This window comes from Clytia hemisphaerica, unplaced genomic scaffold, assembly GCF_902728285.1.
Source record: "Clytia hemisphaerica strain Z4C2 unplaced genomic scaffold, Clytia hemisphaerica genome assembly, whole genome shotgun sequence".
NCBI classification, from domain to species: domain Eukaryota; kingdom Metazoa; phylum Cnidaria; class Hydrozoa; order Leptothecata; family Clytiidae; genus Clytia; species Clytia hemisphaerica.
The window spans coordinates 1,497,986-1,570,074 of NW_027103974.1; the positions used below are offsets into that span (position 1 = coordinate 1,497,986).

The 72,089-nt window shown below is 34.5% G+C and overlaps 3 protein-coding genes across 3 annotated transcripts in view; all 3 read right to left on the bottom strand.

Annotated features, from left to right (window-relative positions):
• LOC136810685 (DCN1-like protein 4) overlaps positions 1-3,658 on the bottom strand; it is a 14,567-nt gene extending 10,909 nt beyond the window's left edge. Inside the window, exons 1-3 of the mRNA XM_067067260.1 lie at positions 3,517-3,658; positions 2,782-2,891; positions 1,633-1,706 (exon numbers count right to left, since the gene is read on the bottom strand). Coding sequence (XP_066923361.1) covers positions 1,633-1,706; positions 2,782-2,891; positions 3,517-3,599 — 267 coding nt within the window. The 5' untranslated portion in view covers positions 3,600-3,658. The remainder of the gene's footprint in view (positions 1-1,632; positions 1,707-2,781; positions 2,892-3,516) is intronic.
• Positions 3,659-23,205: 19,547 nt separating this feature from the next.
• Positions 23,206-40,024, bottom strand: LOC136810686 (uncharacterized). The gene is made up of 22 exons (XM_067067261.1): positions 39,832-40,024; positions 39,343-39,565; positions 37,653-37,783; positions 37,173-37,279; positions 36,579-36,729; positions 35,306-35,497; positions 34,876-34,972; positions 32,815-32,970; positions 31,502-31,633; positions 31,091-31,234; positions 29,765-29,882; positions 28,273-28,329; positions 27,347-27,466; positions 26,875-26,975; positions 26,497-26,571; positions 26,033-26,225; positions 25,737-25,769; positions 25,439-25,519; positions 25,246-25,277; positions 24,987-25,040; positions 24,137-24,204; positions 23,206-23,326 (listed from the first exon to the last, which is right to left on the bottom strand). The coding sequence occupies exons 1-22, from the start codon at positions 40,011-40,013 to the stop codon at positions 23,278-23,280; spliced, it is 2,496 nt and encodes an 831-aa protein (XP_066923362.1). The 5' UTR covers positions 40,014-40,024; the 3' UTR covers positions 23,206-23,277.
• Positions 40,025-41,004: 980 nt separating this feature from the next.
• Positions 41,005-45,352, bottom strand: LOC136810738 (HMG domain-containing protein 3-like). The gene is made up of 6 exons (XM_067067340.1): positions 45,347-45,352; positions 44,675-44,954; positions 43,831-43,961; positions 43,304-43,429; positions 42,258-42,476; positions 41,005-41,586 (listed from the first exon to the last, which is right to left on the bottom strand). Exons 1-6 carry the CDS (start codon positions 45,350-45,352, stop codon positions 41,155-41,157), a joined length of 1,194 nt encoding a protein of 397 aa, XP_066923441.1. The 3' UTR covers positions 41,005-41,154.
• Between the last annotated feature and the right edge of the window lie 26,737 nt (positions 45,353-72,089).

A 72,089-nucleotide genomic window follows, 5' to 3' on the forward strand; every position in this document is an offset into this window, starting at 1 on the left:
GCTTCAGAACACATCTTTCAAGGAAATAATTAGACATTTGTAGGCAAAAGGTTTCTCCTTAATTTCAGAACACATCCTCCATGGAATAATGATAAATTTTGGGAGACATAGCTACAGGTTTCCTAGAAATTAGAACACATCATTTGAATAAAAAAAACTTGAAGACCATAAAAAGCTCCCTCCTAGCAAATAAGAACACATATTTCTAAAAAATTGCTTCGCCGGCTGCTTCTAGACAGTCCTGGAAGTGACACGATCACTATACACTCATATCATAACTCCACATAAAGATCTAGAAGATCTTTTTAAGTGTTTGTTCCTCGTGTCAAAGTTTGTTTGTTCATTCGTCTACAAATTTCGCTAACTGAAGATGATCCAGCGAAGTAATTTTTATTTTCTTTGGAGCTAACGTAAAAATTTTCCCATGGATTAAGTGTCGTCGACGGAAAACATGTTTCTGGTCTTTCAAAACAATTTCAATAAAGGAAAATCAGTATGGAAAAGTTTGCAAAATTTCATCCATTTAACCCTGTCCAGTCTACAGGCTGCCCACGCAAAGCCTCGTTTTCACAAGAAACTCGCCTCCGGACCCCAAATATAATGATGTTTAGATTTGCAGATATTCACTAACGCAGCAAATATGCGAAATTTCAGTCAAATCAGACCATTTTTTAAGTCTACAGTGTGCCCTAAAGTTTCAGCCTCGTTTTGACGAACAACTCGTCCCCAGACCCCAAAAATCCAAACTTTCAAAAAATGACAAATTATATCTGTAGATATTCACCCAAGGGCCAAGTGTGCAACGTTTCAGCAAAATCTGACCATTGTTGAGGTCTGCAGGCCGCCCCTAAGTTTCAGCCTCGTTTTGACGAAAAACTGGTCCCCAGACCCCAAAAATCAAAATTTTCAAAAAATGAAGACTTAGATCTGCAGATATTTACCCAAGGGCCAAGTGTGCAATATTTCAGCCAAATCAGACAATTTTTGAAGTCTACAGACTCATTCGGAGTTTTTCAGTTGACATTCGATGTTTTATCGATGATTTTATCGATTTTAGCCGTTTTTCCTACATTTTCATCGCTTGAATTAATTATTAGTGTAATATTTTGATGGCTTTTATTATTTACAAGCAAAATGCATCATAAAAGTGAAAACTCATGACCTAGAAACTGTTAAGTTCATGAAAATCGATTAAAATCGATTAACTCGATAAAAGTCAACTTTTAAGTCGATTTTCTCGACACTTGCACTAGAAAATCGCGGAAACTTTTCGATTTTGTAATCTACACATACTAATTCGCGAGTTTCCACCAAAGAAAGTTAGATCTAAGAGATGTATCACGAAACGAAACAATTTTCGACCTCAGCAGCGGGACTACAGTGCTCATATCCTGAAGAGTAGGAGTTTTACGCTCGAAACGAAGGAAAATATGACGTAGCCTAGTCTGAATAAGTGTCTAAAAAAAATTCTCTAAAAGAAAATAATATATCAAGCAAATGAGGTTGTTGGTGTGAAGAGTAAAGATTTATAAGGTTCTAGGGTAGGTTTTTATCCAAAGTAAGTAAATTATATTTGGGCCCCCTTCTAAAAAATAGGACAAAATCCGTTTAAATAAAATGAAGTTTTGTTACATCTTCAGGTTGTACTTCGAGATCCTGACAAAGTTTTTCAACACCATGAGGACCAATCAACGATAAGTTGGAATCTGAAGTAAACAAACAAAAGTGGTATCGAAATTATAATTAAAATCTACCTAGAAAAAAGTATAAGGGTTTGATGGCTAACTGTGTCCAAATAATGTGACTACTTTAAACTTTTTTAATTGTCAAAAAGAAAGACAAAATTAAAAATTGGCCCATAGCTTTTTAAAATTGGTACAGTGATTCTCAAGTTAAAAGCTTTTGAAGTCAAAATTCACTTTTGAAAAAGTCCAAAAACGTACGTCAAAAAAGGGCATCAAATAAGCATATTTAATATTTTTCACTAAACTTTTTTTGAAAAATGTTTAGAATTACTGTTTTCCTATTTTTCGCCGTAACTTTTATTAGGATAATTGATAAAATTCAGCTGAGATTATTAAAATTGAGTCCTAAGAGTCATTAAAATAGTGAAAATATGAGGTTTTCTGCATAAAATTGCGTTAATAATTTTTACATGTTTTTGGACTTTTTCAAAAGCAAATTTTGACTTCAAAAGCTTATAACTTGTGAACCTCTGAACCAAATTTAAAAAGTTATATACCAAATTTTTAAGTTTGCCTTTCCACTCTACATTGACAAAAGAATTTATCTAAAGTTCACATAATTTCGGACACAGTTAGCCATAAAACCATTTTATTTTGTTCTGGGTCACCCGGTAGTAATGACATTTCTTAAAAAGTATAGTACTTCAAAATCTAATTTTAATAAGTCAAAATTTGGGGCTTTCCTCAAAAAAATGATTCTAAAGCAAAAACCATAAAGTTGATTTATGAAATAAGTCTTCGCTTAGACATGAAAATAAAATGATCACTCAGCAATAAATGTTCAAAGGAAGGACAAGTATATAACAAATTGGTTAAAAACGAATTAATATTCGGCCTATGTCTTTCTGTGGTTGATATGGAAGGAGTTTTTACATACAAGTAATAAAAGTAAATTAAATGAGGAGATTACTGTCCTGGATTTTCGGATCAAAACTGAAGATTTTCCAGATTGCCAATAAACAGGGCATGTAGTGCAATCCACAGATGCTTGGTAGACAAAGAAAGGTGATAATAGAATACAAAATTAGAATGTTACCTGCATATTTGTGAAAGAATGATTCACAACGTTTGTTAGAAAAAGCTTGATCTTTATTTGATGGCATATCCACACAGTTTAATGCTGATTTAAAATATTTCTGCATGGAGCTGAAATGATAGAGAAATCCACCAAAATGGTCATCAGAACAAGTAAAGCTGTATTTTATTCATGTACTATTATTCTCACTCAGCTCTTACTATAAAGTTCTATTTTTGAATGTTATGATATAATATCACAACATTGGAATTTGGAAGTGATATATAAAATAAGATATTATATAAGAGTCACATAAATCTTATATGTACAAGAAAAAAATACACAAAAAATAGCACAGAGCAAGTGTTTTACTGTAAGTTTAAAATAAAAGAATTAGACATAAAAAATAAAGATAACTGCCATATAAAAATATTTCATTAATCCAGCTTGGAGGTCTTGTTTCAACCTTATGTCTCACACAACAACAAAATCTACAAAAAAGATTCTTTAAACATTCGTTGTTTGAGAAACTCAAACAAGAAAAAATTATTATCATAAAGGAAACCCCCTTTCAATTTCTGATGTAATCATCAATTATAAAACATTTTTGTATGTCAAAGGAAAACCCTATTTTGATTAAAAAACATGAAAATGTTGGGAAACTCTAAGAATATTAACTTTAAATATCTAGTTAGATTTCTTACAATGGAGTGATGAAATCCTCAAAAGTACATAAAATTAGCAAAATAATCTTACCTCATATTTTCTTGTTCGTTTTGTTTGACTTTCTTAGAAGATGTATCTTGGCTACCTCCCTTTCTCTTGCGTTTTGGTGGCATGATAACTAACACTCAATCTTTTTCTCATTTAGATCTACTAAGAGGGAATTAAATCATACAAAATCATCTTGTTTCTATAGCAACAAATTTCCATATTTGGTAAAATGTTCTGATTTATAAAGAAACAAGATAAACAAACTATGAAGTGTTTTATTTGGTATAATCTTTTTCCAGAAAAATCAGGTCAGCCTAAAGTATCAAAATATTACCTAAAGTATCAAAGTATTGCCTAAAGTATCCAAGTATTGCTCCAAAATGATGCAAAGATTTTTGAATTAACAAGATTCAAAATTCATAAAATGTAAAAAGGCTGTTTACTTCAGGTGTGCAATGTGAAAAACAATTTTAGTTACACTTATTAGCAGTATCATGGCGGTGGGCCAACCAAATCTGGGGACAAGGCATTTATTTGGGATTAAAAGTTGGGATTTTGGTGCGCAATCTTAAAAGTAAAATAACTTTGTGTAGATTACACGGACGAAGCAATCATGAAAATTTGGGTATTTTCTTTTTTATTGGCTAAAAACAGGGGGGGTCAACATTTATAATACCAACCCATAGCCCAAAAACCTGACTTTTGAGCTAAGTTAACACCACCACCCAAAAATTGGTATCGATACCAACTTGAAAATCATAATTTTCAGAAAAAGGGGGGACCCACCCCCTTATTTTGGTATCGATACCAACATGGCTTTTTGAATTTGAAAAAATATCATGGGACCCACCCCCTAATTTAGTACCAATACCAATCTGACAAATTTGAGTTTAAAGCTGTTTAAAGGGGACCCACCCCCTCCCACACAAACAGGGTACTAAGAGAAACTTTCATTTTTGAAATACTCTTTCTTCAACACAACACAAAAAATGTCATGTGCTAAAATAGAAAATGACTGAAAACTGAGAATATAATAAAAACAAACCCAATGAAGCTAGAAAAATCAATCTGAATCAATATTATCTGAATATAATTGATGTGCAAAAACTAGGAGAAGCTATTATTAGTACATAATTTTAGAACAGAATAGATTCACTCATTACCAAATGCTATCACAGAAAAAATGTTTTTGCTTCAGGCTTGATCAAAAATAAAACTTGAAAATAGTCCAGGCAATATGGGGCATGAGGTACCACCTTGACGGCGAAAAAGGTTTGAAACTGTTTTTGGGTTCAAACACATCTATATTTTGAGAATCGCGATGGTTTTCAGGCTAACCAGGGGGCAATAACTTTTCAGAGGGGGTGTTTCGAGGGTATGTGGCAATCGTTTTTGAAGCCGATTTGCCTGGGGTAGGGTACTGCATTTCAAGGTATCTCATGAACTACATATCAAAACCTATTAAAACTTTGCAGGGTTTTAGATAAAGCATCAAAGATTGTGTGTGAAAAATTTCAAGATGGTAGCACGAATAATGTGTATTTTACAGACCCGAATATCAAAATTTTGTGAAAAAATCTAATTAAAAAAAAAAATAAAACTTTTCAATTTCACACAGGGCCAAAATCTTCCATGAAATAGATGTTAATGCCTTCATTGCTCGTAGTCGGTATAGTTGTAGCATTGTGGAAAGTTTTATGGATTTTAGACGACTATTTTTTGATTTACAGTCCATTTATTTTGAAAAATTCGGTCAAAACTGCCCCAAAATACAAGAAAATTTTTTGACGTTTTTCTTTATATCTCAGCAAAAGGCCAAGTAAACCTCATTAAAATTTCACAGATGTTAGTTTTTAAGGCCAGGAACATTCAAGTGAAGTTTCGAGATGGTGGGATAAAAAATGTGTATTTTACAGACCAGAATATTTCAAATTTTTCATAAAAATTAAGTTCTCTATTTAGGTTTGACACCTCAACGTTGTCTGAGACTCATATTTTCAATCAATTGAAGCATTTTTGTTGATAACATTTATAACTTTATATACATTCTTAGTTTAGAAGTCTGACTTAACAGTTGTTAAGTGCCTTTGGTATTTTACAGACCATTTTCTGGCTGCTTTTGATTTAAATAAAATTGACTCAATTTGAAATATCTCACTTGTCATCAAGTCATGTAAATCAAAGTTGAAATGCTTTTAAAATTTTCATAATGTGTCGAAAATGCGTTCCTAATCAATTTAAATCAGATGATGAGACGATTAGATGGAAAATGTAATTTACAGACCAGATATTTAAAGCGTTGCACGAAACCCCGCTACGTTGACTTGGGGAAGCAGACAAACAAATATATCCCTTAAATATTTTATTTATCTGATTGGTATTTTACAGACTAAGCCTTCCCTTTTTTAAAGGTTTTATTTTTACACAAGTGTTCCCATTTCATATCAGACACATATTTCATAACGGGACAGTGTCTGCCTATTGTTCTTTTATGCTGATATAAGCAAACAATGTTTTTCTATTCCTCTTTCTGACCAATCTTGCTCCACATACGTGTCAATCCAATGGGAGAAAGCTTGTGAAATAAAATTGACGAGTAAGCAAACAACACTCTTATTTTAAAAACAAAACCGTTAAGTTTAATAATCTTGATCACTATTAAGCTTGTATTAGTACTAGTAAGACAACCTAGATTAGTAGGATACATTCAAGGTGGCGTACAGTACCTAATCTAAATTACAGATCAAAGCCATCGGTATCGGCACGTTAAGTCAAGCTTGACATTACTTTCTAGGCTTTAAAAACTTTTCCTAGTTCTAAAGTAATACAGTTTTTCGTCGATATCTTTAAGACACTGCTAATGAAGATTTTGCTGTATCAACTTAAAGAGAGTATATGGTGGTATCCGTAACCCAGAAAGATCAGTAAAATTTTTACTTGGGCCTTACTACATCAGATATAATTTTTTTTTTTGCATTTATCGGTTATCTCCGAACAGACCCTGGTTGATCCACTAAGTTGTACGAGAGATCACATTCGCAACATCACTTTAGATTAGAGGGTCGAAATGGCGATCTGATATGAGAGATTTATCTGGGAACTTGTCTAAAAAACCTTTTTTTGTGCTGGTTTTTAAAAGGTTTTCAATTTTTAGCATAAAAATCTAAAGAAGAAAGTAGCTCCAGTCTACGCTACGTTATGCGGTTGATTCTCACTCAGGTCTTTTTATTCGAATCAATTTAACTAGGACGGGATGGGATGTTGCTTACGCTAAACTGTGTAATGGCTACCTCCAACTTTTATACGACCACCTTAGACCTACATTGCTGAATCACATTTACTGATGACTACTATGCATCTGATCGCTGAACTCCTTGAGAATACGTTGAGATGTGCTTTTTTCTAAAACATTATCTTCCCAGGCGAGCGATGAGGAGAATTCGGTAGTAGCGCTCAAGGCGCTAACCTGTACTATGACTCACCCCTACACACCAAACCAACTGAGCTAACAACCACTAAGCTAACCATAGCCACCAAGTATTAAAAAACCCCTTAAAAGCAAGAGATAGTCAATCCCATTGGATACTTTTCTTAACCTTATTTCCACAGATTCAATGGGTCGTTGAGACAGGGATCTTCTAATGATCAAATCTAAAATGATATTCAATTTTGGTTCTTTAAAACCATTCAACTTGCATTGAAGACGATTGTGTCTTGTTTCCCTGTAAAAATAATAGCGAGTACCAACATTTATACAATCAAGGTCGTAATATTTGAGAAAAAAGGGAAATCCACCGGGAAGTTTTTAAAACCACAATCGATTTATAAGTGCTCTAAAGTACGTTCGTTGAGTTTTAACGCTAGACTTAAGACTTAGGAGGACCTTAGGATCTGAGGATTCAAAAGTTCAAAAATAGTCCAATATGGCTCAGAATATAGCCTGGAAGTCTGCCAACACCTCCCTAATTGAAATATTCCATTAAATTAAAGAGATAGCCCAAAATCGACTTTCTCCCCTGAACTTTAAATCTTGAAAAACGTTAAAATAACCGGAATTCTCATTATATTTCAACCATGATTGTAGCGCAACATTATTCTTGGTGAGTTTAAACTTAAGATTGTATTTCTTAAGGCTAAAAGAGATAGCAGATGTTTTAGATGATTCACGTGCACGGTAAAAATATTGACATAACGAGACAAGCACAAAGGATCGCCGTAGGTCTTTTGAATCGAAAAAAGGTTACTGAAAATTTACAAAATTGGGTGAATAATGATATTATTGGTCATATCTATCCTACAGTGTGTCCGGAGGATAGTAGAATAACAAATCCTCAAGTTCCTCAGTTTTCTATTAGAAAAATCCGTTGAAGCAACAGATCCTGAGGATTTTTTTGTACCAATCTGTTCCCCTTTTTTCCGGGTACACTCTACTGTTTGTTTTTTACATTATTTTTGGCATATTTTTTGTAACAGTGAAAAACACCTCAAGGAATCAAGATTAAGATCCAGATAGAGAAGTTTCGAGATGACGAGTGTTAGAGATAGCGAGCACTTTTAGCCTAAATTTGCTTGCCAAAAATATAAAGTGCTTTAGGTGACCAGCATCAACTGCTCGGGATATGTATTTTTGGTAAGCTTGATGAAGTCAAATGTATGCTTACGATTATCATTTCACTAAGTTTTATTGATGGAAAATGCCTTATATTTTCTGGTCTGTAAATTATTACATTTTCCCAATTTCATCTAATTCAAAATAAGCAGAAACGCATTTTCAACACATGACAATTTTAAAAGCGTTTCAACTTTGATTTACATGACTTGATGACAAGTGAGATATTTCAAATTGAGTCAATTTTATTTAAATCAAAAGTAGCCAGAAAAGTGGTCTGTAAAATACCAAAGGCACTTAACAACTGTTAAGTCAGACTTCTAAACTAAGAATGTATATAAAGTTATAAATATTATCAACAAAAATGCTTCAATTGATTGAAAATATGAGTCTCAGACAACGTTTGAGGTGTCAAAATTAAAGACATATCTTAATTTTTATGAAAAATTCGAAATATTCTGGTCTGTAAAATACACATTTTTCATCCCACCATCTCGAAACTTTACTTGAATGTTCCTGGCCTTAAAAACTAACATCTGTGAAATTTTAATGAGGTTTACTTGGCCTTTTGCTGAGCTATAAAGAAAAATGTCAAAATTTTTTCTTGTATTTTGGGGCAGTTTTGACCGAATTTTTCAAAATAAATGGACTGTAAATCAAAAAATAGTCGTCTAAAATCCATAAAACTTTCCACAATGCTACAACTATACCGACTACGAGCAATGAAGGCATTAACATCTATTTCATGGAAGAATTTGGCCCTGTGTGAAATTGAAAAGTTTTATTTTTTTTTTAAATTAGATTTTTTCACAAAATTTTGATACTCGGGTCTGTAAAATACACATTATTCGTGCTACCATCTTGAAATTTTTCACACACAATCTTTGATGCTTTATCTAAAACCCTGCAAAGTTTTAATAGGTTTTGATATGTAGTTCATGAGATATCTTGAAATGCAGTACCCTACCCCAGGCAAATCGGCTCCAAAAACGATTGCCACGTACCCTCGAAACACCCCCTCTGAAAAGTTATTGCCCCCTGGTTAGCCTGAAAACCATCGCGATTCTCAAAATATAGATGTGTTTGAACCTAAAAACAGTTTCAAACCTTTTTCGCCGTCAAGGTGGTACCTCATGCCCCATATTGCCTGGACTAAAATATCGAAAAAGCCCAAAATAAACAAACTTCAAAGTCATTTATACTTATTACTCATTTACAGTCATTATACTCAAAACAAAAGCTAAAACAAATCCAATTGAAACCTGTTTAGCCTGATATGTACCCCGGGGTATTTTCTAGCTATAAAGGGCAAAAATTAGGAAAGTTTTGTTGTCATTTTGATATGGATACCAACTTTCTGAATCATATTATTTAAAAAAAGGGGTACCCACCCCCTATTTTGGTATCAATACCAACCGAGGATAACTCTTTTTTTCTAAAAAAGGGGGACCTACCACCATCAATACCAACTTGACTTTTCAGACTTTTAAAGGAAAAAAAGACACCACCACCCGGCTATGGGTCTGGTATCTGGATGTTGAACCCCCCCCCTGCTAAAAACTGCTATTTCTAAGGTGTACAAAAGCAAATGGGCTCAAGAATTAATAATTAGCCTTTTATTGCCCCTTATCTTTTGGCGTCCCCCCAAAAAAGAAACTGGCACTGCAGGGGAAGTTGCCGCCTGCCACCACGCTACTGACTCTTAGGAACGAATTAGTATCCTCAACTGTTCTCAGCCCCCCTTAAGGTAAAAAAACACCTGATTTCTTTTTGTAACAGCATGAAAACATTCAAGCCCTTGCCTCTAGCAACAGTCCCCTCAGAAAATTTAGAGTTTGCCAGCTCTTTTCACATCAGAACCAAACAGAACAACGAAAAAATTATCTGATCTATATATTAATAGCTGTAGTCTGTATGTCATTTTGTTTATTTTCCTGTCGTTCTTGCAACAAATGTTTTGTCCATTTAAAAGATAACTTTGAGTTGATTGATAGGGCTTGACTTACTCCATTCCGCATTTGTTTTAAAATCAAAGGTCAATCTACATTTAGCAATTATATCTTCTACCTTGGCTTGCCAGCCTCCATGTTTCCCTTTTTTCTCTTCTCTTTTGTGTTATGTTTTCGAATGTAATTAGCGACCTTAATTTAATTAAAGACATTCAAATTCTCTCCAAAACAAAACAAAGGCTTTATAACAAGAAACTTAAAATTGTCTTATTATTTTTTAAATTTGATAAAAAGAGTTACACTATTCTATTTTGTCTGTGTTTTTCCCGCCTTTTCCTGATGAATCATGTGTCATGTCTATATTTTCACTCCTCCATCAAAGTTTTTCAAACTATTGAAAACTGGGCGGCTTATTTAGAAAAAACGAAGCGGGAAAAATCTAATAAAAGAGTCATCTTGGAGGACCGCCGTACGGTGTAATTTTAATATCAGCGTCTTTTCTGATTATTTATTTTTGCCTTGAGGGAGTCATGGGGTAACAATTTTATAAATTTTCTCTAAATACTGGGTGGCCCAGAAAAAAAGTCCCCCTCTTTGAAGTGAATATTCTCGAACTGTTAAAGAATCAGTCTTTTTTGCATTGGAAGGGGGGAGGATAAACTCAAATTTTGAGGGGTGATTTGTCAAATTTGGTCAAAAATAAATAATTTTTTTATAAACTCAAGGTGAACATTGAAAAAGCCTCTACTACTAATTTAATGAAGTAAATGAGAGAAGATTTGTCAGATCTAACAAAATCAGTTACAGTACTGTCACACGACAATCAAACAAAAGATTTTCTGTCAAGAACCTTGTAAACATTCCAAAAACTTCCAAAGTTCTACAATTTTAAAAACTTTTGAAAACAACATACATGGTTTGAGGATTTAAAAAAAAGACAAAACTGTTCGGGTTTACATTCTGCCAATTCTTGGCACCAGACTTTTTCTATCATTTTATTCACACACTGGACTGACTTAAGGCTGGTCTGATGTTTGGATTGTTGCAAAAATGAGCTTTGAAGCCAGCTGCAACTCAACAAAATGGCGAATGCCAAATAGACGTTTTCACTCTAAATAAGCTTATGTTTATCGATCTAGTAATATTCATATTGGAAGTTTATCGTGGCTTGGATCACGAGATTTACGTTTGGCTACGTTTCAAGAGATTCTTCTCCCATCATCAGGTAATGTGGAGGATGTTTTCTCCGCTATTTGTACTTAAGACCTTCTGATTACCCATGATTATCGAAAGTGTAATTTCCTCACAAGGTGTGAATCCCATGTTACCATAGATGTAAGCTATTTTGTTTTTATCTGTATCACCATTTCGAACAGCTCTGTTATGTTCTTTGTATCTGACACCGAAAGATCTCTTAGACTCATTGATATTTATGTAGCATTACAGTCTTTACAAGGTATTTTGCATACGACATTGTTCCTTTTGTCAATAGGAACTGTGTCTATAGGTTTTGATAATTGTCTTCTCAATGTCTCAGTACACTTTTAAGTTATGAGGTGCAACAGACCTTTTCACCTTTACATCTGCAATATTGAATTGTATGCAAAAATTTTGGTGGCCAAATTGCAGTGGTGAGATTTCATTTAAAATATGCCAAACCTATGCAAAAAGAAAATATTAAAATAAAAATAACATGCATAATTGGCATTATATTAAAGTGTAATCTTGTAGAAAAAAGATTAAATTTGCTTCTCTTGAAAACTAGAAATAATTATATTCGCTCATCTCTTAGAACAAGCACTTCAAAAAACCATAACATTAGACATAAATTCAAGCTGATCTTTCACCAGGGAAATCAAAACATTGATCTGAACCCACTGATTTACAGCGACTTTTATTAACGTGTTGCGCTTGCCCTTGTATATCAAAACAGGGGCTTTAATATTTTAAGAGCCAGTTTTTTTAAGAATGGGGCAGTTTGGGACAGTTCCAATAGTTTGAAACTTAGATTTTTTATATTTTTTGATATGTTTTTAAGTACAATGAACTGAGTGAAAATCCCAAAATATTTTGGTCTGAAAATCCATAATGGCAGATTTATGCCAATTTGAAGTTTTTTACATTTTTGGGCATTGTACTAAAAAATTTTTTTGATATAGAACCATGCTTTCTCAAATCAAAATGAGGAATTGGTTTTTGGTGATTCTGAAACTATGGCCGGTAAACTATACAATTTAAAAAAAAATCAAAATTTTCAAAATGGTAGCTGGAGTTATGACGTCACAAAAACACTACAAATCTGATTTTAGGGGTATTTTAAAGCCATCTGACCTGTGCCAGGGGAGTTTGTTACTGCTCAAAATAATACCTGAAGTGGATAAATTTTCGCGTGTACTAATTTTCGCGAGAAAGAATTTAAAGATTTCGCGTGGATTAAATTTTGCGAAAATGGCCTTCTTTATTTAATTTCGCGACTTTATAAATTGTAACTAGAAAAGAGATGTGTTTTTTAATCGAACAAAGGCAGACAAAGTCACTCAAAAGCTTTTAAAAAACTTCAAAGAAAGTACTTTTAGGAAGTTACTAGAGTTTATAATTGAAATAAAGAGTTCAACTCGTAATATGTTTTGATTGTAACATGTTATCTAGATTTCGCGAACTTTTATTTTCGCGATTAAAAAAATTCCAAATAATTTTGCGTGGACTAATTTTCGCAAATCAAAGGCCTTCAAAATTTTCATGTGGACTAAATTTTGCAAAAATGGCCAAAATTCGTACAAACCGCGAAAATTAATCCACGCGAAAATTTATCCACTTAAAGGTAATTTCTGGTAGTTCAGTCCCTGGTCTATCCATTTAAAGTGATTGCAATAAAAAATTCCGGCCCTTCTAGCCCCTAGAGGCCCGAAAAGCCAATTAGGTCTCAAAAAAAGTACCAACTTTAGCCCAATTCTCCTAGAAATCCCAACATTGTCTGACCTCCAACTCTTCTGTTCCTGAAAGACAACCACCTTGTCTCTTAGGATCAAAAGAGAAACCTATGTGACCTCCTACCATTAATTTTGTATCTTGACATCACTCAAAAAATGACTAAAGTTTGGGATATTTTGGTCCATTGGCAAACTTCAAAGTGGTCTAGGTCACTGAATTTGTTATAATATAAGGGCTATGATGAATCTTTTAAAAACAATGAAACTAGGTGAAAAGTTGTCAAATGTGCTTTTTTGGGCCAAAAAGGCTTTTTTTTTCAATTTTTTGACTAGAGCTGAAGTCATTCTATTGCAGCCTGTAATTGGCAGTTAGAAAGTAAATTTTATCTGAAACTCATGATTCCTCATCACATTCCAGAAAGGTTTCTAGGAAAATCAAATATGGTACTCTTTGAAAGCTTATGAACCTTTTCCTTTCTTTTAAAAATTAGGGCTAGCTCAAAGTCCGTGTTAACTCTAAAATCCTAAAAATCTTGATAATGCTGCTCAAAACAACAATTTTTGCTCAAGATTGAACAGAAAATGAGCCCCCTAAGACAATGAAATCTTGGTTTTTAGAAAGTTTCATGGGGATACTACAAACTTTCATCAAGATCTTTACCTCCTGATCTACCATCTAAAAGGATCATGTCTGTCAAAATGTGCTTCTAAACTCTCAAAGCTTTGAAGGTGAGCTTTACCAACTCTATAAAACAATTTTACTATCAAAATGCAGTTAATTGAGCTAAAAGTTCAAATTATCCAAAGAGAAGGAAAGGTTTAGGAATATTTTTTACTTCTGGACTTATCTCTAAGTATTTAAAAAAACGTTTTTTTCACCAGGAAAACACTATGACGTCATAATTACTGCTCTGTACTGCTTTCAATTTGCATGTTTTGAAAGTTTGTAGTCTGTACTCCGTCTTTTTACTGGCATTAAAACAGAATATGCTATGTCTTTAAAAAAGAACAAATTTCTAAAAGGCTTTTGTTGTAATATTTTCTTTTTGAATTTTGAAGAAATTATATCTTTTATTGTTCTAATGAGTATATACACTATTTCTTTACAGTATAAGATGCTTTGTTGTCTTTTTAATCTTTGTGTAAACTTGCATATGTTTTGCTCTCTAGGTCTTTAAAGACATGGCTCCGACTGGGGTTCTAGGTCCCCCCGCTAAATTTAGGTCCCCCCTAAGAACAAGGTCCCCCCAGCCTGATAAAATTTTAGGTCCCAGTATAATAGGGAAAAAGTTTTGATGAATAATTTCTTTTCAATGTGAATTTTTACCATTTAGTCAATGAAAACACAAGTAAATAAACAGTAAAGTAAACTAGTAGTAACTTAACATTATACAACTTATGCACCCTTGAGTTATTAAAATTGCCCTCTGAAATAGTGCCAAGAGGCAGTTTCCAAGATTAATTTCCCCTGACTTTTGGTTAAAAATCCACCCTTTTCCCCTGACAATTATCATGATTATTTGGAGGACCCACCATGGTTGGGTCCGACAAGAAAAATTTTGAAAAGAGGAGATTCCTAGATTGGCTAAAAATCATCAAATTCAAGGCATTCTGGAAAAAATTCCCTGACTTTTCCAGGTTTTGCCTGACTTTTTCTAAAAGCAGTCCTTTTCCAGGTTTTACAGGTTTTCCCTGACCGCTGGGAACCCTGCAAGGATTTCCAAAGCTCTATTTACATGTGTGTGCACTTCTAAGGATCAGATCACACTTCGCATGAAGACATAAAGGTTTTTTAGAGAAATTAAAAACAGTAAAGAAAAAATATTTAGGAAGTGTTATTTAGCCCCCAGAGTTGCATAAAATTATGCAGGTCCCCCCCAAGATAGAGCTCCCCCCGCCTGTCAGGAAAAACAAACAGCTCCCACCTCTTATATGGCAAATTTGAGGTGTAGCTCCCCCCGCTCAGGCGGGGGGGGGGGGGGGGGGGTGCGAGCCATGAAAGACCTAGATCGAAGGATGATGATGATGATATTATGTTTTGCATATTTTCCAACTAAATCCCACCACAGCTTTTTCATCCCTGTATTTTTGCATACAATTCAAGATGGCGGATGGAAAGGCAAAAAGGTCTATAGAAAAAGAATAGAAACAAGCAAGACCCCCAAATAGCTAATAACTTTGATATATACCTTTGCTAGTCAGGATGTCATGTTGAATAATTTAAAAAACTCTCGCTTCAAAACAATGATAAGAAAAATTAATGGACATAATAGCTATGCATTAATTTGTTTTGAGGCTGGAGTTTTTTAATACACCTTTCCCGTAATTCGTAGCACAGATGTGCGTGCATTGTTTTGTTGCTCTCCACCATTTGGTCTCTGGAGGCAAACAACCTGTTTTTCCCTACATTGGTTTCCTTGTTTGTTTTTAGCTTTTCTAAGTTCTGTTGAACAAAACTCTCTCAATTTTTACCATGTTCTTTCTATTCATAATATTATCTAAAACGGGCAGGTCTAAAACACCTAATACCTACTACTTAATCAGGCTTCGGCATATTAGGCGTGCGATCGCACGCGCACGCCTCCGCACACGCCCAAAAGCCTTTTAGGCGTGCAATTTATCACACGTCATAAATCATGAAAACCTAGCGAGGCGTGCGATCAATTGCACATGCAAAAACTTATTCTAGAAATATTTTTTCTGCTTGTTGAAAGAAGATCAAATATCATTTTCTACTTTAATCATAAGGAACCAAATCTAGATGAAAGATAAAATTTCCTTTACTCTTTCAAACTGCTATATGTATACAAAATTTCTTATAAAAAAGTTACTCTAATGGATACACATCTTCTCTCTCCTCTTTCTCTCATATTATGCTTTGGTCTTCAATAAATAAGCCTTTCTCAAAAATAACTTTTGCTGCACGATTTTTCGTCTCTCTAAAACCTTTTTTAAAAAATCACTTTTGCTGATTTTTCCCCTCTCAAATCTTTTTCCTTCCCTCTCCCATGCTATGTTTATGAGGTCGTTGGTTTATGACAATAAACTAGCTCTTCTTAACACTTTATTCTTTCCTGTTGTCTAGTTTTTATGTACCGGGTGACCCACGAAAAAGTTCGGACGTTTCTCGACGTCTTGAGGCCGAACAAATGTCCCAAAGTGCTTTGAGTTTTGGTATTTAAAAAGTAGATATCCTAACTTAAAATTTGAGCTATTACTTTTTAAATTTGACCCAAAAGTTCACTACTTATGAGCTTTTAAACTCAAAATTCACTTTTCGGAAAGTGTAAAAAACAAGTAAAAAAGGGGTATCAAATTAGGTATTTTTAGACGTTTTCGATATAGAGTTGTTGAGAAAATTCCATGAAAGTGCCAATTTTTTATAAAAACTAGTCTTGGTTTAAACAAAAATTACTTTCAAAGGTGTTTTTCATAATGATTAATGTCATAAAACTCGTTAGATAAGTCAATTTGTAAGTGATTTTCTAATTGGTTGCATGAATTTAATACCTCTTTTTACATGTTTTTTACACTTTCCGAAAAGTGAATTTTAACTATAAAAGCTCATAAGTAGAGAACTACTTGGTCAAATTTAAAAAGTGAAGTTAGGATACTACTACTCGAGAAACGGCTAAAACGAGAACTACTTTAAATTTTAAAAGGTGCTCATGGGTTCAGTTTATAAAAGAAAGAAAAAAAAAATACAAACTGCAAATCGAGAAGGAATTTGTTTTCTTCGCAAGCCGTCGAAATTACTCTGGGAAAAAAATTGACGCTATCTATAGGGTGTTCAAAAGTTTGCTGATCACACGTTAATGATTTTATGATGCATCGAACGCATTCGCATAAATGTAAAAATTACTGTATGATCACACGCCTACTTTTTTCTTATGCCGAAGCCTGCTTAATATTTACTACCTATACTTAATATTTACTGTATATATATATACCTCAAAATTGCTCGAAAATACCTTTAAAATAACCAGCATGCCCAGTTCGACCTAATCTGAAAATTTTGTGTTAAAAAAATTTCAACTTTTTGTCTTATGGCGTTTTGAAGACATGAAAATATTTTCTCTTTTTTTCTCTTCACTTTATTTTCCCGCGCTTTTTCTATAAAGTTTACAGTCAGACTACGCAGATTTTGTCTAGACACACTTTTTCGTAGAAGAAAAATATTTTGTTTGTTCATTCATCTTAGCTTTATTTAAAAGAATCAGTTATGAAAATCTGAAACTTAAAATTAGTGAGTATGCCCCTGTTTCATTGGAGCAGGTAACTGAAGTAGATAGCCGAGAATATTTTGACATGACTTGATTTTATCACAAACCTGATTACAAATGACCCTTTCGAGCCAGAATATTGACAGGGTCATTTAAAATGATACTTCTTCGTTCCTCTTAGACTTAGAGTGCACAGACAATCGCGTGTTGTGTGTGTTCCACTACGGATTTTTTTCATATTCCGATTTAAAAGCCTAATCGGTGCGAAAGAGAAATCGTGTATTTTTTAAATACGCCGTTCATTAATTCAAATCAAATGACTTTGGAGGTTCGGTGCGTGAAAATGGTGGCCAAATTGTGATTTGCCCTGTTCCAACCGTTCCATGTTTTGTCAGATAGTCCCAAGTTAGAGCAGTTGACAGTACATACATAGCCATTCCGGGTTTGCTTGTTTTTTATTTGACGCTCATGAAAATCTTCAATTTTAGGTCCAATTTTGACTAGCAATTGTTCTTTGTGTAGTTGAGCTATAAAATTAATTCTTTTTGAGTAATTTAGAGCTTTCTTTTAGCTTTCCAGCCATGTCTAAAAATTTGTTCCAACTAAGGCCATTTTTAGAAAAATTAGATCTGGGGGACACAAAAAATTTCACATCTCATCTTTGATTTCAAAGCGCTGCGGAGGAAAAAATGTTCAGACAGTGAAACTTTCCATATTTATCAGAAAATACCTGAGAAATCCAATTACTGTAATTCTTTCATTAAGTTATTATTTTTGACTTTTCTTACTTTGGCAAGCATTTTCAGCCTGGAAATGAGGACTAGAATTATAGAGATGAGTGGTACCACTGAAAAATTTGACCCTTTTTTAGCCTACAACAGTTATTTATATGCCATGGGGAATTTTTCCTCCGCAGCGCTTTGATTACAAAGATAGTTAGATTCAGCAATTTTAACTTCCACTAGATAACGTTTTTATTGTTTTTTGCAATGCAATGTATTCTTTTTCAAAAAAATGTCTTTTCATTTCTTCCTTGAAAGTGTTAGCAAGCCATTACAAAAAGAATTTGATAAAAGTCTGCAGTCAAAAACAACCTTTATTGTCAAAACAGCCCCTTTTTCCGGGCCAGTCTGGAAATTGCGCAATTTCCAGACTGGCAATTGCGGCTTGTGCGCCGCCGGATATCTCCGGCGTAGATTTGAGGTTTGAGATCTGCTGCCCTCAACAACAACCCAGTTAAGTTGGCGCAGCTCCGGCGCGACATTTCCCTCCTTTCCAGACTGGTTTCCGGGGTAGCCATTCCGGGTTTGCTTGTTTTTTATTTGACGCTTATCAAAATCTTCAATTTTAGGTCAAACTTTGACAAGCAATTGTTCTTTGTGTAGTTGAGCTATAAAATTAATTATTTTTGAGTAATTTAGAGCTTTCTTTTAGCTTTCCAACCATATATAATATGCAGGTGTAATATTCTACACTTTTGTCTAAAAATTTGTTTCAACTAAGGCCATTTTTAGAAAAATTAGATCTGCGGGACACAAAAAATTTCACAACTCATCTTTGATTTCAAAGCGCTGCGGAGGAAAAAATGTTCAGACAATGAAACTTTCCATATTTATCAGAAAATACCTGAGAAATCCAATGGTGCTACTCTCTGAAATTAATTCTTTCATTAAAGTTATTATTTTTTACTTTTCATACTTTGGCAAGCATTTTTCATTTCAGCCTGAAAATGAGGACTAGAATTATAGAGAGTGATACCACTGAAAAATTTGACCCTTTTTTAGCCTAAAACAGTTATTTATATGTCATGGGGAATTTTTCCTCCACAGCGCTTTCATTACAAAGATAGGTAGGTTCAGCAATTTTAGCTTCCGCTTTATAACGTTTTTATTGTTTTTTTGCAATGCAATGTCTTCTTTTCAAAACAATGTCTTTTCATTTCTTCCTTGTGAAGTGTTTTAGCAAGCCATTACAAAAAGAATTTGATAAAAGTCTGCAGTCAAAATGAAGATATCTGGAATATCTTGACTCAATACAAAAGCTTGAATTTTTAAATTTTCGCAGCATATTTCGGTGCCATTTTATATGCCATTTCTGGGCTAAATTGTCAACCTCAAATGTCTAAAAAGGTGCTATTATAGCAGAACCAAAATCTCAATATCTCCGGAACCGCTTATCATTAATTAGGAGGTGTATGACCCCTCATTTTTTTTCTTTTTTGAAGCTCTACAAGATGAACTAGGTTTGATTGCCATCAGAATATTTTCAATTTGACCCTGGAATGGCTATCCGGGGTATCATACAAAAATTGCCATATCTCCGGGGAACTGCTAGATGGCATGGATTAGGTTTCAAATCCCCCAACTTAATTTGATATTCTACCCTGGAATGGCTAACATACATTGTCAGTTGAGCTAGAAGTTGAAAAAAGCTATAACACTGTTTACCGTTTTTAGCAGCATGTTCAGTCACCAACAACTTCAGTCACCAGTCTCAGGTAGCTGGGGGTCATCCAGTGGTGACTTCAGAGAGGCTTCTGATTGGTTCTTAGGTCAGTGGAAACCCCTAAAGAAAACAATCAAATTTTTACTAATGAACTACAGTTGAGTTTTTGAGATAGAGGGTCATTTAGAACAACATTGCCGAATATGTGATCTGATTGGTCGAAGGTCCTTCCGACCAAAGTACAGTATACCAAATATCCCGATATAAGATACTAGTTAACTCCGTGTAAGTGCTAGTCCTGATGGTTTAATTATGTACAGTATCTCTATTACATACTTATGAATTGCTTGGAAATTGTCGTATTGTATTGATATATACTCTGATAGAGCAGTAGTTTATGTTTCTATTTCTATCCATTTATTTGCATAAGCCTAAAAAAGCTAACATCGCAAATAGGTATTATGATATTGAAACTTATATATACCCCTAATAGTTGTCGCAGTGATTACTAATGTTGTATACTCATATACACCCTGAAAGATAGAGTGGCGAGCGTGGCAAGCGTCGCAGTGATTTATGATGTTGTATAATTATATACACCCCGAAATATAGCGTGGCGAGCGTGGCGAGCGTGGCAGTGATTTATGGTATAATATATACCCGAAATATAGCGTGGCGAGCGTGGCAAGCGTCGCAGTGATTTACGATGTTGTATAATTATATACACCCTGAAATATAGCGTGGCGAGCGTGGCGAGCGTGGCGAGCGTCGCAGTGATTTATGGTATTACATACTGATATTCTTATATATACCCTGAAATATAGCGTGGCGAGCGTCGCAAGCGTCGCAGTGATTTATGGTATTACATACTGACATTCTTATACATACCCTGAAATATAGCGTGGCGAGCGTGGCAAGCGTCGCAGTGATTTATGGTAGTACATATGGATTCTTATATATACCCTGAAATATAGCGTGCGAGCGTGCAAGCGCGCAGTGATTTATGATATTACATACTATACTTATATATACCTGAAATATAGCGTGGCGAGCGTGGCAAGCGTCGCAGTGATTTACGATTGCATACTGACTGATATTCTTATACATACCCTGAAATATAGCGTGGCGAGCGTGGCAAGCGTCGCAGTGATTTATGGTATTACATACTGACATTCTTATACATACCCTGAAATATAGCGTGGCGAGCGTGGCAAGCGTCGCAGTGATTTATGGTATTACATACTGATATTCTTATATATACCCTGAAATATAGCGTGGCGAGCGTGGCAAGCGTCGCAGTGATTTATGATATTACATACTGATATTCTTATATATACCCTGAAATATAGCGTGGCGAGCTGGCAAGCGTCGCAGTGATTTATGGGTATTACATACTGATATTCTTATATATTACCCTGAATATAGCGTGCGAGCGTGGCAAGCGTCGCAGTGATTTATGGTATTACATACTGACATTCTTATACATACCCTGAAATATAGCGTGGCGAGCGTGGCAAGCGTCGCAGTGATTTATGGTATTACATACTGATATTCTTATATATACCCTGAAATATAGCGTGGCGAGCGTGGCAAGCGTCGCAGTGATTTATGATATTACATACTGACATTCTTATACATACTCTGAATATGTATTGGCGAGCGTGGCAAGCGTCGCAGTGATTTATGGTATTACATACTGATATTCTTATATATACCCTGAAATATAGCGTGGCGAGCGTGGCAAGCGTCGCAGTGATTTACGATGTTGTATAATTATATACACCCTGAAATATAGCGTGGCGAGCGTGGCAAGCGTTGCAGTGATTTACGATGTTGTATAATTATATACACCCTGAAATATAGCGTGGCGAGCGTGGCGAGCGTCGCAGTGATTTATGGTATTACATACTGATATTCTTATATATACCCTGAAATATAGCGTGGCGAGCGTGGCAAGCGTCGCAGTGATTTATGATATTACATACTGACATTCTTATATATACTCTGAAATATAGCGTGGCGAGCGTGGCAAGCGTCGCAGTGATTTATGGTATTATATACTTATATTCTTATATATACCTTGATAGATAGCGTGGCGAGCGTGGCAAGCGTCGCAGTGATTTACGATGTTGTATATTATATACACCCTGAAATATAGCGTGGCGAGCGTTGCAGTGATTTATGGTATTACATACTTATATTCTTATATACACCCTAAAAGATAGCATCATTTTCGAAATTTTTCGATTTTGGAGCCCATCTCATTCGAAACGCTTCGAAAAAAACTAAAAAAATTTACGTAAAGGGGTGGAACCTTTTGCAGATTTTGGGAAGTGCCTTGGGTGCCATGAGTGAATGTTGACACCAGAAACTTTCAAACTTCAGCCTCAAAAAAACCACCTTGCCATCACGTGCCTCCAAAAGATTTTCATAATACAGTGGAGCCAAGACAATCAAGTCTTATGTATATAAATTTTAGCTCTTCTCGAAACAGTGTTAGAGAGATCCCAAATATAAAATACCAAAAAGAAAATGCTAAGGACTTTTTGTTAAAAATATGATTATAAAACATTTAAAAAAAATAAGACACCTATATCAAAACTTATCAGAGGGGATGAATTTAGCCTAAGCCACCATGCAGTTGTCCTTTGCGGACAAAGCTAGAACATCAATTGTTTTCTGAAATGCTTGCCCTCCACCGTTTTATGAGTCGTTTATCCAGTGTCTATAATAAATCTTTGTTCCAAGGGTTGGGACTTTTGTGAGTAAGTATTTTACATTTAAAAGAGCGTTTTTTACGAAAGTTTTCAACAATGGCACATATAACAAGAAATTTTACCCTAAAACTTTTTGAAAAGGCATCAACACGACGAATGACGTGCGAATGAAATGAGAATATGTATCAGATAGATCAATGCAATTCCAAATAAAGTACACAATGCTTATGATGAAAGAAGTTTCTCTATTATCCTGAATATGTAATATCATTTCGTAAATGAAAGCCTAAAAATATATTAATGTATTACACGTTGTTTTTTTTATTAGAACATCTTAATTTGGGCTGAGTCTTGATGTGCCTATTTCTTTGACAAATTTGAGTCTAAAATGTTCCTGATTGCCGTTCTTGAAATTATTTCACTTACTTGAACATACAGAATTACCTTGTGTTATAAAAATTGGAATAAATTTGCTCTAATTTACTGCAATTACGAAAGTTTCTTATGAATTCAGATAATTTTGAGCAAATTTGGCCAATCTCCTCAACTCTCAGGCTGGCAATGTTCTTAATATGTTTATTTTTCTTCCAAATTTCAGCCCAAATGTTTTTATAAACTGGGTTCTAATAAAAAAAAACGTGTATATTTAAACAGATTCGAAATTTTATTACAATTAGGTTCGTTTTTAAAAGATAATAGTATATTAATAGATAATAGTAAGTGCTTCCAAAGTCCTAACGATAATATAAACAACAGTTTTAGATTTCAGTTACGACATCAGCTTTTTACATATCTAATCGAATACACAGTCTTCTTTATAAATTGAGCACCAGGGACAAAACTCTTCTGGCCGAACATTTTATTGTCTATTAAAAACTGTAAAAAATAGAAATAATTGATTAGCTAGAAACGTCTATTCAATAATAAACACTAACATTCTGACATTCTTTGATCACTTTGCGAGCAAGCCGGACAAAACCTAGAAATAAAATAGAGAAGTCTAATTTGACTGCGCACTTTTTCTATAAGAATATGCATTACTGAGGTTAAGCATACCAGGATAATCACGACGACGGACGAAAAATGTAATATGCTAGTGGAAATACGAAACTTGATTGGTTGAAACTCACTAGCCTGTTAAATTTTCGTTTGTCCTCGTGATTTTGCCGATTTACTTAACCTCACTAGTGTACTTTGGTTACAAAAATGAAAAAAGACCTTTCTAAGAGTTCAAGATTTTTTGAAAAATTCTTGACCAACACACGCTTTTTATATATAAGAAAAATGTCTAAATAATAATATCAGAATAAAATTTGGCAAAGTCGTAAGAATACCCTGGGGGAACCTCAATGTTGAGCCTCACAGATGTTGATAAAAAGATTTCGTTGGGTTATAAAAATAACCAGGGGGGCGAACGAAAAAATTCTATCAAAATCCTTATGGGGATTGAAAATCTATTGTTTTCAGTTCAAAAGTTCCAGTAGGGATGGTTTGTTGGAGTCATAGGGCAATTTCCTAGTGGAGCTGAAATTTTAGGTTATTTTTTCACCAGTAACGATTTTTTGGCCCAATTTTGCAGTGTGGCGGGGGCTCGAATAGGTCTGTGACAGAAGGGTGTTATTAATATTCTGAAAGATAGCGTGACAAACGTCGCAGAGCAACCTCGTTCCCTGCGTATCGTCAACTTTTGATGCTTACTGATAGCGCTAGATAAGATATTCTCTGGCGTCCATAAGTAACGTAAATAAAGCCTGGGATACTATTAGTGTAAATTTATATTTAGACTCACCATTTATCTTGCTTGGGTGCTTCAGTAATACCAACACATCCATAATGACACCAATTATTCCGTGGACACTATAAGAAAATTATTTATTATTAATTTGGTGGAAAAAAGCCCGGGGCACTCAAGGTACATTGTGTTAAAGATAATTGATTCAATATCAAAACATTCCTTTTCTACTTCCCTGTCTACACCCCTGTCTCAGTGCCCCGGTGGCATGATTTCAGTACATGATTTGTGAATTGAGATATAAATTGAATAAAGACAGCGACAATAAAAAACAGTTCTTGAATTCCCAAGCCATTTAGGATGATCACAAATGAGTGCAATAAAAATTTGATTACTGCAGTGACGTAGGAAAAAATCATGTACTGAAACCATGTACTGAAAAAATCATGTACTGAAATCATGCCACCGGGGCACTGAGACAGGGGTGTCTGTCTCACTACTCCCATTTTCAAAATATGCAATTTTTCCAGCTTCGATATGCTTAGCATCGGCATTGTTTTTTCCAAATTCGAGCTTAATTAAGTTTATGTGGCTCTATATTCTGCGAAAATATTGTATTTTCGGGAAAAGTTCGGAAAATTTCAAAAAATTCGAAAAACTGCACCACAAGGGTCGATATCTTTCCTGCATTGACTTTTACTGCACTGTAAGGAGTAGATTTTTAGATGTCTTATTTTTGGCCTCACATATAGTCCTTCTCTGATTGAGTGCTACCCTGGGTTCTACTTCAGTTAGGTATTATCCAACCTGGATCTTTTTATCAGCTCATTTTGATACTGTCAAAAAAAAACAAAAAAACATGTCCTTATAATCACGAAATAAAGTCCCTGCCAAAAACTGTATATACCTGCTTCCCAGAGCATTCCACCATATTGCTGAGTTTGTATCTTTTATCCTTTTTCTAGAATGTTTAATGAAGGGAAATTTGAAACATTTCTGGTGCATCGACTTGTTTTCACTTCTAATTTTATTTCTCACGTACAGAGGTAGCGAAATACTTATAAAGATAAAGATTTCAAAGGATATAAGTTGGTTCGGAATATAAGTTTGTATTATTTATCTCTTTTGGCAGTCTTTTAATTGCTTTTCAAAATATAAATCCTTACCACTCTGCAGCAGAATTTGTAACCATCAGTATCTGAAATTATACGAAAATAAGGAGGAAAATAGATTTTTAAAGATTGTTGCTAGATTTGTATGCGCCTATATTGCAATAATGTAAGTTGTGAAAGATTATTAGATCAGCAACTGTTGATTCTGAATAATGAACAAAAAAAGTTAAATTGATTTTTTGCATACCCTCTTCTGAAAGACTCGTATTTTTCCTTTTGTTTTCGTTGGTTTTATCTTGACCTTGATTTTCCTTTTCTTCTGTTTCGACTTCGTAAAAAAACATTGAAACTTTGTGTAAGTGTGCGTAGGCTATTTAGACCACTACTAAGCGGTTAATACTCACTCAAGTGTCCTCTGCCAAGAGCAACCAGTCATCCTCATTAAAAGAACTTAAAATCCTAGAGTATCGAGTTTTATTTCAAAAATGTACAAAGATGTAAAGATGCAGTAATGAAATAGCATAAAATAACAAAGTATATTTTACCATCTTTGTCGGAAGTGTTTTGGAGCGTTGATCCTGAAAAAAAAAATTAAAATTTCGTTTAGTACTTTATCACTGATTTTTTCGTTAAAGCGCTGACCACTTTTCTGAGGATTGTTTCAAACGACGAGAATAGTACTGATTATAATCACATTTCTTTAAGCAACGACCCATACATTAGATTCTTGCAGTTTTATAAAATAACAATTTAATGTTAACATATTTATAATTTAAGGAAAAGTAAGTTCCGATGGTCAAAGGTCCTGGCACAGACCCTCAGCTAAGTAAGCATTGTTTACCCATTACACCAAATGTCCCACCAGGGAGTACATCGTCAGATGTACTTGCTTCCGATTCACTGGTCGAAGACTCGGACAGAATTCTCCTCTTCTTTTGAGTTGAGCATGCTACTGGGCTGGACTGGTTAGAATCGTTCACCATTATAGGCTCATATATTCCTGCCTTAGCATGACAGGCACCTAATTTGTAACCCTATTGATTGGAAATAACAATGAAATATTAAATAGTAAGTTATTAATTTTTCACTTTTATGGTTACAGTTGATGGGCATTTTTAAGAATTCCTCAAAAATCACCGGTAGCCGAAAGTATCATTCATTTTGAGCAAATTTTAGCTGGTATTGATCAAGTTAAACTAAAAGATGTTCTTTAAGGGGATGGGTATAATTTATATTGCTTAAAATATCAAATAGGCATTAAAATGAAAGAAAAAACAAAATTGAATACATTGAATTGAACATTACCGTTACAAAAAGATCTTGTGACGTTTTATGGTGTTTATGAAGAATTGCCAAAGTTCTTTTACTCAAAGGTAAATCCTGTAAAAAAATCAAAAAAAAATCAGAGCATGCATGATTTAAAGCATATATAGATCTGAGAATCTTTTAGCTAGACCTTTCAGAAAAGGCAGTAAAGCATCAGAAATAAAATTACATTGTTACATTGCAATAGTCAGGACCTTTTTATAAGCCAATTTCTAATGACATCATTTTGTAGACCCTGTGTAATTTAAAATGAAATTTTAATTATCAATTAAAATTGGTTCAAGTTCGGTCGTTACTTGACCTCGGGCAATATTTCTCAGTACAGCCCTCACTAACCGGTCATTATTGTATTAATACCTCAAATGTATTTTCATCCTGCAATATTGAGTCACCATCACTGTCTCCGTCACTGCTATCATCATTATCGCTGATCTTTTCCGAAGCTTCAGCAAGTGTACCTGTAAAAAGGGTTATAATATTCGAGACAAACCTAATAATCGAATAAACTTAATAAACGAGGAATTTGGAATAACCGGGGAGTTGGAATAAGAATGTCCTGGGTATAAAATTTTCGCAAACGGCGAATTTCACCGGTCCGAAGACTCGAAAATTTAATTCGCCAGCCCTGACAGTCAGCGGGAATAAAATTTTACAGTTTGCATCTGCAGGTTATATTTCAAAGAAAGCCTAGCCTGTGGTACCAACGTAAAAGGTATGTCCTAACAGCAAAATAAAGGGGGCCAATAAATAGGTAGTTTTCATCTAAATTTAGATGGAATTTTGTTGAAGAATATTTTTAACATTTAGCGAGAGAACGATATATATTTACCTTGAACAGTTTCGGAAATTTCATTATTGATCAATTCGATCACATTCTTTAGCTCATCCAAATCGATTGGAACGGTAATGGTTTCATCGAGATCATCAGCAGGTTGCGTCTCGTAATTTTCTAAATATTAACAGATAAGATTTTATATTTTTCTTAAATTGGATGTAATCTATTAAAAATCCTTTTTGCGATGACTTTTTCATGCTTACCAATGCATGAAAACGGCTGTCATTATGCCATTGTTGAACCAGCGTGGTATAAGCACTGAGCTTTGTAAACCCTGGAGAAAGTTTATCAACTTTTTACCAAAATTTTTGATCGAAGCGCTCTTGAATTAGGCATCCTAATGGTAAAGCACTACTCAATGTCAGAGTTGCCAATTTTTTACCAATATTGCAATTACATGTACATGGAGTAGTGATCCAGGGCTATTATAAAGCTAAGCCCGTTCTACCGCGCCCAATGGGGATTTTTTTTTCATTTTGAAAACACTTGCTGGTGTGTCGGTCTGTTTCTGTGTTTGTCCCAGTTTTCTGGGACATATCAGGGAAAACAAAAGCGTAGGAGTGCTCGCGTTTAAAAAATGAAAGATACCATTGGATTGACACGTTAAATGTCAGAATAACAGAATAGCGCCTAACACCGTAAAGAACCGAGCTTCGCATTATCTTTTCAGTCAGCAAAGAAGAGTTTGGTACAGAATATATAAAGCCTAGAGGATAGAGCCGTTTTGCGTGATTTCGGCTAATAAAAACAACTTTCGAACAATTGTATTTGTAACCAAATAAGAAAAACTAAATTAACGTTACAATGTAACAGTTACAATGTCAACAGCCGAAATTGATGTAAAAAATATCAACAAAACCTTGACAAGAAAATGACCCTCTTTAATCCTCCGATTCAAATCTTATAAAAATTTAACTTACCCAACAGCGCCCAATCTCTGAATGTAGAAGAAAATTCTCTCAACGGGATTTTGTGGACTAATAAAGAAATAGAGAAAAAATATATTTTCTTTCTGTTAGGGTCAGATCGTAAAAAACTCTCTGTCATAATAAAGGTTGAGATATTTGAGAAAAAGGGAAATTCCCTCAAAATCTTAAAACCGCAAGTGATTTTTAAATGCCTTGAATTAGGGTCGGGAAGTAGAATTTTAACACTAGACTTAAGACTTAGGAGGAGCTTAGGATGTGAGGATCCAAAAGCTCAAAAAAGTTCCAACAAGGCTGAGAATATAGCCTGGAAGCCACTTAATCCCTCTAAAATCGAAATATCCAATTAAATAAAGTGGACATGCTGAAATCGCGATTCTCGCCCGAACTTTAAATTCTGAAAAACGTTAAAACACCCAAAATAATCAATACATTTCGAAAATCATTGTAGGTAAGAAACAAATCAGAAAGTACTAGATTGACATGGCGCGTTTACACATACTGTCCCCCATACTGTCATTTGGCGATTGCTTGAGCTACGGGAAAACTTGCAAATTTAATAGAGTATAAAAAACTGAATAGAAAACGCGCAAATACTTTAAAAATTCAAAAATGTTTTTCAATACTTGGTTTCTTTGTTTGATTTGAAATGCCAGAAAAGGGAATTCCTTCGCTCAAATTGACATATTTCAAATGCCAACAAGCTGGCATCGTTAGGCATTTGACAAACCCAACAATAAACAATAGTGCAGAACAATTACAAATGTCAAGCATGTGTAAACGCGCTTATGGTTAGATATCTAGCGTTCACCAAGATATACCTTTACCTGATTAAAGTGCTCTACCGTTGCTTATTTAGTCATTTCAATCTGGCTTTATGGACCGGTAATCTGACAAAACTGGCCGAGAGCTCGAATTACCAGAGGGGGTCGATTCCGGGGGAGGCGGGTTTTGATTGGCGAAGCAATCGAGTTAATCAATTGATTGAATTCGACTAGTTCGACCAATGTAAGTCGAAAAAATGTAAATTCCATTGGATTCTATTGTTGTTCGATCAACTGCAATTGGTACTCGATCAACCTCGCTTGATGCTTGATTTAAAATTTGTCGCCCCAGTTTAATATTTCAAAGAAAGCTCAAGATATGGTACCAGTAGCCGCACATACGGCAGGTTAATAAGGATACCGATGAATTATACCGAAAAGATTTTGTAAAATTTCCGAAATTCCAAAGTAGAAAGGTCGATTTCCGCTATACCGATATCGTGTATGCCTTCCTTTTTGAGATATGCTTGATCGACTTCAAATGATCGGTTGTTCGATCAAGTTCGATTCAAACATACTTATTCATGTTGTATTTCCCAAACAAATACCAATCGAAGTCAACCTAATTAATCGTATCAATCGAACAGTTAAAGGCAACCGAATCCAATCGAACCCAATCTAGAATAAAAAGATTGCAATCGTTAATTGCAATGTCAACATACCACGAATGCTTCCTTTTTCTTGTTCATTATCAGAATCCTTTTCGTCTGGAAGCTTGGTTAGCCTTGCCGATCTTCCAAGGGCTTTGTCTGCTAGCTCTCCCAGTTTCGACCGGAGGATCTAAATGAAATTAGTAGCACAAACTTCGACTTATCATTGTTGAATCGGTGTCTGAATAGAAAAGAAGTCACCCCCGAGATATCTATGGAAATAATTCTATATTAATTAGACTAGAGCTCTCTTGACCAGGCTTTGCTTTCTGGTAATATTATTTGACTGTGATTTATGTTTTGCCTACCATTTTTATGCTAGCATAAAATTGGCAAAAATGAGGATTTTATATAGCTAGATTTAGTTTTTAATGAGTTTTTTTCATTGGCGTAATTGCCACCGCTTAAGTAGTGTCCCGGTAGCATTCTTAGCTTAACTGTATTTCTATTGTTTTTTCATCATTAAAAACATTTTTCCGGTTTGTTTTGTTCTGATTACCCATTTTCAAAGCTCTGTTTGTCTTTTTATAATTCCTTTCTTTTGAGACATTCCCTTTTTCTGAAGCACAAGTAGTTATTAACTGCCGGGGGAGACACTCATATGATCCGACCTACGGAATGTTTTTCCATTTAGGGTAGGTATTTTGAGGTCCTCAAAATGCAATGTAAGGGTTTACTTTTAGAGGATTACACTGTAAGGGTATATTTTTGGGCAAAAAGCAAAATAATCGAGAGTGAGTCAAAAGAAGAATCAGTTAATAAATTCATTATCTACTTAGCAAAAACTGTCCTAATTAATGCGATTTTACTTTAAAAAGTAAAACTGTAAGGGTACCTTTTAAACGATTATAAGCTGCACTGTAAGGGTCCGATTTCGAAAGCCAAATTTTGGGTGGCACATGCCGTCGTTTAGAAATCGAGTGCCCCCCCCCCCCCCCGGGTTGACCGCTCTGAATAAGGAAAATTAGATAACCTTACTTTTCCCAAATCTCTGGTTTAACTGTTCTAGTAGGATGACAGTTGAATACGCTCTTTTTGAATAAGATGCGACACGGATAAACAAGACGGGATTTGCTTTTACTCAACATTTAATCACTCTCTTTTTAGTGAATATCTCTATGCAACGGACACATTTGTTAGTATTTGAAGTCTGAAATCGGTGTCAGAAGAGATTTTATAGCTAGCAGTAACATTTCGAAGAAATAAATTTAATGATTCATGTGATCGTTCTGTTGCAGTGGCACTGTATTGAAAATTATGGCTAGTTATAAAAAAGTAATCTCCTTTTGTTTTTGAGAAATATGTTTCTTCGGATAATGTTATTACAGATCTTTATACCTCAGTGGAGACATCTAGGAACTCCTTCTTCATCGTATCAACCTTAATGGCAATGGATGGAATATGTTCCTTTTCAGCAACAGCTTCACCTTCCACATCACGCTCTATTACAATTTCAGTTTTTAAATTGAGCCAAGTTTTGTGCTGAAGAAAAAAAAGAAATGAAAACATAATAAAAAGTACTGAGCCTTTTCATTATTTTGTCACGGCACGAATTGTTTGGCAAGTGCACGAAGCAATTTATGGGGATTTGACAAGGACGTTAGTCACCAATAGCAGACTGTTCTAGATGGAGATTTTCAACTAAATGCTACTTTTGCTCTCGCCTATTTTTAGTTTGTGCCATGAAAATAAAATGTATTTAGGAGGTATTTTAAAACCTGAACCTAAAAAAAATTAAAAGTTACTCACATTTACTTGGTCTTTCATTTTTTCCCGAATCCGGAGTTCGATCTTTTTAAAAATCGATGGCGAGTAGTTTTCAGAGCAAATTTTATTGATGCTTTCGAACAAGTCGTATTCAATACCGAGGGATGCGCAATACTATAATGAAATGAGGTAAAAAATATTATCACATTAAATACCTTTATTTTATAACAATATTCTCCTTTTTAAAGTGATAACTTTGGCAGAAGAGTCTGTTAAATTTTCGACGCGCCTGAATTTTTTTTATATATATTAGATGACACAAACAAACATCACAAACACTACAAACACTAAAGGCTCCTACCCTCCCGCGAAAGACCACACCGCCAGGAGAAGGAACCAAAGCCAAAATATTTAGAAAATAAAAAATAGTATACGTAAAGATAATTCTCAAAATAATATGGAAAAAAGAAAAAACAGATTTAAATATTAAAATAGTGGTCCCCAAAACGCGCAGGTATTTTATGGTTATGCCTAATATATCATGATTTTGGGCGAAGCTAAATTTTGAGTCGCCATAAAGAAGTATTCTGCACATGTTTTTAGGATTAAATGGCAGCAAAGATATGTCAAGTTGATGAAGGCTGTCAAACATCATAAGTCTGTCATTAGAGTAATCAGAGCAATGCATAAGGAAATGAAGTGTTGTTTCCACGGAATTATCTCGACAGTTGCAGAAGGTTGACTGTGTCTGCAAAATTATGGCTCAATTTAACTTCCGCCGAAGATGGCTGAAGCCAACCCTTAATCGGTTAAGGAGAACCACACCATCGTTGTCAGCAACACTGTAAACCGCGTTAGCGCTAGGTTTAAAAAAGTTTAGAATCGCTTGTTTAAAAGATTTAATAGTGGGAAGATGCCCAGGTTATTCCATTCATTAATGCAAAAAGAAAAGAAAGAAGCAACAAAGCGTTCGGTTCTACAAATTCGGCCACTCTTTTTTGTTTGTAGGTCTGACGGGAGAAAACATTGTATTTTTCCATACCATATATATATGCCATAAAATATGATACGGAAATATCAAACAAAAATCTTGAAATCTTCAAGTATTAAACTATGAAAATAGAATTCCTACATTTTCTCTTGAGTTGCCCAAAATAATTCGACTCCCACTTTCCTCTTGAAAAAGATTTGGAGCCCCGAAACCCTAAAAAAAATCGAACCCTACCTGAAATCCTCATACCCCGCTCATTTAGATACTTTCTGACCACTTCCTAAGCCAAATCTTTCCATAGTTTTTTTATAGTTATCCCGATTTTCGATCCTTCCAAGGGAATCAGCATATAATTGATACTTACAAATGCCTGGGTGAAAAGTGTGAGCGCAACGGAATCACACCAACGGGTTTGCCGGTGTACATTTTTTTCCAAATGTTCACTTATGACTCGAACACCATTCGAAACAATCTTTGACCAACTGTTCTTGAAATGGATCACCCACGCAAGGAGAAAACCCTGGATAAAAAGAATGTTTGATTTTGATAGATAAGGTATGATAGATAAGGTATATAAAGAGGTCAGCAGCTTCTGAATTCTATATTTACGTGGTCAAAAGTTAGCAGTCCGCACATTAAACAGTTATTAGTCAAAGTCGAATCCAATATGCAAAAATATTGGGCGTGCGAGAAAAGATATTGGACGAGGCTTTTTCATATTGGATGAGACTGCGTCCAAATAAATGGTTTGTTATCCGTTTATTTTTAAAATATTACTTTTTTTTCAAGTATAATTCCAATTTATAAGCTAATTAATCGGATTTCTTGGTAGTTTTCTTCAAAAGTGTTAATTTTCATTTTGTGACGTAACGTCAAAAAGAAGATGCTCAATTGTCATCAAATTCGTTGGGTGACGTCAATTTTGGAAATATATATAGCCTCCACGGAAGCTATATAAACAGATGTCGCTATTTACGCACATCGGATAACAATAATACAATAATAACTGGTTTGGAGGTCAATTCATGATATGCACCACTGCAATGTCTTCTGATATTACGTCATGGAACCAATAGCTCATTGATTTGAAGTGACGTAAAAGCAGTCAATACGTCACTTTCAACCAATCAGCTATTGGGTGGAACGGAAGACATTGCAATGGTGCATATCATGAATACGGTAAAATATTGACCGCAGCCGAAGTACAGACCGACCTTGTGAGATCTGTGCGCAGGATAAGGTCAATATTTTAAGTATTGACCGAGAAAACAGTTATATTATTGTGTTTATTAACTAGTGAACATTCTTTGTGTGTTTCTGGCCAAAAAAATGCATTTTCACTCATTTTCCATGATTTTTTCGTTTCTTTTTTACTCAATATTTTCTTTGATTTATTCTGACGTCACTTTCTTATGAGAAGTCATTGCAACGTCAGTTTTTTAAATCTTGTTCAAACGGACGAAACTTTTCAATAAAACAAATTTCCTTTTTCAAAATCATCGTCAGTTTGACCATGACCAAAGCACTGAAGTGGTCTTTATACCGTATTATATTGACCGCTAGAGAACCAATCAAAATAGCGCATTTTCTTGTATTGCCCGGCTTTTACTTCAACCAGTTAATAATCGAAAATATTGGACAGTAAAGAAGCCAATCAAATGTCGCTATTTACGCGCGTCGGATAATATACTGGTTACATAAAAAAAGATACAATCAACCTCGTTGGAAAGATAGCTCTGAGGATAATAATTTATGGCTTCAGAATTTTTCAAAACATAAAAATATAAAATGAAATATCTTTATCTTTTAACATTCGTTTTTTATGTCAGTTTCTCGATTCTTTAAAAAACATTGTGAACGAGCGTTGCGACCCTTATTGCCAGGTTTTTCAAGCTCCTGTTAGTGCACTGTAAGGGGTGAGGGGATAGGTACCCCGTAAGAGTCTAAATTTTGGGAAAATACAAAACTTTTGGAGAAAAAAATGGAAAATTTCAATCATCTTTGCCCTGCCCTGTAAAAGGCAAAAACTTTCGGAAAATTGATAATCTTTAGCATCTTTTTCTATACTGTAAGGGTCGATTTTTAAAGGCCTAATGTTTTGGCCGCACATTTGGTGTTTTCAGTGTGCCCCCTTAGGGCTTTACACGATATTTATAGCTACTATACAAAACTTTATCAGACATCACCCTTTTACTGCAATTAAGTTTATAGTGGCCATTTTTTGAATTGAGTAAAGTCATACCACCAACGTAGTACAAGCGTGTTAGTATCGAATAGTAGCTGTACTGTTACTGTATGTGACGAATATTTACTCTAAGGAAAAAGTGCTTGAAAATATTTTCGTTAATTTTGCTTTCAAGTTCGACCTTCTCTTTTTTCACTACGACATCTATCTATCATCTAGCTCATTCAAACGGTTAATTACCTTATGGTCTTTGATGAATTTAGATAAATTGGCAATTTCGTCCTTGTTGTGATCTTTTGTTTGAACGTATGGCACCACGATTACGCGACCGTCAAGTCTAGTACAGGGATAGAAATGAAATCGTATAATCCGCTCAGTTTGGATCATGTGTCGTTTAAATGGTCCTAACTCAATGGTGGTGCAAGTTTAAACCACAAATAAACTTTCATCGTTCTTTAAAATAACGATAAATCTTTAGTGGATTAACTTTACACCATCATTGAGTTAGGACCATTCTAATGACACTTGATCCGATTTATCTTCAGGATGAGTGTTTTTTTTTTGTTGTAAAAAACAGTTTATTGCAGCATACAGTTGACGCTCTCATAAATGATGCTCTTTTATTCGGTACGTTCCCTTATTGGAAATCCAAGAATCGAAAATAAAATACCTTTTTCCACTCTCAGCATTGCATGAGATGATGACACCCGCACATTTAGCAGTTTGGATGCCACCTTTTCTGGATTTTTGAGACAAGCCCCCATGAATTTGCAGTAACTGCTCTTGCTGTGACTCGTTTATTACGGGGTCGTCAATATTCACAATCATCCGTGTACTGGAACACACGTCTTTGATAGAAGATCTAAATTAGAAGTGAAGACTATTACTGGTAGTATGCAACCGGCAACCTATCGCTGCTATTAAAGCCCATTTAATTAACACGCGTTTTTTCGTTTGTTCGTTCGTTCGTTCGTTAGCCAAAAAGCAGCTAAAATACGGGTTTTTTGGCCTTTGTGAAACATTCGATCATGAGTTTTTTTTCTGATGTTTTGCATGAAAATAGAGTAACATCATAGATAAAAGATGGTACCGTGAAAAGCACAGGTCAAAATCATATATTGACGCTTTCGATTCTTTCTACAGTGATTAGATTGACACATGCGCGATAAAATTTCTATTATTGGTCTTCAGAGGTTAATATATTCTTTGAAAACTTAACCTCTGATACTCAGGGTATAAAGATGGCTGAAGCAGAAAAATGTTGGCTCAGAATCACTGTTTACAAGCATAGGTCAATGTTCTTAATTAAATTATTCAAATTCTAGACGGGATGGATGATTGCTCGCAAAGTCGTAATTTGAAATAATATTTTTGTTTAGACATAATATTTTGGTTTCTAGACGTGCTCTTTGTGAGAAAATAGGCCAAATTGACCTTTTTTATAAGCACATTACCAATTACTTAGTCATTAGCTTTCTTTTGAGGCTGGTTTATTAGCATTTCTGTTTTTTTTTGTTTTTTTTGCACAATAATAGGTATACGTCAGTCAAGAACAACTTCAAATCATAGACTATTTAGCCGAAAATCGATAAAAACCTCGATTTTTGACGAAATATAAATAGTCGCGTCTATTTTTCACCATTACTTCATTGCTCAAAGCCAAAAGAATTCAATTCTCTCCTCCGCACGCGTGGGGTGCAAGAACATTCTTCTGTTAAATATGCTGTATCAGCATAAGATAGGTACCGGGTCTGTATATCATAATGAATATTATCTTGAATATTATCTCTTGTTCAAATTTGAACGCCGTCGTGGGTGGAAAACCTTCAACTTATAAAGAGCCACCGTGGAGGATTACAACAAAAACAGAGAGCTAGAGCCCCGCCTTTAATTTCAGAAAGCTTCTTTTCTTCTGAAAATATGAAAAATAGTTCATTTCTTACACTGAACTGCCACTTGTCACACTATTACCACCACCAAGCAAAAGATCGTGGGACATTGTCTTTGCCCCTTGCCCGAAATGGATAAATTTTTGGGTGAGTGATTTGCCGCAGTTCATGGCATCACTTTGACACATTAAGATCTTTGATTCATCTAAAATGACAAAAGATTCCCAATGTTAATCGACTGGAAAGATCTCCTAAATTTTTGCCCCCGCAACGAACGAAGTGAGTGAGGAGCAATGACTTCTTTTTCTTTTTTCTGAATCTTTAAATTTCCTTTTTTCTAAATCTTTGAAGACATTTGCTCAAGTTTTCAAACATGATAAAAAAATGATTGAAAACTAAAAATAGTTTACCATAAAACAAAGAAGATTTAAGAGTAGAAGAGTACAATTGCCGTATTTTAAAATTGTATCCTTGTTTGACCGCAGCGTAACTTTTTTATCGAGGTAAAGAATCTCAGTACCGGTCAAATTTAACGGGAGGTGGGCTGCACTTTTACAGTGGGCAAATCTCCTAGGGGAAAATGTTCTAGCCAAAAAATCTATAACTCCACTTGACCATCTCCAAATGAATCCTGAGATTTGTGCTTACTTCTGGGTTCTTGAAGTGTCACTGCAAGCAAACGAGAAATAGCGAACGCCATTGCAAACCGAGCTGAATCTTTGTTGGCACCAAAGTGTCTCAGATCAATGTAGACTCTTGAAAGTGAAAAAGTCAATAAAATAGTCTTTGCAGATGAAACGAAGAACACTTAGGAATATGCCATTTCTTGTTCGAAATGAACTATGGCACCCTCGATCCCACGGCGAACGTTCAAGTTTATGTTTGGATGTTATTTGATGATGTTTTAGCTGGTAGAAAAGTTTCCGTAATCTCGAAAGATTTTTGTCATAGATCGTAACATTACGCGATGCTTTTCTGCTTTCTTACATTTACTTTCTTACTTATATCAAAAGTGGGTTGATGTCAAAAAGCTATAGCAGATTGCAATATGTGTCGCGTTTACACATATACTGGCAAAACTGATTGTGTAAAAAAAATCAATGACATTTTTTAATGCTAATTACATACCGTTTATTTGTTTCAATACAAAATTGAAGTTCTTGGATCAGCCGCCGTTCAATTTTGAGCTCCCCAGTTGAAAGGTCCACACCATTAGAGCAAACATGCCCTTTTGCGAATGATCCGTCCTTAATTTGTGTCTGAGAATGAGAGCAAAAAGAATGATAAAGGATAAAGGTTTTTTTTATAAGAACGATTTTATAGGAACACTAGGCTGAAATTTTTATCAAAACCTATGAAGAAATTAAGAACAAACTGAGCCTCAAAATAAAGAAGTTACTAAAGTCTATTTCAAATTAGCTGGCAATAAATTTTGAAATGCTCATAACTTTTGATATACTTTGAGCTAGAAAGCGATTTTGTGCTTTGAAAAGATAACCATGAGTGGGATATATTGCACAAAGTTTATCACTGATTGACTCTGAGAAACTAAAAAAACACAGCGAAAAACAGCCTTTTTTACACTCAACTAGCTGACGACTTTGTGTCCTATTTTTTAATTGAATGAATATTTTAGAATTTATATCACAATTCTAACAGGACTTGATTTTTTTCTTTTTCGTTTTTCATCTTCATTTTCACAAATTTTTCGGAATTTTATTTACTGATAATATCCCACTCACAATTATTCTTTCAATACGCTATCTAGCTCATAGTATATCAAAAGTTAAGCATTTCAAAATTTACTGCCAGCTAGTATGAAATGAACTTTAAGAAAGTACTGACTTCAACAGATTTTAAACTAGACAGGAGACCCGTCGTGTGTTTTTATATAATTTGATGTACACAAGACGGGTTCGAGCTGTGAGTCCAATATTGGACTCACATTTTTTACAGTGGGAAATTCGAATTTAGCGCTGTCCTCACTTACTAAAATAAAAACCAAATTTCGAAAGTTGCGCTTTCTCTAAGAAAGTGTGACCAGTAAAAGAATAACAAAATTTGATTGGCTATGTTTTCAACCGTTATTAGGATCTGAGAAATTCAAACTCTCAGCCCGTACCATGCTATACATTTGGCCATCAGTTTATCAAAAAAGAAATCATAGCATGGATTCCCAGGCTAATTTTAAACCTATTTTGAGTTCTTAAGTAAAGAATCTAAGCGTATTAAGAACTGCATAAGAACATTTAAGCCTGAAACATTCGTTAAACTAAGACCAGTCCAGCCTGAGTCAAAATTTGCTGGTTTTTATAAAAAAGCGTGCAAGAAGAAAATGGTTTTAATTTTAAGTCAAAAAGTGGATAGTGAACCATGTGGTTTCACTAGAGAGCCATAAGTTGTCGGTCGAAGTAGATGACAACTGACAATGTTATAATAGTCATTTTAGCATCTAAAATGTCATTTTTATGAGGTTATCGGGTAGAAATTTAATCGGTAAAAATTGACGAATAAATCGCTTGGTGACGAAATTACATAGCCATTAGGAAGGCCAGTATGAAGAAAAACTTGTAATAATTTAGTATTCAAGGTAATTTTGACCTATTTCTACACGTCCAAAAGAATACTTTTGTACTCAAAGAACAATTAAAAAACAAAAATTGCCCAATTTTCAATAACAAAGTGGCCTTGGATAGAAATTATTTAATAAAGGCTCCCTTCTTTTAAACGCCCCCTCGAATAAACGCCCTTCCTTAGATAAAAAATTTTGTACATTGAAAAGGTAAGGAGTCCTTCAAACTTTACCAAATTAACATACCTTTTCACTTAAGTACCATTCATTACGGCGTATAAAGCCGACGGCATCAACCAAAGTAAAACGTTTTGGATCTTCATAGTCCTTCTTAAGGTGCAGCTCGTAAGCTGTTAGTTGAGATTTTGTAATCTCGTTTGAGATTGTTAACCCATTTGCCATGGCATCTCGAATTCTCACTTTAAACAGCTTCCCCGAATCCCATACGTCATTTTCGAGGTTGATGGTTCTGAATGAATGAGAAAAATAGTTTCTACTTAAATTTTTTGAATCTGATTATTTGGAGCAGTAATCAAATACATTACGGTATTAAATTCCAATCAATTGAGTGCTGAGAAATCACTTCGAATAGAAGAAATAAAACCAAGCGATTCCAAACTGTTTAAAAAATAAATCACACAAAAGGAGAAGACTCTTCTCGTTTTGTACATGAGTATAAGATGTTTAATTTCAAAACAACACACTTGTCAAAAAACCTTATTCCGATATGCTTACTTTGTTTGCAGCTTCTTGTCACTCCCTATTGCGGAACAGGAGCACACCCAGCCAATGTGTTTATCATTATTATCACTGCAATACCCAAGTAAGCGCAGTACTCCCTCAAAAAGCAGAACCTGCTCACGATTCTTAACCTTGTAAAAGGTATTGTTATTTTCTATTATAAATTCAATTTTCATGTTTCACCTTAAAAGAAAGAATATATTATATAAAATTCCTTTTTTGAATATCTCACATTCAAGCCTGGAAAGAAGGGAATATCTACGCCAGAGATTTCTTGGCGTAGCCTTTATGTAAGCCTATGAAATCCAAAGTATGCGACGGAGATATCCGGCGTAACACCCCTGTCTCAGTGACCCGGTAAACTTTTGAGATCCACCGGGAAGGCTAATGAAACAAGTAAAATTTCACCGGGTTTGAATTTGAGATCTCAAAAACTCACTGGGGCGAGAACAAATCAAAAATCAATTCCAAGCATTATTCCTTGAATTCATTAAAATGTTTATTGTTTGTTTCGATTTTGACTGGGTTGACCTAGTTCATACTAATTGATAAAATTTTCCTATTTGATCGGGGTAGAGAATTTCAAATAATTTTGACCGGGTTACTCATTATTCCACCGGGGCATATCTGAACCGATGCCTTACTTTCCAGAGTGGCGTTTAACCCTACTCGTACTAGGGGGGGGGGGGGCTTTTTCTGTTTTGTGGGTAAACTAATGTTAATAGCTCCTGAAAAAATATACCTTTAAAAAAATACAATTTTTGACACCTATAAATATTCGCACCTTACGCACCTTACTGTCCTCAAGGTGTCATAAAAATTGACACATTTTCAGTACAAACTTATTTTTTTATGTCAAATATATCGTTAAAACCGTAATTTATTGAATATTTAGGATAAAATAAGCCTTTTAAACTCAGGGAACTTTTTTCTAAAGCCTTTGCTAGTCTACAATAGCCTTTTCGAAGAACAAAGGAAATTTCCGGTTTTTTCTCATTAAAAAATGCCAGTATGTGTAAACGCATCCAGTACAAACAGTGGGTGCGTTTACTTATACTGCCATTTGGCAATTGCTCATAAAGGCATCTAATTTTAATAGCCTTTCCATTGTATTTTTCGTCGTGCGAGATACAAAAGATTACTTTTCTCCTATGTTGCTTTGGGAAATACAATATTTTTCTGGAAGGAAAAAATTTACGTTCAATCATCTCTTTTAATCCGTGAATTATATGAATAGTTTGGGCTATTCATCGTTTTATTATAACTCTCGTTAATCCACTTTAGCTTAAGCCTTTAAAAACACCCTTGGGTATTGATTTAATCAGCACAAACAAAACGCATAAACTTATCCCGCTTCAAGTCTTTTCCCCCGTATGATTTTCGCAGCTCTTTCATCTGTCTCTTTACAATTTTCTCGTTTTCGTAAAAGTTCATCAGGAAATTGTAATATATGTGAATCATAATCGTTTGATTACACGATGATCGGTTTCTCAGGGTATTTTTTTTGTTGTTTAGTGATTCTTGGTAGCTGGTCTTAACGGTTTTTGACTGTGCACAAAGATCGATATCGTGGTACCGGCAAAGAGGGGATACATGGGGATCTTTCTTGTTGTGGAATCTGTCGCCGCAAACATATCTTCTGCTTTTACCGGTTAAAGGATGCCAGGACCCAAGATTTTCTCCTGGCAATCCTTTACTTCCTTCGCCACTCCTAAATTCCGGAGGAACCAACTCAGGAACATCCATTCCCTAGTAAATACAATGTAGCAATATCAAAAATCAAAGTCAGGCTGACGATATTTAAATTGAGTTCTGAATTGCTATGAAAAAATGCCGGGCTTGCAAAATCATTGCATTAAAAGTGGGGGAGGGGGGGTACAGTAATCTGGAATCCCGCCATTTCGTAAATTTTTCAAAGAAATCCCGCCATCCCGTAAATCTTTCAAAAAAATCCCGTCATCCCGTGATTTATTTCCAACAAATACATATTCTGGATACCGTCAAATAGTACACCTCCTTAAAAAGAATCATCAAAACCAAATAGCGCGCGTTACGCCAGTTAATTGCTTTATTTGACAATATAATGTCTACTTTCTAAAATTACACAATAAGGCATCCATTAGCGAGGTTAAGCAAGAGGATATCTAGTACGTAAAATGCTCTAATACGTGAGATTTTAAGCCTGTACATAATTTGCCAAAGCAAAACAGGTAAGCAAAATTTTCTGTATAGGGCTGCAAAGTGACGTATTACGTGAGGAAACTAGCTTACAAAAGAAATTGTTAGCCGATTAGCATTCTAAGAGGCCCCCTTGTGCCGGAGGAATCAAAAGTAGATCGAATATCGATAGAATTTAATCAAATATCAATCCAAAACAATCGAATTTATCGAATAAATCATTTCCTTCACATTTGACTTACATTAGATGGTTCTTTATCAAAAACTGGTTTCTCAAAACAACCATTCATTTCTCCCCAATACTCCTTTGCTAGTTCTGGACAGCGCTTCGAGATATGTTGTGCGAAGGTGCAAGGTGTATCGCACACAAATAAAACAGGTGGGTGATTCAGCGACAAATACAAATCGGCTGCATCTCTCACAGATTCGGTTAGAACCATAAATTTTGAGCATACAGTAGTCTAAAATTATAAATTGGTAGAAAAGGTATGTTAGCACGAGGTATGTAAACACCCCTGTCTCTGTGCACTAGTGGTTGTTGAGGACCCAGTGTGGTGGTATTTAAAAAATTTGAAACAAGATATTTTTTGAAAATTAAAGTGGAGTGGTAAAAATGTCCTTGATTTTCACTGGGGTGAGAAAGATTTTAAACCACCTTTAGTGTTGGTCAAAATCTAATTGTTAAGGCCGGTGTCCACTTTCGTGCGAAGCGCACGAAAGATTGTTTCTTAACCGTTTTTGCCTGAAGAAAAGATTACTTCATAAAAAAGTTTCGCGCGAACAAAAAAAAAGTTGAAGGAAGTTCAAATCTTTTCAACCGTTACGTCAATTTTGACCAATGCAATTGCAATTTTTCAATCAACCAAATTTTCAATGCTTTTCGTGCAAAAAATGGTCAAAATTCTAGCATTTTTGGGCAAAATATCTCGATTTTTCAAGAATTTTCTGAAATTTCTACCCTTACAGTGCATCTTTAGTTTTTCCGACCCTTACAGTGCATTTTAAACATCTTGGAAAAGGTACCCTTAGGACCCGCACATACCCGTCGGTCATTTTGCCCAGCTCCCCCCCCCCCCCCCCCCCGGGAACCAGGGGTATACTGTAAAAATTTTATCAAACGGTGTTCATTTCTCTATATTCTTGATTCAGTCTTGGTCTTATTTAGTTTGTTTTTAAAAAATCGCTAGAGCTGAGCCTCGGATTGCTCTTAAGTTGTTCTTAAGTTTTGGTCAATTTTCAGCCTCGTGTTCTTATAAAACTGTTCTTATAAAAAAAAGCGTGTGCTTACTCCATGCGCGCAGACAACGTGGTAAAAACCTCCAGTGTGCCCAGGTGATTTCACAAATTTGTGACACGATGACTTTCCAACAAGTATACTGGAATAGAGCTTTAGAATATCCAGTCTCAGCATATCCTGAATAGAAGAAGCGGTATAATTAGTTCTTTAGTCAAAATAGCAATAGCATAATATAGTACATGTGGGAAATGCACTAGCTTGAGACACAAAATGTCTTTTGAGATCCGTATACTGATAGTCTTATACATAGAAAGACGATAGATGATGTTTCGTTTAGGTCCATGAGCCAAGACTTAATTTTTAGAAGCTTTACCTTTTTCCATCAAAGAAAAACTTGAAACATAATTTTGTAAAAAAGTTGTTTACAATGACTAAAATATTACTTTCGAACTATTTTTCAATTGCAGGTCAAGAACTTATGCGGGAGGATGTTTTTTTATCAATATTCAAAAATAAATCACTCTCGTCATGAGTGTCTTTGTGAGGAACGTGTAAGAAGGATTTTATTAGGTTTTTACCTGTGATTTACTTTGTGTTGGAATTGAACAAGCTTTTGCCGTCTCTAATAATTCATTGTTTGGCATTTTCTCAATTTGGTCGATGGTCAGTCCCTTTTCTTCCATTAGATTTGATAGTACATTTACATCACCTATTGTTTTGAAATATTAGGCAACATTTTTAGCTGATGTTTTTTTTTGATTTTACAATACGAACCGGCGGTTTCAGCCCGTCGTCACAGATGACTTGTCACTTAAATCATTAGCTTTGCTTTATCTCAGGGAGCAGATGAAACTATATATATTCAAAAGATTTAGGTTAAAGAGATGACCTTGCAGTGCTAATTTTCACCACAAATAAAGGAGCTTTATAACAAAAAAAGGATTCCTTAGCCATCGTAGCTAGCTATCGTGTGAAGACATTTGAGTGTGACTTTGACAGACTTTGAGAATCTTTGAAAATGTTTTGAATGAAGTCTGAGTCTAATTTCGAAAACAATCTTACTCTTCATCGGAAGAATGTAGGAAAGTTTTAGCAAGTACAGCAAATTTAGAAAAATAACGGATTACTCCAAACTCAATTTTATATCTGTCATAGGTACTAATTAGGGGGTAAGGATTATCGCAAACATCATATTTTAGCCTCTGAAAGCTATTGATGCGAATCTAAAACATATCCCCGAAAAAAGATATACGGAAATCTAAAATCGCTAGCGAAAATCAAAACGCTGCAGAGAAAGGCTTCAGACACGTATGGGTATTATTATACAGATAAAACATAAACTAATTTATTCTCGAGGAATTTTACAAAGAGAGATTCATTCTGAAAACGAGTTTGGATGGGAAACAGGCTTCAGTTAATTACCTTCTACAGAGTCGTTTTCCTTCAAGTATATACTTCGTTTTTGGGACTCGGTGTTGTATTCATGTTTTCGTTGCTTTGGTGGAATCAATGGTGGAATGTCTTCAAGGTTTATCGAAAATGGTGATTTTAGTGTAGCAAACGTCCCTCTTTCCACAATATGCCATTTTATTTTTTGTAAGCATTGTTCCAAATTCATTGGTTGAGGAAGACTTTCCTGAGTATTGGTTGGGATAGTTTCGTTCTTGGAATGAGAAGAGTCTGATTTTTGCCTTAGATTAATCTAAATAAAAAAATGGAACACATTCACGGGAGTAAAAGAATTCTGTTTTTCTGTTCGTCGATTAATTTTGACCTTATACCAAACCTTTGGGGCCGTACTTTTGACGCTTATTAGGCAACTTTTTGCCCAAAATACCTTAAGTACACTAATATAACTACTTATGCTATTAGAGCGAGTGGCTTGTCTGACCATAGACAGAAAATCAGTTATGTGATTTGAAAATAAAACTTTTTTCTTTCAGGTTCCTTGAGACATTTTTAACATAAAACTACCTTCACAAATTGTTTGCTAATTTACTATGTGAAGAGTAATTAAGGATTTAATTACAAAAATGCCGTTATGAACTTTAAAATGCCGTTCAAAATGTCATAATAGGCTGCGTTTAGACCAACTGGCATTTGTAGTTTGGCATTTGCTCATGAGGGATTCGATTTTAATAGCTTTTCCGTTGTATTTTCTGTCATGGCATTTAAGGAATCGTCTTTTTAGAGTCATTACTGAAAAGGTGATTCCCTCAAGTTCAACTTTGACAGATCAAACAATGAAAAGCATGGAATTTCTCAAAAACTGCAGTCATTAAGACTGAAACTTTTTGCCGTAGGGCTCATAGGCTATGGCAAATCTTGCAAATTTTACGATCTATAGACGCTGGCATCATTAGGCATTTGACAAACCGAACAATTGCGTGGAACAGTAGAATTCAAAAGAATACTGCAAGCAATTACAAATGCCAGGCTGGTCTAAACGCAGCCATACCCTCTTTTACAACAAATGCTGAGGTTTAATGGGTTATTAACCTTTTTGTTAATTGATGTATCAAAAGATATGATTGTATTTGTATGAAGTATTTGGAAGAAAATTCGGGCAAAAACCACTATTTTCAAGATTCTGGAACATATATGTCTGGAACAAAGAAGCTTTTACAAAAACTTTCCGCAAATCTATTTTTAGTTTGGCTAAAGCTTCACCACCTAACCAAAAATATTTTCAAAATATTTTTTCTTCGCCAAAACTAAGGTCCTCAAAGTTGAAATACTCTTCTTCGCAAAAGTCTTCGTTTTCTTCTTCATGAATATTTTTCATTTCAATTTTCAAATTTTCAGATTCAGGAATAGTTGCTCTAACAGAATATGTATAACATGTCATAGTGTTGTTAGCTACTTCAGGCAGAAACTTACATTTTGTACATGGCAAATATGAAGAATTCACTATGGTCAGAGCACTTAATTTCAACCGTCAGTTCATTACTCGCGTACGTTTATCGTGCTCTAATTACTAGGCGTGTTAAGGGGGACCTAAACCTTCATCATTATTGTGAACTTAGCCTTCTCTTTTGCACCTGTAAATTACTTCAAAGACAGGAGAGTACTTACATTTTTCAAACTGCAGCAGTTTTTCTCATTACCGTCCCCATAATACACTCTTCCAACTACGCCACACAAGCCACAAATTACGTCATCAATATTTCTTTCCGTCAATACTTCAAACATGTAGAATCCATTGTACAGTAACTCTCGAATATATTTCAGCTGACCCTCGATTTCAGTGAATGGCTGGATAAAATAATGTACAAGAACATATTAAAAAATTGATTTTTACGTGATATAAATGAAGGCTTACAAGTATTACAAAATTTCGGGTCTTTTAGGACCCATATATCTCACGGTAATAGCCACAGTAGTCATGTGATTAAACTTTGTACAAACCTGGTCGCGCTTATCCAGGAGCATATCCATTTTGGCCTCTATAAGATTACTAATCGGCATGCCTTCTTTGAAATAAAAACGCCAATCCAGCAAGATGTCCAGGGAAATAATGATCTTATTGCATACGTTGAAAAGACCTTAAATTAAAAGAAATGGATGACAAAATGAATTCTTGAAATAACACATTAGTAATGTAGCGAGGAACACATTTCATGATATAAAAAAAATTGGATGGAATATGCAATGTAGGGTGTCAAATCTTCCAGGGTGCGCTCTCCTTGACCTTTCCATTCACACGTATATGTGCTGGAACCTTTTCTAGTAGTAATCTGACCTTCTGACCTTATCTTTATTGCCTTCCAAGATTGAAAGAAGCCAATTTTTCAGTAGCTGAGGCAAAATAGGTCAAATAGGTCACCCAATTCGTTGAAAAGCCCTTTTCATTTTCCCCTTTTTAGCTAGGTCCTCGTCGGAGGCACGTGAGACAAAAATGGGCTCAGGGACGTGCCGCGATGTAAAGTCCCTTTCCAAACTCTTTCCAGCAGTATCTGAACGGTTCCTTTTTCAGTATCTAGCGACACGTCTCCATCGGTCGTCAAGATCAGTACTCCCCCCCATAGATAGGCCTCTCTTACTGATTAAAAATGAGTTTACCGTGACGAAAAGGGTATGCTACATGTATAGTGTCGCACTTCTTGTTTGTACATTTTTTCACTTTGATGGTGACTTTTATGAAGGTGTGAATATTTGTTACCAAATAACCGTTCGGACAGGAATTTTTCACGCCACGGGGGAACGTCGCTGGTCCGAGATCGCTACCACAAACACTGCATTCGCATTCATCAGGCTCGAAACCATTGCTATAATCCACCTTGTAATAGTTGGTGAGTATTTCTTCTGATATTTTATAAGGTATTGTGCGCTTCATTTGTAAATCGATAGTATCGCTGTTCTTCATTTGTTGATTGTCACTCAACTGTTGTTGAACGTTGTTGTCAGTGTCTTCTTGCTCAGATTGATTGCTTTGTTCGTTCGTTGTTCGTTCGTTCGTTGACTCGTTGTTTTCGTAAATTTTTCTAGCTAGCATAACAAAGTGGATATGCAAGCATATCCGTTTCCCAGTTACCTGTAAAAATAAAAAAAATACTGAATGTCGACTGATTGGAGCTTCAAATAAAGCAGCCGGCTCTTTTATAAACTAAAAGAGGCTAATATTTAGAAAAATTTCATGTTCATCTTAAAATGACAAACCTCTTTCGATTTTTAATATTGTGATAAAAGTTATGTTATAATAGAAGAGGCAAGCAGGCAGTAGATGACACCTAGTGCCGTGGTGGACTCTTTTCAATATAAAGATCCCTGATCTACAGAAGGCTTTTGTTTCTTTCTATTGTTATCATTTAGAGCTTTTGTACGTAAATGGATTCGTTTTGCACAGTTTTTAATCACGTGACTAGAAAAGGAACCAATTCCAAGGGTCGAACATGGTAACGTGATAGAAAAAGTATTTATTTACAGCAAAAGAAACTTTGAAGATAAGTTTTTCGATTTTGAAAAAAAAAATCCGTTTTTAAGTAAGACATGATTTTCTGGAGATTTTATAAAAGAAACTAAACAAATTTTCTGTGGCAAGAGCGGAGCACTGTTTGCACATAAAAACTTCCATATTGGTAAAGGTTAGTTATAACATGAATAACTCCTCTAAAGTTACAAAAGGTTGTCACATTTGAGTAAGTTACAGTATAAAACGCGTATTGAACGGTTTTAGATATTTCAAACCCAATAAAAGATATTGACAAGACTTTTTCTGTTCATAACATTGAATATGTCTTTAGCTTTAATATACCCCTGTCCTGTCTCATAGCCCCGGTAGAACTTTTTCTCACAGTGGGCCCCACCGGGTCTGTGACACAGGGGTGTTTAATTTTTTCTTTAGGTCTTGAAATTGAACTGCAAAAATTGACATCGTATTATACATTACCCTTAAAAATAGGGTCCCCATGACTAAATAATATATGCCTCTTTGTAAAAATTGTAATAACATTAACAATCAATTTGATCAAGTAGTATAAAGGTCCTCCACTGATAATAAACAGGACGATAGCCATTTGTTTTGTTGATTTTTTGGAACCAAACTGTACGAATAGAAACTTTTATCTACGGTGACGGCAGAATTTGACACTTAAAGGCTTGTTACTACTGATAGAAATTTACCTGTTTTGTCTTTAATTTTTTCTCAGGTTTACAGGACTTCAGACTGCAAACAAGTTTCCCCTTCACACATGAAACGTGTACATAGCCATCTTGAGCACCGGTACCTTTGGGTGAAATTGTGATATAATTTATCTTCCCTGTCTTGATGACGGTTGCTTGTTGTTGCTTTTGAGTGGAAAGCATCTCCTCTCTCAATTTCGAATCAGGTGTGAAAAGTTCTATCTCTTCCCTGGAAAAACGTTCTACCACATACACCGGATCGGTTAACGGGGTGTTCAGGTGTTCGCAGGTGAATTCCTTCAACTTCCCATCTGCTTCAAGTGATGACCTATGTTGCTGGCATTTTGCTTGGTAGCATTGTGATTCACCAGTGGATGGATCCAAAAAACAAAAATTTCTTTTTCCAGCAGTGGACCGGAAGGACATGAGTACTCTGTTTTCACTTTCGTAGACCTTGACGTTGCCTGGCTCAGCAGGGTTCGATAGTTTTGGAGTATATTTTCCTCCCAAAAAATGACCACATTCACAGTGTCTTGGTTTGGTACGATTTGTGTATATCTTTCCACATAGCCCACAATTTCCACTACCAGGCTTCTTACCATGTGACACCAATGTTCTGTAAGTTAGAAAAAGAATATAGAAATATTTTACTCTTTGCATCTGTTTTACTCCTGTTAAATGATAGGCTCTTTGCATTCCAGAATATCGATCTTGGAAGACTTTCTATAAACTATAAGTTTCAACATGGCACTTCTGTCTCAAAATTACTACATTGTATGTTTTGTTCATATGCTGCTGTATGAATGAAATATTGAGTAGACTTGAGAAATTGTAGAAATATATTTTTCCGGCACGAAAATCGGCTGTTCCGGAAATTTCTTGAAAATATTGGGAATATTGCTATCAACAATATTTTGTGTGTAAAAAAAAATAAAGAAATGTTATAATTAATAATGAAAATCTGGAAAACGTCATTTTCGGAAAAAAGGTTCCTCGAATAATCGTTAATACACATTTTCAAGCAAAATCAGAAAAAAAACAATGATGAAGTATCAAGTTGCGAAAAAGCTGGTTTCGGGCATATTTCCAGTATTTTCGGCCGAAAAAATGTTTTTCGAAAATCGGTCTCTGTCACATTTCAGAGATTGCCATTTAGCATCAGTGTTCAAAATTTCAGGATAGTATTGTCAACTACAGCTCGAGAAAATCAAGAAAAATCGACTGTTCCGGCATGTTCCAGTTTCATCAAAATCGGACTCGGTTAATTTTTGGGCATTGCTGATACGTATCTTTGTGCAATAATCAGAAAAAACTAAGGATGCAATCTCGGTATATTACAAAAAAAAACAACAGTTTTTCCGGCATATTTCCAGGATTTTCGGCCGGAAAATTTCTTTTCTCGAAAATCGGTCTCCATCACTTTCCGGGCATTGTTATTTTGTATCTTTATGCCAAAAATCAGTAAAAAGTAATGAGCCGGTCACGAGAAAAGCTGGTAACAGACGGACGGACGAGCGAACAGACGAAAGGAAATGTTATTTATAGGACCTCTAGGTAGGCCCAAAAATAAGTCCACTAATTAGAGAGAAGAAATATAACTTCCTGTCTGCTAATTGGAAGTTCTGCTAATTGAATGTCCACCTTATTTATAATAATTTGACTAGGAAAAGGTCCGGGAAAATAGAATTGTCCGCTAATCAGAGGTTCACCCTTTTAGAGCGTCCGTTAATTGGACGATTACTGTAGAACCATTTTAAGAATTCCTTTTTTCCAAAATAGAAGTTAAGCTAACCTGAATCTTTCAATACTAAAAATTAATACGGGAGTTAATCTTAGCCACATTGGAGGGATTAAAAAGCCTGCGTTGCTCTTTTAGAGGGTCCGAGCTTTCTTATATTTGACGCAATTTCCCTTTATCGATAGGGCTTAATTAGACGATCGTCCGTAAAGATTAGCGCACGGAAAAATATGATGCGGAGGTTAAAGCCGTTTATGACTGTAGAGAAAGAATGCCGTGGGAGTGAAGAATTATACATTGACATTGACAAAGACATTGAACCCCTTCGAGTTTTTACCCACCAACCGCATTTGAGAAAAATTCTCAAAAAATACCGAAAATATCTCTTGTCTCAGAAATATCTATGAATCTCATTTCTATAAATCACAAAAGAATCCCAAAAACTCCGATCTCCTCGTCCCCTCGACACCCTCGAATCTGTTTGAGTCTGCTTCCCCTCCCCCAAGTACGATTTTTAAAGGTTTTTAAATTCCTACGAAATTCAAGCTGTAATGACCAATAGAAAGAATTTTTTCGCTCATTTTTGTCTCGTTATGGCTCGGGTTCTTATCAAAGTCTTGGTGCGAGTCCTAGAAATTACGACTACAGGTAAGATTGCTATCGTAATCAATTTAAGGCCCAAAAAATCTTGGAAAAAGCCCAATAAATGGCTAAATATAGCCTTGTAAAAATAATATCTTAAAAGTTTGATCTGGTAATTATGGATTATGTGGATGAAAAAACTCACATAAATCTCTTACACAATAATAATGTTTCAATTTACATCCATTCCGTACACTTTAATGTCAAAAAATTTTGCGAGTCAAGTCAACAAAAATAATGGTTAAAAGACTTAAAAAGCTTCTTTTAAGTTTTAGAGAGCGAAATACTACTAAGGGATTTGTAGAATTGTTTTTGCTGGGAATGAATATTCGCGAATCAGTCAAAATATTTATTTCCGAGAACATTGAGTTTCGCAAAACTTGCGAAATTTTTTGGACGCAGAAATGTCTGACATTGAATTACGTGACAGTCATCTTTGCCAAAAACTTTAAAAACAAATTTTATTAGTAGAGGAAGGTGCCTGTTGAGGGGGAGGATGTTCGAAGATCTTTTCAAGGGAGGGAGTGCCAAATTTTTTTGGGGTTTTTCAGAATAATTTCACGCCCTCTAGTAGATATTTTATAACCAGTCCCTAGAAGAATGAGGTCACTTTTGAAATTTGAACCACGTGGTCCCGAGATAAGACCTCTAAAGTCCAAAAAGTGACGAATTTGATAAGGTCAGCGTTTTTTCTTAAACGTCGACGAGAAAAGTATATGGTTTAATATGAGACCAGCCATTTGCGAGATACAAGCTGTAGGAAGTCATTTTAAACGCTTATTTTTGCTGGATCAGGACTTTTTTAATTTCAACCATTATGTCTCGCTGCGCCAACGGCTGTTATTAAAAAAATTAATCATATACTTTTCTGAAAATGGACCTACCTGAAGATAGATGTAATAAGACAATTGAAAAATGACAACAATAATATGAAAATGCAGAATAATACAAGAAAAAGTCGACAAAATTCAAGAAATCCGGCGATTCTCAGCTGTTCGGGCGATTTCTAGAAAGTTCCTGTACCAAAATCAGTTTCATTGAGAATTAAACCATGCTTAATCGTGGACATTCTTATAAGTAATATTTTTGTTTGAATAAAAAACAAAGACATAAAACGAAAAAATCCAATGATAATCTGCAAAAACGGTAATTTCCGGCATTTTCGGCCGGAAAAAAATGTTCTTAAAAATTGATCTCGGTCATGTTTTGAGCATTGCGAATACGCATCTTTCTGCAAAAAATCTGAAAAAACTATGAATGAAAATTCGAGAAAATGTCAAAAAACCGGTTTTTCAGGCATGTTTCCGGCATTTTCGGCCGGAAAAAAAGGTTTTTCTAAAATCGTCCTTCGTCACATTTTAGGTATTGTCATTTTGCATCATTGTGAAAAAATTCATAAAAAAATATAAAGTAGAGCTCGAGAAATTCAAGAAATACTGTCTTTCCGGCGAAAATAGGTTGTTCCGGCGATTTTTAAATAGCTCCGGCTTCAAAAATCAATTTTATTGAAAATTGAAGCATGCTCGATGGTGGGCATTGTTACTAATAATGTTTTTGAAAAAACAACCAATTATATGGAAAAAGTGCAATGAAAATCCAGAAAAATGGCGATGTCCGGCATATTTCCGGCATTTTCGGCCGGAAAAAACTTTTAGAAAAAAATCCTAAAAATTTGTTGTATCGAGTTTTAAGTTTTGAAATGTCGCATAATTAGTTTCACCGGTCTTATTTACAAAATGAATTAACTTTTTGCAAAGTATACACGTGATGTGTGATGATTTAGAATAATTCATTTCAAAATTCCGAGTTAAAAGAGCTATAACTCGGCATTACGATTTTGAGTTTCCTTATCAAATTTCTCAACGAAAATTAACATTTCAGCCAATTTTAAAGTGCTAGAAAGCCAAATAAACAAATCAGTCTTTAGAAAACATCTTAAATACAATCCTTTGCTCAGAACAACTCGGAACAACTCGGATTAACTCATAATTTCAAGTATATCGCGTTAATTAGTATCACTACTCTTTTCAAGAGAATGAATGAATGACCATTTTGCAATGCATTCATACTATGCAACCACTTAAAAGATAAATTATTTCGAATTTCGGAGTTGAAAGAGTTATAACTCGGCATTACATTTTTCGGTATAACTCTTTAATGAACTAACAAAGGTTCATGATAGAGCCGATTTTAGTTAATGAATAGCGCACAGTCAATCAAAAAAAACGTATCTGTTAAGATACAACTCGGAACAACTCGGACTAACTCTTCATTGTAAATTCGGCTTATTTGTGACTTTTTCAGTATAACAGTCAGACACTTTGATGAATGAATCATATAAAAATAAAGTAAAGCTTAAAAAAAAAAAGCTTTTTAAGTATTCTTGACAAAAGTCAATCACAAAGAAGACAAAAAGCTAAAGAAAAATATTGGATAAAAATATACGATTTTTTTCTGAAATTGCAAAAGTGTGGGTGCAATTACAAAACTGCGCAGCTCAAAATTACAAAAGTGCGCAAAAAAAATTACAAAATTGCGCAGAAATTACAAAAGTGCGCAAAAGAATTACAAAACTGAGAAGAAATTGCAAAAGTGCGCAAAAAAAATTACAAAATTGCGCAGAAATTACAAAAGTGCGCAAAAGAATTACAAAACTGAGAAGAAATTGCAAAAGTGCGCAAAAATTACAAAATTGCGCACAACACCCCCTCCTCCCAATGTACGCTTTTCTAAGGACATCCCTCCCCCTCTGAGTGTACGTACTTTTTGAATGGCCTCTTATGCATCTTCGTGCCAAAAATCAGAAAAACTAATGAGCCAATCTTGAGGAAAGGTGGTAACAGACGAACGGACGGACGAACAAACGGACAACGATTAATTTATAGGACCTCCAGGTAGGTCCAAAAAAGTTATTCTAGACTAGGAGACCATGTGACGAATGAAAATTTTGAATCCACCATCATAGGTTTTGAACTTCATGTTATTAAAAAAACTTTTGCATGGACAGTACCGAGGGGTAAATCACTAAAATAATCTCGAACACCTTAAAAAATCAAAACAAATCATAAATCAAAAATAAAACATCAATAAATCATATATCAAAAATAAATAAGTCTAGAACTAGAGTAGAAAAGGACCATGAAAATTGACGTTAAAATTGCAAAAAAATTATTTAACGAAGACCACCATCGAAAATAATTCTGTGTACAAAACGGGGGGTTGACAGTGCAGTTGGAAAATCATGTACTTTAAAAATGAAATTGCCTTTTAAGCACTTTGCATGCCCAAAACAAGCTATACCGAGGGACAAACTGTTTAAATAATACCCCCTCACAGAAAATGCACCAAGGGGGGGTAATCTTCGAAGGACTCAACCTTAACAAACTTCTAAAATGAACAAAAATTAGAAAAAAAAATCAAATCTAAAAAATTTTCAATAAAAAACATGAAATATAAAATAAAAAAGCAAACATCAAATACATATATCAAAAATATATATCAAAAATAAACTAGCAAGTAGCTGTTGCTATGAATACCCAGCAAACGCATTCATAATTGAGAATGAACGTTTGAAGGCCGCACTCCACCATATCGTTTTATCGAAACTCAATCCAAAAAGCGCACAGCTAGAGATCTCTATTCACTGAGCGCTTGTCTCGTTCCTTTGAACCCATTGCGAGCAGCACAATATCGAAAATATTTTTACACAAGAAAAAACAAACACAACAAGACGACTTAAAGTCGAATATTTTTACTCTCTCTGAGTGACTGATAAAAAAGAAACTAGGGTACAGATTGGCGCACACAGTAAAAATATCTTGATATCCCTTGTAGTTTACTTTTTAGGACCTAATTACCGAAAGGTATATGACTGTCTATCAAGAGTGATTGATCTGATTCTTACCTGTTGGGGGATTCTTATAAACTAGATGTTTATAAGAAAAATAAATATGCTCGTACTTGCCATCCATTGTTTACTTTGTAAGAACTAATCACCGAAAGGTATATCACCGTCTATCAAGAGTTATTGATTTGATTCTTATAAAGTAAATGCTTATAAGAAAAATAAATATGCTCATATTGTGCGCCATCCCTTGTTTACTTTGTAAGAACTAATTACCGAAAGGTATATCACCGTCTATCAAGAGTTATTGATTTGATTCTTATAAAGTATATGCTTATAAGAAAAATAAATAATGCTCATATTGTGCGCCATCCCTTGTTTACTTTGTAAGAACTAATTACCGAAAGGTATATTCCCGTATATCAAGAGTTATTGATTTGATTCTTATAAAGTAATGCTTATAAGAAAAATAAATATGCTCATATTGTGCGCCCATCCCTTGTTTACTTGTTAAGAAACTAATTACCGAAAGGTATATTCACCGTCTATGAGAGTTATTGATTTGATTCTTATAAATATATGCTTAAGAAAAAAAAATATTCATATTGAACCCATTCCTGTTTACTTTTGTAAGAACTAATTACCGAAAGGTAATATCACCGTCTATCACGAGTTATTGATTTGATTCTTATAAAGTAACACTGTTTATAAGAAAAATAAATATGCTCGTACTTGCGCCATCCATTGTTTACTTTGTAAGAACTAATCACCGAAAGGTATATCACCGTCTATCAAGAGTTATTGATTTGATTCTTATAAAGTAAATGCTTATAAAAAAAAATGCTCATATTGTGCGCCATCCCTTGTTAATTATGAAAGAACTAATTACCGAAAGGTATATCACCGTCTATCAAGAGTTATTGATTTGATTCTTATAAAGTAAATGCTTATAAAAAAAATGCTCATATTGTGCGCCATCCCTTGTTAACTATGAAAGAACTAATTACCGAAAGGTATTTCACCGTCTATCAAGAGTTATTGATTTGATCTTAAAGTAGTTGCTTAGAAGAAAAATAAAGAAAAATCAAAACTGTAGCTAAATTGCCATCCCTTGTTACTTTGTAAAGAAAATTACGAAAAATATGGTCCATGGTTATCAAGAGTGTAATTTTGTAAATTAAATTAGTGAGTTCTTCCCCGTTCAAGAACTTATGTTTTGCTATATTTTTTTCCGCCATCTATTGTTTACTTTGTAAGAGCTAATTACCGAAAGGTATATCGCCATCTATCAAGAGTTATTGATTTGATGCTTATAAAGTAGATGCTTATAAGAAAAATAAATATGCTCATATTATGCGCCATCTATTGTTTACTTTGTAAGAACTAATTACCGAAAGGTATATCGCCATCTATCAAGAGTTATTGATTTGATGCTTATAAAGTAGATGCTTATAAGAAAAATAAATATGCTCATATTATGCGCCATCTATTGTTTACTTTGTAAGAACTAATTACCGAAAGGTATATGGCCATCTATCCCATCTATCAAGAGTTATTGATTTGATGCTTATAAAGTAGATGCTTATATGAAAAATAAATATGCCCACATCGTGCACTGTCCCTGTTTTACTTTGTAAAAACTAACAATCAATACAATACAAGTCGCAACAAAATAAAATAGCAAGATAAAAAAATAGGTGCGCGCGAGCATTTATTAACCGCGGCGGCCCGCTCAGAATTGGACAAATCATAAATCAAAAATAAATCAAAAAAAATTGTTTCATTTTTCTTCTAACCAATAGCGTGGTGGAAACTTTTCCCGAAAAAGCGCAATCCCAGAGACCAGCCTTTAATCAGCATAAAATTTTTGATAGATTGGTATATAATAAGATAATATGTCTAGGAAAATAATTTTTTCCCAGCTGGAGGGTTAGAAAAGGTGAAAAATTCTAAAATCTGCCATTGTGGAAATGAGGCTGAGTCATACCCAATTAACGTATGTAATTTTTTTGAACCCATATTTAGAATCAGAAAAGAAATAAATTCAGTGTATCTCCATTAGTCTACGCGGAAAAACATACCCTAGAGCACCCCTAGAGAGGGTGACAAATTTCACAAAAATTTGGGTTTTTCTTGTCACGGAGAGAAAGAAGGAATAAAAAAAAGAGCAAATCTTCATGTAATAATATACCTTGTTTCTTGCTTGCTGTTTGTCTTTGCTGCTAGTGTCTTCATCACGATAAATACAAAGTAAAACAACTGTTCAAAAAATATCACTCCAAAAAATACAGAAAAAATTAGCTCAAAAAAGTATTAACTCTACGTGTCTGATGTTTGTTTGGAAATGTTAACTAAAAAAATCTGATAAATGAAAGCATGACATAACAGATAAAAGAATAACGTTTTCAGCCAATCATATTATTTCTATTATCGTGTCACGTGATGTAATTTTTCTCTTCTTCGTGACTTTTCGACAGGAAATCATAATTAGATTTTCTTCGTTCGAACGAAAATGTCGTTTACAACATTCGATTGTCTTGTCGGTGTCTCGTTCACAGACAAAGGATATTTCTTTCTACAAGTTTGTTTTTTCTATAAGATCCAATAAATTTGAACTTTGGTCTTAACCTGAGATTGTTCTTAAATTTCTTTTGTTCCTCTATTCTTTGGAATAAATATTGTTCCGAGGGCCTAAATCTGACCCTCATGTTCTTATAGAATTGTTCTTATAAATAAAGAAGGGTGTAAATCCAATCATTCCCTTTTCCATCCCCACTTTTTAATTTCTGTCAAAAAGGTCTGGTAGTTGGCTATTGTCGGCCCGCCTTCATCGAAAACATTTTGTCCCCCAAAATCAATTTTTCATCAAAGGAAGCTTTTTCATCCAATGCGATGACCTCTCTAAGGAGATCGTCATAAAAGTCGTTTTTAAAGAATATTGTCTCGTTTTTCTATTTGGGAGAGGGAGGGTTAGCGAATGTTAGTCCTGAAAGGACGATATCCTCACCAACAGTTTCTAGATGCTACTAATTATCTCATAGCATTTAATATTTTAATAAAAAGCCTATTCATTCGTGGAGGCTAAAATAACTAAACTAAAGCTAAAATAAAGTAACTGACGTTTTCTAAAAGAAAGAACGCAAAACCATCAAAAAATGGGATAGACAGGAAGGCAAAGGAGAAAACAAAGTTACAAAATGATGGCAGCTGGATATACAGTATACATAGAGTTATCAGGGAAAAAAATGGCGGAGTTTTATTTAGTCGGGATTGTTTTTCGTCGGGGGAAAATTTCGTCACCAAGAGGTATTTTCGTCACTTTCCCCCGACTAATGTCCAAAAGAAATGCAAGAAATGGTTTCCTTCACTAACTCGAAAATGGATCTTGTGATTCGACGTTTAAAGCACTAATTTCGGTAAATAAAGGTGTAAAAAAATTACATTTGAAATTTGGTTGCGGTATAAAACTTCGGGTAAATGTTTTGGTCGGGATAAAGAATCGGGTGCAAGTTTTGGTCGGGTGATAAAATATCGGGGAAATATTTCGTCGGTGAAAAATTTCGTCACCCCCTCAAAATTTTCGTCACTTTCCCCCGACATTTTTTCCTCGATAAGTAAGGTATTGTAAAGACGACCGGTTTAGAGGCCCACCGTGCGCCTATAAATAACTGTAAAAATCTCTATAATAATATTAATAACAAAATGAAAAATAAAAGACCGGGGTATGGCCGACAAAGAAAAATCACAGTGACATTTTCTCCGTGTCACACATATAAATGCACAAAAATTTCAATACTAAACTGTTGTAGAGATTCCATCGGAAAATGTGTAAAAGACATTAATGCAAAGTAGGTGAAGTTTATGGGAGTCTTCTATCACACAATATCCGTTTAAAGTTTCAGAAAAATCCCGAAATCTTGTTGATGTTTGAGCCAAATATTGGTCCCGTGTTATAAAGGATCGTAAGAGAAATTTAACGGTGGTTTTTTACTACCTCTTAGAAATAAAAATCAGAACAGTTGAACCTAAGCTACAAATATAGTCTTTTGTAAACTTGTAAAAATTCAAAGTTTTAATTAGCATAATATGATATAGACAGGAGAACCGTCCTGTATTTTGTTATAATCTAATGTATACAGATGTGAGGCAGATATCTGCCTCGAAAGATTTACAGTGGGAGATTTGAATTTAGCGCTGTCCTCACTTACTAAAATAAAAACCAAATTACGGAACTTGCGCTTTCTCCAAGTAAGTGTGACCATTAGAAGAATAAGAAAATTTGATTGGCTATGTTTTCAACCGTTATTAGTATCTGGGAAATTGAAACTCTCAGCCCGTACCATGCTATACATTTCGCCATCAGTTTATCAAATAAAAAATCATAGCATGGAACTCCAGGCTAATTATGATATACCCATATTTCACTGAACGCTCGTAGTTGTAACAATGATACATAATTAAAATAGCGGATCTAAAGGCAGTTTAAAATAACGATCAAATGTTAACTTGAGGAAAATGGATGAAAAAAGTAAATAGCGGTATATGTAGCGTCCCTTGTCTGTTTTTAGAGAGTCCCCACTTCATTCAATGCAAATTTGTGCACCTTTCCAAAGTTTTTGTAGTATTCAACAATTTTTGGTTATTCTTGAGACACTTTTTAAAGTTGTAACATGAGGTGTTTAAAGAACTATTAACAGTTTTTTATACAGGGTTGTAAATTGATAATTGCGAGCGAAGGGAGCAAAAACATTTTCGAGGATTCTATCCCAGCCCTAGACTGCTGTATTAAGGGATTAATTGGTCATAAATAAAGTATCTACTAGAGGGGGTGGAGGATTTTTCCAAAAATCTGAAAAAAAAAGTCAAAAAGTTTTTCGCACCCCTTCCTAAGAAAAAAATCTTAAATATCCCCCCCCTCGTGCAATCCTTTGTCTTGTTCATAAGTTAGATGAAATGTGAAATTGGATTTCAAACATCGCTTCCAAAACTTTACAATCTCATTTATATCCTTTAATTTTTGTGTGTTCTTTTTGGGAAATTTTATTGTTGTGAGTGTTATAACTGAGGCGCAACCGGTTTGTGCCGACAGAGAAAGTTTAAAATTTTCATTTAGCTAAAACCTGAAAACTATGTTCTTAAAAAGCCAATCACAAAAATTTGAAAATGACTACAATAGGGAAAATGCACCTCCTAGGTGACCCTAGGTGCTTCCTGTTTAAAGTGCAGAAGTTGTTTAAAACAAGACTAAAATTTCTTATATTTCTTAAAAATTGAGATTTTTCCAGCATGCAAAGACAAATAATACTAATAGATAACGATTGATGTAAAGTTTTAAAGTTGATTGGCCGTTAGGCCGAAAGAAAGGCTCTGATAAATGATTTTTTAATCAATCTGGCGGGATGTCAAAATTCTTTTGGCACCCCTCCCCCTAAGGGTGGCAAAAGTAATTGGCACCCCCCCCACCCCCTCTAGTAGATACTTTATGACCGCTCCCTAAGCTGAGCAAAAAGCGCTTTAACATACAAGTGTTTTCATCTTTGATATTTTTTCTCAAGGTTTGCAAGAAACTCTTTTAAGATATTCCTTTTCAAGGTTTGTTAGTTTCCAATATCCCCCACAATCACCATGCTATCGGTTTTATAATTTTCAGGTTGTGCTGGTAACAATTGGAAGAAATAAAACGAAATTTCTCCTGCTAATGTTCAGTAGTGTTGTGGGTCAACCAAAATAAAGTCACCCGGGGTAAATGGTGGAAAGTTAAAACTAAAATATTTTGTAAAACAGGAGCGAAGCGAGCACGAAAATATTTGGGTAATTTTTTCTCTTTTTGATGGCTGAAACTGTAATTCTAAAGGTTAAAAGAAGCATTAAAGGAGCGAAATTAATATTATTATTGAAATTATAGTATCTATGGGCGTCTTTTTGCACCTCTTGTCGTCCCCCCTTCCCCGGGGCAGTTTCCAACCCGATCCTCCTGCCACCACACTACCTGCTAATGTAGAGGCGCAATTAGTTTGCGTCGACAAGGAGAGATCTCATTTGGGTACTCCTGGGGATTAAGGCGGGGTCAGAATGCTTGCAACGTTACAAATCATTTCTAGAAGCTCATTTTGGGCTCAAAAGCTCAGTAAGTAGAATAAGATTCAGTATAGGCAGATGTTTACCTATTAAGAAATTTTGCATAATTTGCAAAAAACCTCGATTTTGCGTAGATTTTTGCTATTTCGATGACGTGATAAAAATTTCAATTATAATAACTTTTGATTTACGTATTGAAAATTTTATCCAAAGATGCGCATTATTAATGTTTTCGGAATAAAATAATTTTTTTATGAAAATTTGATGATCATAACTTTTCGGCCGAAAAATTTTAAAAATACTGACGTTATCATGATTTTAAGAATTTTTGAAATCTTTTGAAAATTTGCATTAAAATGCATCTTTGCATTGGTGACAATTTGAAATTATTTTTATGATTCTGTTAAGAGTTATTGGAATTTCAATTTTTATGATGTCGTCAAAATTTCAAAACAAAGAAAAAACAACCAAATTTCGATAAAAGCTGACATCACCAGACAAGAACCTGACCATTGATGGAGATCAGATTAGCAACAACCGCTGTACGGATGATTAAAGATAATGAAAAAATTAAGATTCAATGTCATAAATGTCAAAGAATGCTACATTATGCCTGCACTGGACTACCACCATACCAGCTGAATATATTTTTGAATAAAGGTTACAGAAAATACTAATGCATAACTTGTTGTTTTCCGGCAAATCAAGTAGCTAATCTAATCCAGACCCAATTTTCCGTCCTGGAAAAGAAATCCACCAAAAGAGAGACAGTGAATGCTTAAGATTATGAAAGTTCAAGTGGCAAAAGAACAAAAAATTTTGCCGGTGCTTCGAAAGTAAATGGTTCGTTGAACCTAAACAACATGAAACAGTTACTTAGAAGGGAGAAAGTCGAAGAAGAAATCGGGTTCTAGTCCCGTTTTCCCGTTATAATTCCGTGCAAATTCCGAAATATCGTTCAAAAAAAGAGCCGATTCCGTGATCCCATTATTCCGGATGCCTCCCCCCACACAGAGTGAAGGGAATGGTATGAGCAGTATCCTTAAAACGATCTTGTAAATATATTTGTTCTTGAGTCGCAATTTGAAAAATACAATTGTTGTGGGAGGGAGAGGGTTCACTGATTAGGGTTAAAAGTTGGAGAGATGATTGTGAAAAAAAGAAAATTTGAAGCGACGATGAGTGGTGTCTTAACGTTGGTGTTGGCCAGCAAATAAAGTAAGAGACTTGTAAAATTATAAAAAGATCATACGACATTTTTCGGCGTAGAGATACTTTCGGGCTAATTCCATTTTCGTACTGCCTTGTTGTCGGACAAGAAAGTGTCGGACTAGTGAGATATAGCCTTTGGAGAGGTCACTTCCTTCGATATTGAGTCGTTTATTCCAAAAATCATAACGTGAAAAATGATAACTTTTAGGAAAGAAATAAAAATAGGTAAAAATTATGTCCCGGTTTGTGGTGACTCACTCAAAAAAGTTACATTATCCGGGAATGAATATCATGTGATAACTGACTAATAGTTTTAGGGATTAGGGAGGCACTAAGATTTTCCCGACTAAAGCTTGTTCCCGGTCAATTTGAGGGGTGGGGGAGGGCAAAATCTTTGTCAAATTACTAAGATAAATCACAAATTAGTTTTCTATTTGATAAGATAAATCCTTGTACTGAAAATATGTTGAGAAAGACTATACCGTACCAAACAGAATAAAATTCTTCCAATCACATTAAACTTACTCAATATATATTTATATAAAAATATTTTAACAAATTTGAAAGTAACGTCGGTTAAAGTGTCGTCTCAGTCTAATCATGTATTTATTATAGAGACCCTGGATAAACATCGAATAAAACGGTGAAGAGCGAAGATTTGTTTTTCTATTGTTTCAGAAAACAATCAATGTACAGGCTTTGTCCGCAAAGAACAACTGTCATGGCGGCTCGAAGGACTCTGATTTTGAAAAATGATTAATTCTCTTATTTCTATAAAGTTGTCTAACTTTTGATGGCCAAAAGTTTGAAGATAAATGCTAGAATACCAAATGGATACATCTGTGAGAAAAAAATCATCAGACGAGTTGAATCAAACAAAATGCTTATAATGACACGAAATTTCGAATTGGGAATATTTTTCCAATATTTCTCCGAGAAGAGCTGAGATTGACATACTGTACCGGGTGACCCACGAAAAAGTTCGGACGGTTTTCGGCGTCTCGAGGCCGAACAAATGTCACAAAGTGCTTGAAGTTTTAATATGTAGAAAGTAGATATTCTAACTTAAAGTTTGAGCTATTACTTTTTAAATTTGACCTACTAGTTCCCTACTTATGAGCTTTTAAAGTCAAAATTCACTTTTCGGAAAGAGCGAAATTACATAAAAAATGAGGTATCAAATTGTTTTATTATTAATCAATCAATCAAGGTCGTTAAATCGTTAGAAAAGAGGATGTTAGACATTTTTATTCAATTTTCAAACTTTTTTTAGATTCTTTACTTTCACAAAATTTATTAACAAGTTATAGACTTTCTAGCATATTCCAGGCAAACCCACAATCTCTGATCTTTCATAAGACACGGCATTTTCACAGAGAAGGCAAATTTTGCTTATTTGCAGAATATTTTTGATAAAAATATTTACAATAAATTTATATAAATCTACTTCGTTGTTAATTCATTATTTTACAAACTTTAATTACCCACAACACTAATTAATGAGGTCGTAAAACATCAGCACACTTGCAAAACACAATGTTAAAGATAAAGAAAACAATTATAATTTGATACCTCATTTTTGACGTGTTTTTGCACTTTGTTTATTAAAGCTCATAAATGAAGAACCACTGAGCCAAATTTAAAAAGTAATAGCTCAAAGTTTAAGAAAGAGCATCTTCTATCTTAAAAAAAAAAGATTGAGTTTATATTACTTTTATTTCAGCCCCTAGCCAACGAAAACTGTCCGAACTTTTTCTTGGGTCACCCGGTATATCAGACGTGAGTCTCATCTGTGGTATGAAAATCTTTTTGGGGCACGTGGTGGCACGGTGGATTTTTTTAGGTTGAAGTTTAAAAATTTCTGGTGTCAATATTCAATTTCTTATACACATAGCATGTTTTTGCATTTTTCTCGAGATTTAAAACGTCATAACGACGTTTAATTAGTAATTAACAAGATGAATTTGAATCTCGGAGGAAAGGCTCATTTGGGAATTGGATAAGTGTATTTTGATGATTTAGAAATGCAATTAAAATTCTACGAAAAATCATTTAATGGTGGAAGGATGGTGGACTTTGGTTGGAAATCCTTCCAAACCTAGGCTTCACTTTTCGATAAAAGTTGCTTATCTAGCCCTTCGGGCTTTACAGATCTGTGGGGTGAACAATAATGTCATTACTGCGGACAAGGCTTGTACACGAGAAATTGGCAAAAATCAGCCCTTGTTTTTCCAGTGTCTATAATAATTCCATGGTCTAATCTTTTCAAGAGAGCGTTCTTAACAATTTAAAGTTCTACCAGTGAAGTCTAACAACTTCCTTATTTCCGGACGGTATGTAGTTTTGATAACCGGGTGGTAAATCTTACTTCCAATCCAAAGTCTGTGTCCAAAAATGACCGCCATAATAGTGATCTTATTGAAGTTTTCTATCAACAAGCTACTTGTCTACTTCAAGATTAAATGCCAAAATTTTCACAACACCACTAGGGTACTAATGACAAATCCAACCGAAGAGATGTCTCCCGAGATAAGATAGAAAACGAACGGATGGGAAGCAGCAACGAAGAATACCAACAGATGCTTTGTTTTAGTCTTCACCGGGTTCATATTGGACTTGGTTTTTGAATGATGATGGAAATCCTGACATATCGACCAGTATCACAAGTATTAGTAAGTTTGAATGTCGTTCTAAATTAAAAGAAAATAGTTTTTCAATTACACATATACAGGTAAAATTGAAATTACGAAGGGTGCCTGCCGTCGCAGACGACCAAGACTTATCCAAGGTAATAAGAATATTTTCTTCTCAAAGGCCGATATAGCTTCTTTTTAAGTGAAGTGAAACTTGCTGAACAGAGGTTATACATCACACCTAACACTCACTCTAGCTAGGTCTTTTAAGCTTTGAAGCCCAATGACGATTTTGTTGAAACCCTTTCTCTTCACCAAATATACTTTTGAACAGAAAAGAGAAATTAACGCGAAGAAATTCCCCGCACATACCCGCAATCCTCTAACCCTACACTCTTTTATTATATAAGCATTACGTTTATAAGCATACTTAGGGTCGAATTCGATAAAAAATAAACATACAGTAATGCTAAGCTCCAAGTTAAAATGCAAAAAAAAAATCGTGCATCTTTTCTAAAACGCGGACCTTTTTAGGGTTGCAATGAAACCTCAAACTAGCGGCCACCATCAAGAAAGTGTCAGTGTCCGCTCATTGGAAGTGTCCTCCTTTTGGAAACTTTTCAATTCTGTACTCTAATTTTGGTAAAAGGTATTATTAAGGGGTTAAGTAAATGTAAAACTTTGGTCCGAAGTACTTTTCTAGAGACAATAAGGACACGGAAGAACAAAAGAATGATTTATGAGTGAAGGTAGAGAGTCTATCCGATTGGTAGTGTGAAGGTTTCGATCACAGACTTTCAACGCAATGGACTGTGTTCGAATCCCAAGCTCTTCCAGGCAGGGTGTTAGGGATATATAGTGATAGACTCTCTACCTTCACTCATATATAATTCTCTCTTAATCCGGCTGATAATCAAAGTATCGATTGACGTCAAATGAGCTTAGTAAAGCTCAGATTGCAGATGTAGAACGATAAACTCGGTATACAAAAGAATGATTATTCAAATGCAGCAATTTAGTTTTTATGAATAATAGTAGTCTTGAGGCCCCTGTTAAAAAAGTCTTTGACCATTTTGAATGTCCGCCAATTGGAAAGGAAAAAGTAGGGTTTCGGTCATTTCGTGTAAAGATCATGTCCGCTAATCAGAGGTGTCTGCCTCTAAAGAGTGTCAGTTAATTGGAGGTTTTACTGTACTTTTAGAGATGTTTCAGCTTTCTAGACCAAATTTTTCACCTGCGGCGCCAAATTCTACATCCAAATCAATGCTCCGACTCAAAAATTCGAAATTTTCCTTAACCCAAAGAAAATCGACGAATCGAACTCTAAGCATATACAGTATAGAAATAAATTTAGGCTGAATATGAGATTTTGCTAAGCATATTGAGTCTCGACCCAATTTTCCCGAATGCTTATGACCTATGGAAGACATATCTATCTATCAAAAAAGATCAGTGGAAAAACAGAAAACAGAACACTGAAAAAAAGTTTCGGGAAGCAGATTATACCAATCTTGGACCCCAATCTCTTTTATTAGGCAAATCCCAGCAAATTAGTGAAAATTTTTACAGCAATTGTCTACAAGCTTTGTAATTTAGCCTCGGATCTCAGGATTGAAAGTGCTGGTGACTTGAAATTTTCACAAGTGACGGATATCGATAAATGATATCAAAACTTCAGGTTGTCTACGCCAACTGTTTGGTTGGTATTTTACAGACAAAAATGTCCAATTGGCTGCAAGAATGAATTGGCCACCTTGCTCTAAACTTTTGTTGAAATTACGCTTAGGTTCCAAATAAATGGGATAGTAATATTTCAAGTTGGCCACCTGAATGGTCAGCATTTTACCTAACATGCACACCTTCTGCATAACTTACATATCAATTTTCGCTGAAATTAGTCCAAATTTCAAGTAAATAGCTTTTTTTCAATCCTAAGATATAAAAGTTCAGGGCTAACCAAAAAGATATGTCAAATCAAATATTAAAATTAAATAAAAGTTAGAGAGGGGTCCTATTTTAATGACAAAATTTTGATTTTGTGAGGTGTCAATTCATGATTTAGTCACTGTCCACATTTTGTGAAAAAATCATCAAAAGTAATCAAAAGTAATTAATTATTTGGCAAAGTAGGGCCTATTCTTATAGATCTGTTTTTTGGGCTGAAAAAACTTTTTGCAAAGATCTTCTTGAGCCATCTTTTATCTATGATGGCACCCTACTTATTATTAATGATCAAAAAATCCTTTTTTGACTAAAATTTGCCTAAAAACTTTTTTTGTCAAAAATTAGGCTCTGTCACATTTAAACTTCAAAGGTTTTATTTTTACATAAGTGTTCCCGTTGTATATCAGACACACATACCTATTTCATATCGGGACAGTGTCTACCTATTGTTATTATACTGATATAAGCAAAAATTGTTTCAAAAATTTTAATTGTTTCAAAATTTTTCCCCTTTCTGACCAACCTCTTGCTCCACATCTGTGTCAATACAATGTAAAAACGCTAGTGAATTAAAATTGATGAGTAAGCATAAACAACAACATCACTTAATATCTAAAAACAAAACTTTTAAGGGCTTATAGTTGAGGCCCGGAAAACCCGAGTTATGACGAATGTGACGTCATAAGTCTCAAATCATGACGTCATAAGTCATAATATATTTCGAGTTATGTTGAAGCGCAACAAAGTTGGCCAAAAATTCTAAAAAGCGCTTTTGTTCTTTTAGTTTATGAATAGGGTTTTGATCTATAAAGCTAAAAGAAGAGAGGAAGGGAATAAAAATGAAAGGGGACAGTAAACAATTTTCTATTTTAATGGGAATTTCTGAAGGTTTTGTTGGGTGAAGTACACTAAAATCTAAAAGATTCGATTACTCGAAATACATTTTGTATTCCACAATCTGTATTTGTTAAATTCAAATTCATTGTCCTTTCGCTAAAAAACTTCGGTGGAACTTGTAGTTTCTTTAGGTTTTTCACACATTCTTTAAGAATAAACAATACGACAACAGAAGGTTTCGAGGGCTAAAATAGTAACAATAGGTTAAGAACATTTCTTGACTTTTTAAGGCCTTATGGACTCAAAACGTCAAAAACACCTAATTTCTTAATCTTAGAAAATTGCAGAAAATACTCACCTAATGCTAATAGTGAAATAGGAAAATTTTAAGAAAATTTTAAGGCCCTAAGGCTCAACTAAAAAAAGTTAAAGATCGGAAGGCTTCAAATTTTTGGATGTTCTTATAAAACAATACAACACATATTTCGTTGAAAAGATTCTCGATTGCGCAATGAACAAAAATAAATGTTTAGAATGATTGTTTAAAATATTTTTTTGATTGTTCAAAATCATGTTTATGACGTCTGCTCCTCTGGTCTATTATAATTATTGTTTTGTAAATTAGATCTTTTGACGCTGTTTCTATCATTTCTGCTTTGAAATAAGTTTCTATTCTAATCGGATCTATTGATTCTTCTCGAAAGAAATGGTGTATATCTATTAATGATATGAATTCTATAATTTTTGGCCAACTTGGTTTCACCTGAATATAACTCGAAAGTTCAAATAATGTACTACAATTTCAAGGTACGTAACTCGAAAATTGAAATTTGAATTTTATTTCCGAGTTACGTAACTCTAAAACAAAATTTAAAAAAAATATTTCGGGTTACAAAACAACAGTAAAAAACTTTTTCGAGTTAAGAAGTCCCCTTATGACGTCATGATTTGAGACTTATGACATCACATTTGTCGTAACTCTGGTTTTTGTAACTCGGGTTTTTGTAACTTGAGTTTTTGTAACTTGAGTTTTTGTGACTCGGGTTTTCCGGGCCTCCTTATAGTTATGCTTATTCATCTTTGTGTACTAAATCTGAAAAATTAAATGAACCAATCTTGAGAAAAGCTGTTCAAAACATGTTAAAAAATATGAGGTTGTTTTTGGGACATTCCAATTTGTGTTACATTTTTATCAATAAAATCCTTTCATGTATGATGTCTAATTTCATTTTCTCACAACCTTTCAAAAGCTAAATTCTCTTTCCAGTCATGTAATTGATTCAAGATAACCCAATATATATCACTGTTTTGAAGGGGATTAAAATCGTGAACAAGTAACCTTGTACAGCTTGTTATTAGTTTTGATAGTCTTAAATAAATCTAATACTAATAGTAGAGTTTTCACTTTATTAAATCAACATACAAATGATAAAGATGTAACCAAAGTCATCATATTCAAAATGCTCTATTTCAAGGCAAAATTGGCAGGATCATAGACAGGTTGCTACTTTGGGATGTTAAATCTCCAGGTACATTAGGATGTTTATTAATCTCTAAGAATATTTTCAGCTGTCAAAGAGAAGGCCCCTTATTTTGCTCTAAAAAGCCTGATTTTAGCCTATTTTTACCAGAAGTACAATTTCCAACCCCCCCGGCAATTAGGTTTATAATCTAAAAAAAATTTCCAACCCCCCCGTTTATTGGAACCCCCCGTATATTTGGAACCTAAGAGTAGTAGCATTCAAAGAACAATTTTACATTCTAAAATTGCAAGGCAATATATATCCAGTAACAAAAAAGGAAAAGGAACAATATATTGATAAAAATCTAACAATTTTAGCATATTATTGAGGGAAGGTTACAATTTTATCATTATTTTGAATTCTATGGTGTAATGAAAGCGGCAAAAGGCAAAATACTTGAATAGTTTTAACTAATTTGTGGAAAGTTATGAGATTATTATTCATGAGTTTGGTTGAATTTGAAAATTGCCTGAACAATAAACTACTATTATATTACAAGAACTCTTCTTGAAACAAAACCAGAAAAACGAAAACTATATATATGTCTGAGACAAAAAACAAAAAAGACAAAAAAGCAAATGGACGACACCACCAAAACTATTCTTGAAACAAAACCAGAAAAACGAAAACTATATATATGTCTGAGACAAAAAACAAAAAAGACAAAAAAGCAAATGGACGACACCACCAAAACTAACAAAAAAACATAACATAACAATGACAGATTTTTATATCCTTGTGTTTCTAATTTTAAAACTTTGTAAAACTTTGTATTACCAGCTTTTTTCCAAATTTTTAAGCATGGCTATCAGGCTATGTACTATAATAAGTGCTCAGGGTACCATTTATAAAAGTAGAAATATGACGTAATCTTAAGCCGCGTGAACCAATCAAATAGGTTCACGGAAGGGGTTTACACTGTCGGAACGGCATTCGTAAGAACCAATCAGAATCGTCTCAGAAACCAGAACAGGTCTACTGTAGCTGGGCATGCATGATTTGGATGAGTTTATTTTTTTCGCAGACCCGCAAAAATTTACCTGCTATTTCTAGCTAAGCTGTGAACTTTTATTTTTAACGAGTTTCAGTTTGTCCTTCAGGCTCAATTGATTAATTTCTAACCTATAGTATAATATCCTTCCCGGCTAGATACAATCCCGCTTCCATTGACCTGTACATACTTCAGCCGGGTTTGACTGTAAATTGCTAGTTATAATTAGATAGCATCATTGATTTTTTTGCTAGCCCGACCTTCTGACTAACATGATTTAAGTTATAGACTCGCAGCAACTACATTAAAGTCGGACCCGACTAGGACTTTGAGAAACACACGTCAGTCAAGGTTTTTGGAAGAGAACGAAAGTGATCCTTTAAAAATTCTACGATACACCTATGAAGTGAACGATTTGTATCCGTATTGTTTCTTAGTAAAGCCCCTTTTGCTTCCTTTTCTTTAACTCTTTAACTTTTATCAATACTGTTTGCTTCACAGCCTTCACATTATCATACAATCTCATCAGGTTTTTTGACTGTTGAGTTGTTTTTTATGTAAATTTTTACGGGAAAAGACAGACAGTCCTAGCAAAAGGTTAATTCTTCTTTCAGAAAAAAGACTATAATTTGTTTACCTTTATTCTTGCAGCTTCCCAACATCCAAGCTCTCAAACATCACAAGTCAAATTAAATTACTTTCGATTTCCCGTAGAAATTTATGCAATGAAAAATTTGGGGGTCAATAAATGTAGACTTTCTTTTCGTTCCGCACAAGATTTCTTTGCTTATAACGAATTATTACTTTTCAATATATTTGTTAAATATAATTTTTGACTACAAAAATACTTTACATTGTATAGCTATTCTACTTAGTTCTTTGTTTTCATGTCTAGCCCCGCCCCGTCTCAAAAGAAGTCCCAGAATCCCGAGATTTTGGCAGTCGGGTGTTCAAAACAAAGGCGTTTTTATTTTTCCGCCCACTTACAAATTTTTCCTTTGAAATAAGCATTTAAAATATCAAATTTAAAAATAATAGTATAAAACCTTATTTTCTACCTTATAGTCCTTCTTCTAAAACGAAAAAACAAAATACACTAGAAAAATAAAGAAATTACGAGTGTTATCAAGCCACCCATAATGAACTTTCATTCGTCGCGCGTCATCGAATTGTTGTATACGTCACGATCTATTGTCAACCATTGTCCAATTCCGTAAGCGATTGACGTGCCGTCAGTAATAATCTGAGAAGAGAACAATAACATTATGACATCACACAAATAAATTACGCTGGGAAAGTCCGCGAGGACAACATGTGGTCTTAACATTTTTCCCTGGCAAGTTTAAAGGTATTGACTGATAATGTTATCGTTCTCTTCTCAGATTATTACTGACGGCACTTAAATCGCTTACGGGATTGGACAATGGTTGACACAATAGATTGTGACGTATACAACAATTTGATGACACGCGACGAATGAAAGTTCATTTTGGGTGGCTTGATAACACTTGTAATTTCTTTATTGGACCTACCTCGGAGGTCCTATAAATTAACCCATGTTCGTTCGTTCGTTTGTCCGTGCGTCTGTTACAAGCTTTTCTCAGGATTGGAAAGATTTTCATTGGACTCTTCCCCTATGATTGGTTGTTTTTTCATTCAAAAACATTTTTAATAGCAATGCCCATCATCAAGCATGTTTCAATTTTCAATAAAATTGATTTTTGAAGCCGAAACTATTTAAAAATCGCCAGAACAATCTATTTTTGCCGGAAA

Excerpts from the sequence above, each read along its gene's own strand:
- LOC136810738 (XM_067067340.1), bottom strand. Across the intron at positions 42,477-43,303 it reads ACGTTGTCTGCGCGCATGGA|ACTACTGTATGCTCAAAATT; the intron begins GTAAGCACACGC and ends TTATAATTTTAG. Across the intron at positions 41,587-42,257 it reads TTGATAAAGAACCATCTAAT|GGAATGGATGTTCCTGAGTT; the intron begins GTAAGTCAAATG and ends TGTATTTACTAG.
- LOC136810686 (XM_067067261.1), bottom strand. The coding sequence starts at position 40,013 with ATGAAAATTGAATTTATAATAGAAAATAACAATACCTTTTACAAGGTT. Across the intron at positions 39,566-39,831 it reads GACAAGAAGCTGCAAACAAA|AACCATCAACCTCGAAAATG; the intron begins GTAAGCATATCG and ends TCATTCATTCAG. Across the intron at positions 32,971-34,875 it reads AATTCATCAAAGACCATAAG|GGTTTTCTCCTTGCGTGGGT; the intron begins GTAATTAACCGT and ends CTTTTTATCCAG.